Source organism: Sebastes umbrosus, chromosome 17, assembly GCF_015220745.1.
Source record: "Sebastes umbrosus isolate fSebUmb1 chromosome 17, fSebUmb1.pri, whole genome shotgun sequence".
Taxonomy (NCBI): Eukaryota; Metazoa; Chordata; class Actinopteri; order Perciformes; family Sebastidae; genus Sebastes; species Sebastes umbrosus.
The window spans coordinates 16,590,615-16,661,824 of NC_051285.1; the positions used below are offsets into that span (position 1 = coordinate 16,590,615).

At 38.4% G+C, this 71,210-nt stretch overlaps 6 protein-coding genes across 7 annotated transcripts in view; 4 read left to right on the top strand and 2 right to left on the bottom strand.

Annotated features, from left to right (window-relative positions):
• The first annotated feature begins 3,587 nt into the window (after window positions 1-3,587).
• cdc23 (CDC23 (cell division cycle 23, yeast, homolog)) lies at window positions 3,588-13,577 on the top strand. Its single transcript, XM_037748695.1, is given in 17 exon segments — window positions 3,588-3,700; window positions 4,059-4,131; window positions 6,501-6,542; window positions 6,544-6,639; window positions 6,764-6,806; window positions 6,904-7,009; window positions 7,114-7,246; window positions 7,492-7,669; window positions 8,015-8,112; window positions 8,372-8,453; window positions 10,124-10,277; window positions 10,478-10,597; window positions 11,119-11,194; window positions 11,311-11,372; window positions 11,563-11,641; window positions 12,419-12,538; window positions 13,054-13,577. Coding segments are annotated over 17 exon segments (1,728 nt in total). The 3' UTR covers window positions 13,207-13,577.
• On the bottom strand, window positions 13,496-25,184 carry kif20a (kinesin family member 20A). Its single transcript, XM_037749175.1, has 20 exons — window positions 25,107-25,184; window positions 24,371-24,479; window positions 22,166-22,348; window positions 21,795-21,919; window positions 21,414-21,533; window positions 21,065-21,203; window positions 20,684-20,903; window positions 19,956-20,056; window positions 19,348-19,560; window positions 18,924-19,035; window positions 18,747-18,821; window positions 18,495-18,638; window positions 18,005-18,173; window positions 17,733-17,882; window positions 17,344-17,483; window positions 15,556-15,658; window positions 15,144-15,339; window positions 14,967-15,058; window positions 14,728-14,865; window positions 13,496-14,350 (listed from the first exon to the last, which is right to left on the bottom strand). The coding sequence occupies exons 1-20, from the start codon at window positions 25,182-25,184 to the stop codon at window positions 13,985-13,987; spliced, it is 2,973 nt and encodes a 990-aa protein (XP_037605103.1). The 3' UTR covers window positions 13,496-13,984.
• Window positions 25,185-26,150: 966 nt separating this feature from the next.
• Window positions 26,151-33,073, bottom strand: zgc:175280 (cationic amino acid transporter 2 family protein). Its single transcript, XM_037748694.1, has 13 exons — window positions 32,865-33,073; window positions 32,296-32,358; window positions 31,113-31,483; window positions 30,740-30,895; window positions 30,130-30,286; window positions 29,763-29,896; window positions 29,447-29,669; window positions 29,062-29,198; window positions 28,741-28,843; window positions 27,695-27,828; window positions 27,436-27,602; window positions 27,097-27,205; window positions 26,151-26,986 (listed from the first exon to the last, which is right to left on the bottom strand). The coding sequence occupies exons 3-13, from the start codon at window positions 31,480-31,482 to the stop codon at window positions 26,844-26,846; spliced, it is 1,833 nt and encodes a 610-aa protein (XP_037604622.1). The 5' UTR covers window position 31,483; window positions 32,296-32,358; window positions 32,865-33,073; the 3' UTR covers window positions 26,151-26,843.
• A 4,060-nt stretch (window positions 33,074-37,133) lies between these two features.
• casr (calcium-sensing receptor) lies at window positions 37,134-43,198 on the top strand. The gene is made up of 6 exons (XM_037748706.1): window positions 37,134-37,318; window positions 37,404-37,710; window positions 38,328-39,167; window positions 39,256-39,486; window positions 41,311-41,434; window positions 41,531-43,198. Exons 1-6 carry the CDS (start codon window positions 37,134-37,136, stop codon window positions 42,664-42,666), a joined length of 2,823 nt encoding a protein of 940 aa, XP_037604634.1. The 3' UTR covers window positions 42,667-43,198.
• Window positions 43,199-47,218: 4,020 nt separating this feature from the next.
• On the top strand, window positions 47,219-56,640 carry b4galt4 (UDP-Gal:betaGlcNAc beta 1,4- galactosyltransferase, polypeptide 4). Of its 2 annotated transcripts, none has more exons than XM_037748702.1 (7): window positions 47,219-47,320; window positions 49,004-49,526; window positions 50,688-50,920; window positions 52,537-52,724; window positions 52,915-53,037; window positions 53,138-53,242; window positions 53,747-56,640. In XM_037748702.1, exons 2-7 carry the CDS (start codon window positions 49,265-49,267, stop codon window positions 53,880-53,882), a joined length of 1,047 nt encoding a protein of 348 aa, XP_037604630.1. In that variant the 5' UTR covers window positions 47,219-47,320; window positions 49,004-49,264; the 3' UTR covers window positions 53,883-56,640. The 2 variants fall into 2 exon arrangements, with proteins under 2 accessions (XP_037604630.1, XP_037604631.1); XM_037748703.1 differs by lacking the exon at window positions 47,219-47,320 and adding an exon at window positions 47,398-47,832.
• Window positions 56,641-63,998: 7,358 nt separating this feature from the next.
• Window positions 63,999-71,210, top strand: part of arhgap31 (Rho GTPase activating protein 31) — a 15,972-nt gene continuing 8,760 nt past the window's right edge. Inside the window, 4 exon segments of the mRNA XM_037748705.1 lie at window positions 63,999-64,591; window positions 64,593-64,626; window positions 68,614-68,716; window positions 69,172-69,316. Coding sequence (XP_037604633.1) covers window positions 64,526-64,591; window positions 64,593-64,626; window positions 68,614-68,716; window positions 69,172-69,316 — 348 coding nt within the window. The 5' untranslated portion in view covers window positions 63,999-64,525.

Consider the following 71,210-nt stretch of genomic DNA (forward strand, 5'->3'; position numbering starts at 1 on the left):
ACATTGCAGCCCGTGAGCGGCTGCCGTCTACAGTGCTCTCCCTCAATACTGGGCCAATTTCAGATATTGCTGTCCTTATTAGTCAGTTAGTCAAGAAAGGGTCCAGGTTGAAAAAATACCGAAGTTACCCTTTCATAAAAGGGATACTAAATAAGGTTACGCCCTACATTCAGTGAAGGAGTGGGTCTTAATTATTTGAATGAATAAGACCGTTACTATATCCATATTTTTAATCCCATTACTGTATCAAAAGCTCTTTCTGTTCCATTGGAGGACTTCTTTATATGTATGTATCATCAACCAATACATAACTGTAGTTTTTAACATTAATATTATACATTCAGGCATAGTTTCCTCTCAAGTGTGTGCCAAGGTTTTATCCTGTACGTTACTTTCACTGAATAGCCTTTCATAAATATATATACCAAACCCAAATCATTTGTCTTTTCAGGCTTAATAGATGTTGCAGAGGAGAGCATGAGAGTTTATTGATCCTGCATCGTCAACCTGTATGAGGTCTGTGATCAAAAAACACTTTGTGCTGTCTGCGGTCGCTGTGTGTGTGAGAAAGAGATGACACATTTCTCGTCCAAACTTTACAAGAGAAACGTCTTGGCGAAATAATACTTGAAGAACAAGCCTTCTCTGTGATCACAGTGCAGTTGGCAGTTGTCATGTGGGTCTTAGTGGCAGCTCAGTGTGTGAACACCTGTTGGTCTACTCTTTCAAGGGCGCATGCTGTTTCCCTTGAGCCTTTGGAAGGAGTGGATTTAGAATTTCTCTCACTGACAACTTTTGCGTCAGCTGAAGATCTTAGTGGTCTGTCTATGGTTGATCAGATCTGCCTCAGTGTCATTGAACTTATGTTTGAAAACTCCAAAGTGAGCCTCACTCCATTTTCATTTACCGGGGGTCTACGTTTCCTAAAATGTGATATAAATCATTATATTATGCCAAGGGGAAAAAGGTGAGGACTTGAATATCATACATAAAGAAGCTGTGCTTATACTTCTGTGCAGTGTGATGGAAATCCCAAAGCCAACGATGCTGCTGATTTTGACAGACAAAAACATGATGAGCCATGTCAGCTCTGCACCAATGAAGCATGGCCGAGCAGCACAGAGGCCAGTGACAGGCAATCAAATGAGACACATTACTGGCACAAGAAAGTGTCATAATATTGCTGTTCTTTCAAACCTCACTACTGAATTAGATATTGATTAAATAAGTAACTGTTGTTCCCATGAAAGCAAAATGCAGATAATACTGACAGAATAGAAGCAGTGTTTAGCAGAGCATTAAAGAAGTCTTTCTAAAGACATAAAATAAAGATTGAACCCCTTTTATCGTCACATACGTAGTATACATACATGAAATTTGACCTCTGCATTCAGGAGCAGTGGACTGCTGTAAAGCACCCGGGGAGCAACTTGGGGTTCAGGTTCAGGAAGAGAAACTGATAAAATGTTATGAATTAATGAAGAAATCTATTTGAATGGCAGTGGATGACTAAATGACATGTGGCACTGCAGAAATTGTATCTTTTAAATTCATTCTATGTAACATTTCATACCTCATATATGTTGATCTGAAAGGTCATCCTATCCTTTAAATAGTCATGCAGGCAGGTTTGTGGTCAAACTGTTCAGGAGGACAAGATGAACAGAGAGAGGTCTGAAAATAGACTGCAGGTTAGGATGTGTTACTGTAAATAGGGGCAGACATTATAGGGGTCATCAGCAAGCATTTGAAAACTGGAGGTCACGCTGTTGCTGTGCAAATGGCATATACATGCATGGTGACATGATGGATGTACATGCAGTACCAGCTAAGAAAAATACATAACACACTGAAAAGCCTAGAGCTAAGGAAGCCCCAGGTTATGTATCCACATTTGAAAATCAGGGTCAACATCATCAAAATACTTCTCGACTTGGTTATACTGCAGGTACATCATAATCATTGGAACTACTAGACATTGAACATCCTGTTGCTTTGCTCTAACTTCACTTCACATCAGTTATTCCAACCCTGAACTTTTTGGTGTAACCTCAGAAAGTCAAGAATAACCCTGCTCTGAAGTAGGGTTAAGCCCTGGGCTAACAGTGAGGATATCCCGCAATTGAAGTTTTGAGTGTGAAATGACTGTAAGCTCAGGGCTAACAGAGCTGTAAGCACTGAGCTAACGGAGGTCTCAGACAAAGGCTAAATATAGAGGGAAAAGTCCTTATGATGTTGTGACGTCTTTCTTCAAAAAATATATGATTGCAGGCAAAGAAAACATAGCAGTACTGTTATTATTCTAAATGAATACAACACATAATGTTTTGTTTTCACAGACCAGTGTGCATGCTATGTTTTTGTATGTAACGTAATTGTTAAAATTTAACTTAAAGTGCATCACCCGTTTTAACTCGTGATATTGCAGCATTTGTCCCAGTGACACAAAATTGTCAGAGAGAAAAATTACTGAGGAAAAATGAAAGCTTAACAACCACAATTTAGGCAAAACAAAATAAGAAAATAAATTGTGGCACTCATTAATATGTCTGCAACAGAGAAAATATATATTTTGTTGTTGTTTTTGTATCAGTATTTACTGAAAAATCGATAACATTACGCTGCCCACAATCTTGGTCTTTATTATAGCCATTGCTTGACAAGTTTAATGGCTATTATATTAAATATTCTGAAAAATACACAACTTGCATTGAGTATTATCAGGCTAGGTATACAGTATGTGGCTGTGGTGACATTACAAATGCAGTGCAATATGTGTAGGTTTGCATGTCCAGTTCAGTGCAGTTCAGTTCAGACAACTTTATTTATCCCGAAGGGGGCAATTCATTTGTAGCATTCCCAGTCCATACATCCATACATACAACAGACAACCAATAATTAGTTAAGTCGAAGGAAACATATTAAAGGCATGGGGCAGTTGGAGGGACAAGTTACAATAAGAACCATATAAATACATAGGATTATGGCAATAAAAGCCAAAAAATAAGAAACAATATATAAGAACAACATATCTTAAAGTTCCTCTAAATAACAGTAATTTAAAATGGGAATGGTCTGTGTTCAGCAGTTTAACAGCAGAAGGAATAAAGGACTCCTTCTCCTTAAGGGCACATTATAACGTAGGCCTGAAGGCATCAGAGAGAATTCAGCAGAAAGAATGTGATCTGGTTGGCTGATTTTTTTTTTTTTTGCTTTCTCAGCCACCTGTTTCTCCCAAATTGTGCCCAAGTCCTTCTGCTGAACTCCAATAATCTTGGAGCACACTTTGACTATACTATTTAGACTGGTCTTGTCCTTCACAGACAGCCACAAACGAAAAGGTTAAAAGGCTTTCAAGGCTGTCCAGGCAAGCAGACAAATATCTGTGATTTTTTTTAAAGAAAAAGATAAATTAAAATATATTAAATGTAATATTGTAAATGCTGTGTATTTCTGACCAGACAAAAATATCGACAACAGTATTTCTTTTATTTTGGAAGCAAGGAGGAAGCAGAAGTGACGTCATTCCTGGTGGGCGGGACTAGCTCTTTGTAACTTCCACCAATCGCGTACTTGCTTGGTGAAATATGAAAATGGCGGCTCTCTGTAGTGAGTTTGGGGACCTGGTCCAAATCAAGAAACAGCTCATATCCGTGATATCGCTTTGTAAAGAAAGAGGACTGTTACACAGCGCCAAGTGGTGAGACTGACTGTCTCTAACATGTCCCGTTAACTGACTGTCTGTTGCCCTGTTACCTATAACGTTAGGAGTTAGCGTTACCGCTAGTTACCAGGCAGTTAGCTAGCTAACGTTAGCATCGCTGTTTACTAGTCTCATTATAATCATGTAGCTAAAGTTAGCTGAATATACAACACTGATTTTGTTAAGATATTAACGCTAACATGATGTGTAACGTTACTGGACATAGTGTGACTTAAGAAAAAGTGACGTTGTGGTGTTTTCTTTGCTACAAGAAGAAGTCTGGTGTGATAAACTGACTGCAGGCTGTTCTCTGGCAGTGATGTTAACGTCCATGCTTCCTGTGTTTACCTTTTAGGGCTTCTGAACTGGCATTTGCTTTGGATCGTCTTCCCAAGAATGAATTACCCCCATCACCTCCTTTCACTGAGGTTTGTACACTGCCAGGTCCTCGGCTGTTCTGTGTTTAGTTAGTACTCATATCATTTGAATTACCTACCATCCAGTTTACCTCAATTTCCCCTTTTTATTTTTATTCATTTGCACATATATAAAACTGCTCAAAATCCAGTCAATGAAAATAACAAATAAAGAAATGTGTCAGGAGAGGTCAAGAAGCCACAGGCTTATACAAAAGACCTCCCCCAACCCCAGAGGATAAAAAAAACTATAACAAAAAAGGAAGAAAGATCTAAACTAACATAATTTAAAAAATACAACAAAAGTTAAACAACAACAAGAAGTACACAAAATGTGCAGAAAGACCTAACCAAACAGTGGAAAACAATCCAATAAAAACAATGTAATACTTACAAAAAACAGTACAGAAAAAAAAGAAAATGTATCTAAACATATCAAAAGATAATTAGACATGAATTAAATGTGATGAATTAAATGTGACATGTAACTTGAAGTAACATAGGGTTATAAATCATATATCCTGCCGTCTGTCAGTATCACATATATATATAGTATATTCTTTTTCTGTGTGTCCTGTGTGATATTGACAAAGTGAAATATTCAAACCTAAGAATCCAATGTTTTATGACTGCGTTACCATTCCATCAAATGAAATATACTAGATGTTTTGTACATCATATAATACACATTTACTCAAAATTCAGCCCTAAAGCTGGGACACACCGACCCGCCTCACATCGCCTTAGCCATGGCCAAAAAAGTTGCACTCGAACACAGCGTAAAGACTTCAGCCGACGGCCAACTACCACGCACGTTCTGCGCCTGCGTGAGATGAAATAACTCTCCACACCAGCAGGTCGTGGTAACCAGAAGACTTTTCGTATATACAAGCCGTTGTTATGATACATACAGTACATGACATAAAGCGGCGTCTGCCGAACATTTGCACACCACTCTCACTCATTACTTAGCTTCATTCCAGATGGCCATGTCGTTGTGAAAACATCTGTGTATTGGAATGATCAGATGAGATGAAGATGAATAATGAGAAGAGCCTTCCGTGTTCTTCCTCTTGACTTTACTCGTTGGCTTGCTTTCCTCACTTCCGTTTCTCTTCTCGTGCTCTGACTCGTTTAAACTGAACAGCAACAAGCTGAACAGCAACATGCTGAATTGGACGAAAAACCTCCAACACGGGCAGTCTAGAGCCGTCGGTGAAGGACACACCGAAAAAACTAGGCCGACGGATGCTCACTGACGGCCCCAAACTGTCTGGTGGCCGACCGTCGGCTTGGTGTGTAAGGGCCTTAACCCCCACCAATGGGCCTCCAACCCCATTGGTTCCTTTAAGTATTTAAAAATAGGAAACAAATATGTAGTTTCATTTCTCAAAGGTCGTGTCTAGAAGGAAACCCACGAGTTGGGGAAACTCTCACGAGATGGTTAAGGTTATAGGCATTGATCTCTAATAGTTAAGGTTAGGCATTGATCTCTAATAGTTAAGGTTATAGGCATTGATCTCTAATAGTTAAGGTTAGGCATTGATCTCTAATAGTTAAGGTCAGGATAGGTCATCGGATAGCGAGTCTTGCAAGATTTTTTGAAAGTTTTTGCAGATTTCAGACCAGATTTCGCAATTTGTGGGTTACCTTCTAGACACGACCTTTCTCAAAGGGCTGGCCTAATTAATTCCATAAAAACAGCTGGTATCTGTAGTTTTTAGCTGAGGTTACTCAGCTTAAACAGGAATAAATAGTGAATTTGTTGGGGACTATCTTTCAGCCACAAGGACAATGTATGTGGGATCTCAGAAATAAACTACAGTGCCCATGTTCATCGTAATAAAGGAACATGTCACCCAGTGGAATGGTGTGATCTAATCATTTATGTTATGTTTTTTTTTTGTAGTTTTTGGACTACAATGATGGTCTGTGGCACAGAGGAATAAACAACCTACACGGGTGATACTTGTTAGTAGGATCCATTCATTGTTAGTGTTGGTCTTTTCATGGGATTTGTTGGCAACAAGAAAATAAAGATGCAAAGACGTTAAAGCATTAAACAGTTAGTCAACTGTCTTACGCAAGGAAGAAATAAACTATCAGGTGCAAAGCTGCAGCCATTTAATGTTAATCAATTGTGTCCTTCTTGCTGGGAGGGAAATGTTATACTGCCCCCTGGTGACAGTTTTTGATGTAGACACAAAAATGGCTCATAATCATGTGTTCAGAAGTCACCCATACAGTTACTACACTACACATGGATGGGACAGCCCATTTGTTTGTCAATGAGATTAATCTTTTTTTTTTCCAGTAATGAAATTGACTTCATAAACATGATTAGGATGACTTTTCTTGTTCATTGTCTTTCCCAAATACAGGAGGATGCACAAGACCTGGATGCACTTACCCTGGCCAAATCCTTACTTTGACCTGAAAGAGTATGACCGTTCTGCTTACTTTCTGAAAGGCTGCTGCAGTCAGAAGGCTTATTTCCTCTATATGTATTCTCGCTATCTGGTAAGATTTTGTAGATATCAAGCCAACATCCTTTGAGCCTCGATTTCATTTCATGACACGACTGCTTTCACTTTGATTGTAATGCTTGTGAACTATTTTGAAAGTTTCCTTCTTTTGTCTTCAGTCAGGCGAGAAAAAGAAAGACGATGAGACTGTGGACAGCCTGGGTGAGGACTTGTCTGTTTCGACGTTTTAAGAGAACAGAAATTACTTTAGTTATCCTTTTAACATTTGACAATTTTGTGTTTTTCTGTGTGGTACTAGGCCCTCTGGAGAAGGGTCAGGTGCGCAATGAAGCCTTGCGAGAACTGAGGGTTGAGCTCAGTAAGAAGCACATTACAGGAGAGTTGGACGGGTTCACCCTGTATCTGTAAGAACTTTTCCTCCAAAGTGTTTCCTCAGATTAGACAGAGGAAGACAGTGGACTGCTCATAAACTGTATACATGTGTGTGTTTGTGGATGTGGGAACACAGGTATGGGGTGGTGCTACGAAAGCTGGATCTACTGAAGGAGGCGGTGGAGGTGTTCGTTGAGGCAATTCACGCACTTCCTCTACACTGGGGAGCCTGGCTGGAACTTAGTAACCTTGTCACCAACATTGAAATGGTAGGTAACCACCTTTGTGTTTACACATTAACTTCATGTGTTCAGGTCCACAGTAACCTGGTCACCTAATCAATCCTCACAACACAGCCTCATGACTTTTAAACTTAACTTTATGTCTCAGAAACAAAACAAAAACTTTCTCATATTCAGTCAATGCAAATAAACGTATAAAAAGATCAATCTCAGGCAATTATATGGACTGAAATGATTCCATCTACTTTTCTTCTTTTGGTCTTTCTCCCCAGCTGAAGTCACTGTCTCTGCCAGACTGCTGGATTAAAGACTTCTTCATGGCCCACATGTACACAGAGCTGCAGATGATCAAAGAAGCCTTGCAGAAATACCAGAACCTCATCGAGGCCGGCTTTTCTAAGAGCACTTACATCATCTCACAGATTGCTGTCGCCTACCACAACATCAGAGGTATATTTTCTACCTTTTCAATAAGAATTTTGCCTGTCAGAAGAATGTGATGGGGCAGGTTTAAAATCGCGCTGCATTTGCTGTGCCATTGTTTTCCTATGGGGAGAGTGGTTTGGAAGTGCTGCGCTCAAAGATCAAATTATTTCAACTTTGACCTTGGTTGCAGATGGCCTTTCAAAGCGCAACCAATTAAATAACAGCTGCAACTGTTGTTGTTGCCTAGAAACAATGAATATTGTTCCTTTCACACTTTTTATGACATATTATACCTGCGCTGCGCTTTGTCCTCTGCCTTTGCCTCATGTGATCGCAGCTTTACAGCTCTCTTGTTTCTATTTATATCAGATATTGACCAAGCTTTGGCTCTCTTCAACGAGTTGAGGGAGCAGGATCCGTATCGTATCGACAACATGGACACATTCTCCAACTTGCTCTATGTCAAAGTGAGTTCACCATTTGTAATGTGATGCCATATTGATTAGCATAGCAGAACTGTGTTTTCACAGGGGGGTAAGAGATCTAAATAATATCAGCCAGTAGGGATGAAGGGCCTTGCACAAGAACACTTCAGTCACTTAAGACACTTAAGGGTTCACTATATTCTTTTGATGTTTTTATTTGACCACAAGTTTTCAGTGTAGTTAATAAATCCAAAGATGTTTTTTTGTTTTCTGTTGCTGATGGTAATGAATGCTTCCACAGAGCATGAAGCCAGAGTTGAGCTACTTGGCCCACAACCTGGTGGAGATCGACAAGTACAGAGTGGAGACGTGCTGTGTTATCGGTAAGTGTTGAGCCAATCTGATCTTGAACAACCGATCTTTCCCCGTAAGCATTCGTTTTTCATTCAGCGGAATTTCCCTTTGTGATATCAATGTGCATGCAGCGCAAGTATCAAGCTGGAAAGCAGGCTGTCTGCAAGGCAAAGTATCAAGGGAATAAAGTAAAAGACAAAACAAAAATTATCATTGGTCTCAGTTTTAAAATGTTTTTCGATATGTTGTCATGTATGAAAAGACCCAAAATGAACACTGTAAGCGGACTACTTGATTACTATAAGCAAATTATTTCAACAGCGTTGGTATAGGAATGATTCTGTCCCAAACTTTTTGATCCATATAAGCGGTTGATCACTTTAACTGTAATCACTATAAGCGGTTTCCACTGTACATAAAATGTGGCGTAACTTGTCAAAATATAAAGTACAAAAATATTGGTTTCAGCTCCACAGTTGTATTAGCTTGCTTTTTTGTTCTTTATATCCTATAAAGATTTGTCAGCGGGTCAGACAACGATTTTAACCCTCTGAGACACATACACCCATTTTTGTTACATAGAGGGGTGTGCATCATCTGAAAGCTGGAAACTTGAAGATTAATTAGAGATGATGCTCAGCACTGTTTCAAGTTGTTGTCTTGTGTTGTGTTGTGTAGTCATAAATTGGAAATAAACATTAATTAAATAGAAATAAATTGTAAAAGTGTATAAGGGCTGAGATTATTATAATGGAAGTATATGATGGCCATTCCCATGTGCACTTATATTTCACAAGTTGTTACAGCAATTTTGGGGTTGATACCATTGTTGCACTTTTTTTACCACTTGAGAATTGATCAAAAATGATCAATAATCCCTCCAAAATACCACCTTAAGACACCAAGACCTTGAGGAACACCATAGAAAAAGCCATGCTGTGACTTGGCATCAAAAACTTTTGTCATTTGGAGATTTCTGCAAGAATTGCATTTTTTGGTGACTAGATGGCGAGCACTTCTGTTCTGGAAACTGCTCAGAAACCCCCTTATTGTCAATCTACCTAGGAAAGCCATCCATCCTCTGAATGCCCTAAGTCTGTAGTTTGTGGTTATAAAGTTTCATGAGGCTGTGATTATCCTAGAGGTCACCACAGGTCATTTTATACAGTGAGCTCAAGTTAAAAAAAATGGTCTCACTACAATGAAATGGCTACCATGGGGACTAACATCATCACACGTGAATACAATTAGGCTCATTGGATCCACAAGAGACTCAGCTTTCCAGTCATACCCCATTTATGTAATTCCAACACTGTCTAGGGACCCCAGTGTGCAGAAATATTCAAATACACCATTTTTAGAATAGGTTTGCATTCAAAATACTGCATGGTTTTTGCCCCTAACTGCATGTGATTATCATAAAGTCTGTAAAGGGGAGAATCGTGGGTACCTATAGAATCCATTTTCATTCACATATCTAGAGGTCAGAGGTCAAAATGGCAATGCCAGTTTTTCCTTGCCAAGCTAACATGGTTGATACCAATGGATCCCTTAGCTTTTCTAGTTTCATATGTCAGGACCTTCACTCTAGCTCTAAAACTTTCAGTTAAGTTGGTTCGGATCCCATGGGCCTCAGAGGGTTAAGGTATCATTTTGAATTACAGTAATTTGTGTAATAAGTTGTGTGTGTCATCCACAGGTAACTATTATAGCTTACGCTCTCAGCATGAGAAGGCAGCACTGTACTTCCAGCGGGCCCTCAAACTGAACCCACGATGCCTCGGTGCCTGGACCCTCATGGGTCACGAATACATGGAAATGAAGAATGCTTCGGCTGCCATCCAGGCCTACAGGTCAGACTGAAGACATCTTCTACATAGTAGAGCACAGATGGCCCTTATTTTGGTGGATATCTCAGTGTCTTGTTCAATGTGTAAATGATGGGATTTTTCACTTATTGCCAGACCTTTCACAGCAGTGTGAAGGATTCATACCAGCTGTATTGTTGTTGCGGGTTGTTTTCTTGTTTTTAACATATATTCTTTTTTATCAGGCACGCCATTGAAGTGAACAAGCGGGACTACCGTGCCTGGTATGGCCTGGGTCAGACATATGAGATCCTCAAGATGCCCTTTTACTGTTTGTACTATTATCGAAAGGCTCACCAGCTCAGGTACGGATTTTGACAACAAAAAGTGTTTTATGCAGGTTTTTTACAAGGGCTGACCCGAATGCTTCGAAGCGTCTACCGTTGCCATGGTATTCAACCTCACAATCACTAATTGAAAACTTTTTTTTTTAAATTTTTCTATTTTTATCTATATATGTAATAATGTGTAAATCCCAAAATAGCACACGAAATAAGAACAATTCCACAACATTATTTTTTATTCATATTCACCGTTAATTATTATTAGTTATTCTCAGATGGATATCACTGTTTGTTGTGTGTAGAGGTGCGTGTGTGTACAGTATTGCGGCTGCGGCAGCGGCAGCCAGACAGACAGAAGAACATGTCAGCCTGCTGCGCCGTGCTGCTCCACGAAGCTTCGAAGCCCAAATTTTTTTTTCGGGACAGCCCTAGTTTTGACTAAGAATGAAAATTATTTAGAAAAGAAAAACTGTTAAAATATGCATTGTTCATACACCAAATGCTCACTATTTGTTTTGACATACAATTATGTATATTTCTAGGCCCAATGACTCACGCATGTTGGTTGCACTGGGAGAAAGCTACGAAAAACTGTCGCAGCAAGTGGAAGCCAAGAAGGTACACGTGTTAAAACTGCCAGTGATACCTGGTTTGTGTAATAGATTCACTAAGCTTCCTGAAAAAGATCCCTGGCTTCTTCCCTGGCTTATTTTTTACATTCTATTTTTGTCTAGTGTTACTGGAGGGCATACTCTGTTGGAGATGTAGAGAAAATGGCTCTACTCAAGTTGGCAAAGTAAGTGTCTTTCACTGTATCCTGAGGAAATACAACTGAAAAAACAGCAATTTACATGACATTTTCTTTAACACTTAAGCACAAAAATGAAGATCCGATCTGCATCTTTTTCCCGTTGTCATATGTCAACATGTTAATTGTATCACCCAGAAATGGGGGTTAAATGTGAATCTGCTTATTCCTTTGGCAGGCTCCATGAACAGCTGAATGAGTCTGATGATGCTGCCCAGTGTTACATGCTTTACATCCAAGACATTTTTTCTTGTGGGGTAAGCACTTCAAAGTATCTGAATAGATATGCAGATTTTTGACACTCCTGTCCCCAAACTCATGTATAGTTTTGATGTTGGGCTGTACTAGTGGTTTGGGTTTGTCCCCTAAAGTTAAATGACATTTTTCGACATACTGTAATATGACTTTTCTGAAACTTTTTTTGACATATACTATGACATTTTTGATATTTTTCGACATGCTGTAGTATGACTTTTTTCACGACTTTCAACTTACCATACTATGAATTTTCATGACATTTCATTTTTCAACATACTGTACTATAACTTTTTTTTTTTTTTTTACTGTTATCGACATACTATACCAGGACTTTTTTCAACATGCTATACAATGACTTTTTTGATATACTATACAGTACTATGACTTTTTTTTTTTACTTTTTCCCCCACATACTATACTGTCTTTCTTGACATGCTATACTATGACTTTTTTTTCTACATACTATACTATGACTTAAAAAATGTTTCGACGTACTATACTATAACTTTTTTGAATTTTTTATGAAATACTATGCTATGACTTTTAAATATTTTTCAACATAATTATACTATGACTTTTTTTTTTTTTTTTTTAGATGAACTGGAAAGACCCAACCTCACTTAAGTCTTTCCAGAATTGGACAGTTATAGCAGCAGATCAATGCCTTTGGCTTTGAATTGAGATGTTAATTATTAAAAAAAAGGATATAATGTCCACATGCCTGTATTGTATTTGTCTGGAAGAAATCCATTTCTAATAAAATCTTGTCATCACAGGAACAGCTGGAGCATGCTGAGGTGAGCACAGCCTTGCGGTACCTGGGTCAGTACTATTTCAAGAACAAGCTCTACGATGAGGCATCCCTCTGCGCTCAGCGCTGTTGTGACTACAATGACGTAAGTGTGCCTGCATAATTTGACCACTGTGTTCTAGTTGCTGTAGTAGAATGTAAGTAGTAACATTGGAACATAGGGGCTGATCACACCGAGGTGCGTCACTAGAAAAAAACATTGTTTTCCTATGGTACAGTGTGCCTGCCATGCACCCCTCTTTTGCGCCATGTGTCGCGGTTTTTAGACAAGCATAAAAATTAGAAATATTATCAACTTACCCACGACCACAGCTCCAGTTACAATGCGTATGTGTCATACCCCATAGCCCAGCCACTTTCAATAAGCCTTGGATGTCGGTAGATGTGTAGTGCTAGCTAGCAGACAGAGCTACGGAGAAGCCATATTGTGATAGATTCATGTGGGCTACTGTAAGAGAGAGAGAGACCAAATCTTCCCGTTGTGGTTGCAAGAACACAGCCGCTGTTTTGCTCTACGCGCTTTGGAAGCAGAGATGCCTGTAGTGGCGCGTCTTGGTGTGATCAGCCCCTAACTAATGTCAATTGTCACTCTGCTTGCAGGCTCGCGAAGAGGGAAAGGCTCTGTTGAGGCAGATTTCACAGGTCAGAGATCAGATTGAGACGCCATCAGCAGATCTGTTTGCGCCGCTCTCAAACAACAACACTCCCGTCAGGAGGGTGTCTCCACTGAACCTCATCTCCTTTACACCCTGACCACCCTCCTATTCACTTGGAAAATGGACAATTTGTTTATCCAACTGCTTGGGGGGGGGGGGGGGGTTTGACTTTGCCAAAAGACAGTGTTGGAAGGACCTACTTGTTGATATCAAAATTTGCCATCTTTATCATTTTTGTCCAGGATAAGTCAAACTCTATGCTGCAAATGTAAAAACAAAGCTGTTGCAGTAAATGCTGGGGACAGTTAGCCTGATGTGTATATACCTCAGTGAACTGAAATGCATATGGTTTTGAATAGATTTTTTTAATATACATGTAGCTTTTGTATAATTCAAGGCTAGTTCAACAGTGTAAAAAAAAAAAGCACAAAGATCCTTTCAGAGCACAAACACTCAGTGCAAAGAGGAGACACCTTGAACTATTTACATATATACACACACACACACAACATGTAGAACAAAGACCCGTTTGGACTTGCAGTCATGCCTCATCAATGCTGTATATATGTAAATAGTTGAAATAAAGCATACCTGTTGGGACTCTGTTTCTCTTTGTAAAGGCTAGCAACACACACATGCACTATTCTTACCATACAGCCCATAACTTATCAGCCACTGAACAGCTTTACTCCTCAAGATCATCTCAATTCCCTTAGTAGTGCACTGCAATCCTAGTTACAGCATAACTGTTTTACTGGTATGAACATAATGACTGTATTTGTCAAAAAGTGAATATATACAAAGCAATATAAAAATACTATAAAGTTACCAGCAAATATAACCTTTTGCATAATATCAAAGATGCTCCAAAGAGCTCAGTACTTTCCCCTGAGACTACGAGTGGTGAGGAGGGGGCTGCGAGGTGGAGACTGCTGGCGAGACCGCAAGATCTGTGAGTAAGGGGTAAGGTTTGCTTCTTCAACAGCACGAGTGTTGTATTTACGTGTTGGGGTACGTGTCGGGAAGAGAGACTGGAAAAAGGGGCGTTTCTGCGGAGGCCGGTTCTCAGTGTCACTTGGTGCAGCAGCAGCCCCACAGCCCCTCTTCTTGCAGGAACCTGGTGTGGTGGTGGTGGGCAGCTGGGGTCGGAGAGCCTGTGTCTGGGCCAGGGTTTCTGCTTGCCGCCTTAAATCAGCCTTTACAACCATCAGACCATTCTGGAGGTCCAATAGGATCTGGTCCTAAGAAGAAGTCAGTCAACAGGGTTAGACAAGACCACCAAGGGGGAAGTTAAGGAGAAGAGTAAGGTGGGAGGTTGGAACAGAAATGTGAGCCAAAATGAAACTCTTGATCATGCTTTTGCACAGTAATTCGCCTGGTGCAGAGGTTAGAAACCTAGATTTTGTTTAAAAGATAGCTGTGCATCAAGATATCAAGATTGTTAGTGAAGAGAGTAGAGGGAGAGAAAAACATATTTTAAATTTTGAATTGCACTTTAAACAGATCTTGCTTTTTTTTTCTTTTCAGAACACAGAAGGCTGAGCAACCTATTCAACAATTTACAGAAAAACTCAGTTTATAAAATAATTCATTGTTCTATACATATCTGTTGTTGTACCTGTTTGGCCAGTGTCTCATCTGCAGCTGTTAGTGCTTGCCGCAGCCTTTCCCCTCCTGTGTTGCGACAGCAGGCTCGTTCACCAGACTGCAGGTCCGCCCCGAGCCTCTGCAAATCCAGGCGCAGCTGACGCAGATTCTGTTAGAAAAAAAAGTCAGAATTTTAATATTTCTGACTGTAAAGAGACTCGCATGCAGAAAAAAAAGCGATGCATTTCATATGGTACAGCAGTAACTGACCCGTTGACCGTCCTCCAGCTTGCGGTCAGCAGCACCAGGGAGGGTGCCTGTTGAACCTGGGACTTCTAGCTGTCTCTTCAGCTTTGTCAGCTCTGCATAGGCAAGCAAAACAAGACAGTCAAATACAATTAACAATATCCAAACATCAACACATTATCAGGGCAGTGTTTTAGTCACCTTGTGTCTTGGTGAGTAGCTCAGCACGACACTGGTCAAGCTCGACATGAAGTCTGCCAAATTCTGTTTGAGTAGTGAGACGCTGAGAACGTCGAGGCCCTTCAAAGTCTCCCTGTGGCACTGACACGCGTACCGGCTCAGCTACCTTGTTTTTTTCAAGGGCAGCGGACAAAGCTTCAATCTCCTGATCACGCTCCTAAAAGAAAAGACAATTAGTGAAAAATATCTTAGCATGGATACAGCAACAGCATTACAAATATAACTACACTGTGGATAAGCATTGCATTTGAGGAAAGATCTCATTTAACTGAAGTGCAGATTTTTACAGATTATGTGTGCATTGAAAACATGCCATGAGGGCAGAAACCATCTGAAAGTAATGCAAACTTAGGACTGATGATTGAGCGCTCACCGTCAGCATCTGGCTGTAGAATATCTTCAAATGTTTTTGCACGCTGGATATCTTGTCTTCGTACCTCTCTTCGATTAGAGCCCTCTCTGCCTCCAAGGTCTCACTGTAGGGCAAGAAGACAAAAGGTCAAAATATAGCATGTCAAAAGAAGTCATTGTATAGTATAGCGAAAAAATAAAAAGTCATAGTATAGTATGTCAAAAAAACAAGTCATACTACAGTATTTTCTAACAAATAAAAGTCAAGGTACAGTGTGTTGAAAAAATTAAAGTCATAGTATGTCAAAAAAAAGTCATAGTATAGTATGTTGAAAAAATTAAAAAGTCATAGTATATAGGAAAAAAAAGTCATAGTATAGTACATGGAAAAAATTAAGTCATGGTATGTCGAAAAATGAAAAAGTCATAATATGGTATGTTGAATAAAAGTTAGTATAGTATGTTGAAAAAAGTCACAGTACAGTACGTTGAAAAAATTAAAAATGTCATAGTATAGTATGTCTAAAAAATTAAAAAATTATAGTATAGTACGTCGAAAAAAGTCACAGTATAGTATGTCGAAAAAATAAAGTCATAGTATAGCACATGGACATTTTTTTAAAAAGTCTTCGCATAATATGATGAAATAAAGTCATAGTATAGTATGTTGAAATAATTTAAAAAGTCATGGTACAGTATGTCGAAAAAATGAAAACGTCAGTATGTCAAGAAAATAAAAGTCATAGTATGTTGAAAAAATCATAGTATAGTATGCTGAAAAAATAAAACAGTCATAGTATAGTATGTCGAAAAATTAATAAGTCATAATATAGTATGTCGAAAAAATCATAAGTCATAGTATAGTATTTCGAGAAAACCAAAAAGTAATTTAAAAAGTCAGTATAGTATATCGAAAAAAAGTTAAAGTATAGTATGTCAAAAACATTTAAAAGTCATAGTATAGCATGCCAAAAAAAAGTCATAATACAGTATGTTGAAGAAAAAAATAAATTAAAAAAATCACAACGGCATGTCGAAAAGTCATAATATAACATGTCAAAAAAGAGTAAGTTGACTTTTTCGAGTTGAAAAGTTCCACAATCAAGTACAGGCATAGCCCGCTCGTGAGCTGGCCAGAGCTACAAAGCATCAGGCAGCGGCGAGGAAAAGAGCAGCCTCAGACGGGGCAGAGAGATACTTTACTAATGTTACTGTTACTAACTAATGTTATAACAAGACCTGTTTTAACATTACTCTAATATTTGTAGGGATATCATTCACCGTTTTATTGCGGGAACTGAAAAAGCAGTTGGAGAAAATTTTGTCAAGCAATGTTATATATTTACAGACTCCCCTCGATGATCCTGTTTGTCATACTTGCAATAGTGGTACCTTTTATGTTCAGTTCTTTAAGAGCTGGTTTAAAGGCTAAAGCCTGGTCTAGCATACTGCATAATAAATCAATTAAACAGTTTCATACTGCATACTTCTGAGGAACGCAGCATGCATTATGCACTGTATACTGCAGTAATAGTATGTAGTAGGCGGTTACAAATACAGCCAATGTCTAAAAATGTACAAAACTCATAATATAGTATGTCGAAAAAAAAAGAAGTCATAGTATAGTATGTCGAAAAATGTCTTTAAAAAAAATCATAGTAAAGCATGTCGAAAAATGTCATGAACAAAGTCATAGTATAGCATGTCATAAAAATGATAAAAAATAGTATTTTTTCACGTCCTAAATGCAGCCTGGTTAGTATTAAATAGGCATCTTAAAATGGTTGCTCTAAACAAAGGAGACACACACCTGAATCCATCTTGCATTCCAGAAATGACCTCCATCATCTCAGAGACCACCTGCTCTCTCACATTTGCCTCAAGAACCTCTTTCTCTTCCCGCTGGCGTTGCACCTCTCTTTTCAGGACATCAATAGCCTGCAGCAAAGCCTGAATAAAGCAGTCAGCTGTTAGGAACACTGGAAAAGTGGCAGTTTATTAGACATTTAAAAGGCTGGTAGGAAATGGCTTTAGTTGAACTTAAAAAGGCATCATCTAGGCAAAAAACTCCCATTGAAAGACGTAATGGCAACATTTTAGGATTGCTTTAGAGACGAGCTTGTTTTGCAAAAAAGAAAATTGGCTATGGAAGTGTGGAATACATATTTAGCTCTCACATATGATGGAAGAGGCGGTTACCTCAGTATTTAACATGGTGATATCTCCGTCTTCAACATCACTCTCATCCTCATCCTCTTCCATCACCGTGCTGTCGTTTCCGCGTGTTGGCTCACGCAGTAGGGACAGGATGTAGGCCACTCTGGTCTTTGTTGACGGGCCATGGACCAGCTGAAATTATAGGAGTAATGTTTTAGTGTCTTTTTTTCTTTGGTCTTATCCCTACATGCCAGACTCAATCTGTCTCTAAAAATCACAGAACTTGGATGTACAGTACAAGACTTTTTTTTTACTTGAGTAGCAATAGCTGAGAATTTGAGGGCTTGGAGTGTCTCGTCATATATGGGGGCACACGGGTTGATGTTGACCACCATGCTGGAGGTTCCTCGGCCACAGAAGAAACCCTGCAGGACCCGGGTAAGTTTACTGTCCCTGAAGGGCACCACTTGAGGGGCTCGCGATCTGTGGAGAAGTGTTGGAAGGTTTTTAAATTGTAGCTCTTTCTCAAACAGCTCATTGACAAAATAAACATTTTATACGTGGTGCACTTGGTAACAATGCCTCATATGATATGGAACAATATTTTTAGCATCGCAGAATTTAACATGAAAGAAGCGGAGCATGAAAGTTAATCTTTGACCTTGGGAGCAGAAAAAAATCTAAACTCAAAGGTTCACTTACCAGAGGAGTTACGTGGGTTTTTCTTATTTTTTACACCACCACATCGAAAAGAGTGATCACCAGTGGTGTACCCTCATCACCAAGTTACGGTTAAACACTTACTTGTTGTTCTGGTTGTGCCTCAGAGCAGCAATACAGCGTCCAAGTGTTAAAAGGGAGGTGTTGATGTTGTTGGCCTCCTTCATCCTCTCACCGTTACGCTGCTCTTTACAACGTTCAGACCCAGCCAGATCACACACAGTCAGTCTAAAAAGGAGAAGGTGCAAGACACAGCACGGTTTGTAAACTCAAACTATACCAAAATTAAAACCAACCAAAGCTGAAATTTAGAGTGGGTAAATAAAGGTTAACTACTCGCTGATGTGCATGGCCTGGGCTGAATCTGCCTCTGGGCGGACGTGCAGGACACGGATGGAGAAAATGCTGTGGCTGAGTTGGTGATAAATTTATTAGCAGAGATGAAATCAGTGTGCGTCCAAACACATATGTCAAAATAAATCAGAATATAGCAACAGTTGAATGTGCTCCTACCTGCGGCTAGAGTTTTGGTTTAGGTGAGTGCTGGCGAAGCTCTGGTTACGACGTCCAGCCCTCAGAATCCTCCAAGCTTCCTCGGCACTGCGGACCTGGATCCAGGCGAGGTCTGATATAACGAGAGGAAGAAGCAAAAAATATATATAATACTGCAACACGAGAAGCAGCAGCAAAACATGTTTTATGTGCTATTGTACAGATTTATTTAGAAATATACATGACAATATTAAAAGAATACTAAATAAAGCAAACAGCAGAGTATTTCATTGCAGTGTTTTTTTATATGGTGGTGTTGCACTTACACCCAAAGAAGCAACGTACAGTTTTTAAGCATCATTTCCTGCTTAATGAAGTGTAACATACATCATATTAATTAAACAGGTTTCATGTTCTATAAACATCAATTCTGTGAATAAGTTACCTTTCACATAAGGGTTGCCCTGCTTGTCGTCACTCAGCCGCAGTGTGACCCTTTTTCTGGGCAGCAGGGAGGGCGAAGCATCCAGTAGGTCATAAAGGAACTCGTTGTAGATTTCGTAGAAGGACACCCAGATAGAAAACTGCACCCCTTCCTCCAGATCATCTCCTCCACTGTTTGAAAGGCTGTCCGGCTCCAGACAAACACTGTCAGTGTCTGCAGAGATAGTTTCAAAAGAACAGGCTTTTACACTGGCAGTAATGATTTCAATGTGATGGAGGCAGGGTTCAGCGTATTGAGTATGAAAGGGACTGGATGTATACTACAAATGGAATTTAATTTGGTATATTTACACGAGTAAAACCATGTTGACATATTTGCACGGTCTAGTACCAGATCATTGCCTTCATCTGTAATTTGTCAACGATACCATATCCAGACTCTTATAGATACAATATGTGATGTGTATGTTATTAAACATACCAGCAGTCCCAATAAATGTACTTGCATTTGCTCAGGAGCATATTTAAAAAAAAAAAAAAAAGGTGTGCAACAGACTCTGAAAATGTCCCAAATGTGTCTCATTTGGAATACACTGCTGTCCTCCTCACCTTCAAGCAGGGTGGCCATGTGACTTGTAGAGGAGAGTCCTCCAACACCGCTGTCCCAGGTTGTAGTGGTACCACCTCGACGAGAGGTCCAGGTTCTCATCCTGTAACAAACAAAAAAAAGAGAACGTCAGCTCATATCTGTGGGCAAGAAGACATTCTAATCCTTCAAGTAATGCGATTACTCAGATCAGCCAAAATAATATTAAAGCACCTAAATATAACAACTTTATACTCAAAAGACTTTATATTAAAAGGGTCCAATTTTCTTCAACTGCTAGCTGTGCAGCAGGTGCTGGACATTTTTATTTGAGAGTTCAAAACTTGGTGGGACTAAGACTGCATAATGGACACAAACAAAAAGATAATTTGCCATCTCAGCTCATATGTCTCCAAACACCAACTTAGAGAGACCCATAACAATCCTTTACTTTACTCAGACATAAACTCTTTCTACACTACTTCCTTGGTTGTTAGTGTTATTTGTTTTCTATAGAGAGGTAAGTGGAGATATAGATGTCATTTTATATCTGGAGCACTTACTGTGAGTCGTGTCATTGATTCTAGCTGGATATTTTTCAGGCTTAAAACAAGTTGGTTGACATTGAACTAGATGGATTTCTTGGTCTATGCCCGAGTTCAGGATGAGTGAGATATTAAAAATGACAGAAAAACAATATATTTTTGACATATACTTGGCAGCAATAGATACTGGGACACAAGGAAATTACATTTTTAATTTCACACAGCCTTTAAAATGTGTTCTTCTGTTTACCTCTTTGAGCAGAGAGTTTCTGCGGATTTCCTCCACCCTGACCTCTCCGGAGTCAAGGTGCCTCACATCCTGATACATGACAGGCTTTAGGTCCATGGCACCATAGAGACGGCCCTGCAGTTTCCTGAACAGAGACGCTAAAGCCCGGGGCAGGAGGCCTGCCTCTCGCCCACTGCCTGCGGGTCAAAGTTTGAGACTTAAGATTTGCATTTTAACTGACCACAGAAGCGTTGAGAATGCTATATCAGCATCAACAACCATTCCACAGAGCTGCAAAAACTAACTTCACAACCAAACCTGGGCTTTGTACTGATGTGTTCAAGAAAGGAAATCTTACCCTGAATAGTGTAAGTCTTTCCAGAATTGGTGACACCATAAGTATAGAGGAGTCGGTTTTCTCCATGAAGCACATCTTTCACCATATTCTTCATCGTGCACTCATAAAACTGTTGCTGTGTGGTCTCTGGCCCAAAGATCTATGAAAGATGGGTGATGAGAAACATCAGCGTGGCCTTTTAAAAATAGAAATATTAAAGGATGTTTTACTTCAGCATCCTCCTTATTGATGTTTATTGCTGACATTGATGCTATGCACACTCATTAGCCTATATTAATCAGCAACACTTTCAGCCCTCATTATAAACAACCTGTTTATTTAACACTATGCACAAGTGTGACCCTCCTACCTTTGAGAAACTGAACTTGTGCATGCTCTGGGTGATGCCCCTCTCTGCGGTCCTCATGTTCTGAGATTCTTTTGGAGCTTTGAGCAGCAGAGTCTCTTCATCTTGGACAGCCACACAACCCTAAAAAAAGAGTGAACCTTGAGCACAGAGTACAGGTGTACTAAAAGCAACAAATGCGCATATCAACTGTAGCGCCGCCACCCCATATAAAAGGCAGATGAGGTGGTTTGGCACTGGAAAACTTTAAAAAGTGATGTTGAAGAACCAGGTTGATAAGCAAGAGTAGTGCAAAAAAAGTGACATTTATAAACAAAAAGTTCACGCAGCCTCACAGCAAGCTGGCAACCTTTTCACATCTACCCACAGAATCATGGTCCTCACCTGTTCTTCTCCCCTGCAATTCTCCGTCTCCGTAAGAGGCCGGATACGCAGAAAAACCTTCACCCTCTCTGTGTTCCCTTCATCGCGGCTTCCTTGTCTCACCGCTGCAGGTTTCACTGCTAGTTCTAGAGACACAAATTAAAACATCTTAATGTTTTGTTGCCGACATAGAAGAATTTAAAATCATGAAGGAGAAGACAACAAGTCAATGTAAAAAAAATGTAAGTTTCAAAACATTTAACAAAAGGCTTTGCAAATGTTTTTGTTACACTTTAGGGATTCACATGTTTTGTTGAGAAATGTTGACTGTAAACCTCATTTGTTTACAATGTAAACTTCACAGGGTACATTGTAACACAAAAATGGCATACTCCTGTCGACGCTCACCAGTTCTGTAATGGAAGGCCGGGTGTCCAGGCCGGGGGAAATGACAGAGATCTCAGGTAGACGTGGTCTGGACAGGCCTCCATGCTCTGCTGCCGTAGACTCAAACACAGCAATTTCCTCGTCCTCATCAAAGGGGCATCCATATGGGAGGACAGCGCCATGCTTACCTGTTTAACAAGAAGACAAATTGTAATAAATATGACGTAATTCAAAGTACGAAGTAATGGCAACCTGTTTCAAACCTGGCTATGAGCCAGGAAATGCATAGGGCTGAGCCGAATGCTTCGAGGCTTCGACCATTGCCACGGTAATCGACCTCCAAATCAGTATTCGAATGCTTTGTGTTTGGTTGTTTTGTTTTTAGTAAGTATGTAATAATAATATATGCTGGCGACCTGTCCAGGGTGTACCCTGCCTTCGCCCCAATGTCAGCTGGGATCGGCTACAGCCCCCACGATCCTGAATAGGATAAGCGGTTACAGGTAATGGTTGGATGTAATAATAATGTATTAAAACCCGAAATAGCCCATAAAAAAGGGACTACTCCCAAGAAATTATTCATATTCAACATTAATTATTTTTTAGTTATTCTCGACGGTCATGTTTGTTAGGTGTGGAGGTGCGTGTTGTGTACAGTAGTGAAGGCAGCGGCACTGTCCCAGGCACTGAAACGGGGGAGATGGAGACAGACAGAAGACCACGTCAGCTGCGATCATTGTGAAGCTTCAAATGCCTTCGACTATTTCTCACCAAAGCTTCGAAGCCAAAAAAAATGGTATTCAGGACAGCCCTACAATGTAAAGTAACTATTACATTACCCATTCAACATTTATTCCTTCGCACTATTTCTATTTGTTTAGACTCTTACAGAAACACTTGACTTGTACATAGACATTGTATGTTGTTGGTTATTGTTGCAGGAAGGAAGCAGAATACGGTGATTGACAATGAGGGGCTTATCTCAGTCATTTACATCAGTTCAGTCTGATGTAACTAATGTTGTTTAAATTTAAAGCCACCTTGTAATGTCCCTGCATATAGGCTCACTATATATCAGGATACAATATAAAGAAATTAATAAATAAACATTTTAGTGCACAAAAGGAATCTACAATTGGGCCATCACTAAAGAATATGCAGCAGCTCACTTTTATGAGAGGGATAGCTCAAATAAGGGCGTGTCATGATGAGACAAGGTGAGTAAACACAGACACCGGTTGAAGATTACTTTGCTCTTAATAGTCAAGACTAGTCTAAAGGAAAATGATTTCTCAGGCTATCACGCGTCCTGACAAGTTAAGTATGGTGCAGAAGAATGACATTATTGAAATCAATAAAAAATGATTTGCCAGCATTGGGCTTCTCTGTTGTTTAACAAAGTCCTGCAAACTCCAAACGAGAGCCTCAGCAGTGTCAGTGAACACAACACATGGAGATACATGTGCTGCATTCAGAGCACAAAAATGTTTATGGTCTACTAACAGTTATGTAAAAAAAAAAAAATAACTAGCATGGCTCCGGCTATGTACTGGTAGTCCCCCACAGAAACAGTTCCGTTTAGATGAATTGCATGAAATCTTTTTACAAATAGTTATGTAAGACATTGCAAGTTTTCGAGGTAATAATCCTAACTTGTAACCGGTATGCATATAACCAACGTTAACATAAGCTGGTTTAACTCTCCCCACAGTTAATGTACGTTAGTATGTTTCACAGTTTAGGTTACAACATTACAGATACAGTTCACTGTCGTTCATATCTGCGAATTAGAATTTCAAACAAAACACGACGTGGGTGCGTCAGTACGTAAAGTTAACGTAAGTTAACGTTTGAACGTGCACGAGAAGCTTATAACCTGTTTGAACATTTTGTAAATGTGGTCACTCCCACCAAACTAACACCAGAATGCTACTGTCGGCTAGCTGGATAAAAACCTTTCTATTAGCTATGTCAACATGTATTATCACAGTTGTATCGTGGGTAACAGGTTCATTGTTGTTGTTAGCATCGAAGAGTCCAAAGAGAAATTTAACTTAACGTTACCTCGAGTGTCGAAGGTGTGTTGAGCGCGTGGATTCCAGTAAGTTAGCTAACGTTAAATGTTTTTAAGTTACTGTGTAGGTCGCCAAAAACTTGACCAAAACCGTAGATACCGGGATAAATCTAAGGCTACCTGAAACTAGCACTGCCTTCTCCTCGAATCCGAAGCCCTCTGACGCGCCTCAGCTGAGCTAGTTTACCCGACTGCGTTTGGATTTTGAACAATGCGCTCCGCCCGCAGAGCGACTCACTGATTGGCTAAAACTAGTGTCGTCACTCTCTAAGCGCCCTACGGAACACAGCGTCGACCTCTCAAAGGCAAGGCAGCTTTATTTGTAGAGCACATTTCAGCAATAGGGCAATTCAAAGTACTTTACATAAACATTCAAGAAGATTGCGACAAAATGCAAAAGCACATCAAGACATAATTAAAACAGTTATAAAAACAGTAAGATTAGAAAATAAAAACAAGCTAAAAATAAAAGCTAGGATAGAAGCTAAAATAGAGTATAACACACAAGAGTAAAAGCTCTATTGCAGTATAAGATCATTATCTGGTTTAATAAAAGGCAGCAGCAAACAGGAAAGTTTTAAGCTTTGATTTAAAGGAACTCAGAGTTGGAGCAGTCCTGCAGTTTTCTGGGAACTTGTTCCAAATATTTGGTGCATAAAAACTGAACGCTGCTTCTGCATGTTTAGTTCTGACTCTGGGGTACACTAAGCAGACCTGATCCAGATGAACTGAGAGGTCTGGATGGTTCAGAACATAGCAGAAGATCAAGGCAGAAGTATTGCGGCAAGATGGTTCACTGCCTCGAGTTTAAGATGATACTTATTGAACACAATAACAACACGATACGATCTCCATCCATACTAATGCAATACCAGCGGTTTGACCAGCAACTGTAAACTATCAAATTCAATTAACCCATTGTAATCAAATGCTTGGAAACAGTGAACCATCAGTGCTTCAGAAAAACCTCAGTTTCCCACTTGCTAAAGCGCCTCACTGTAACTGTGCCTCCTTAAACAAAGACGCCTTTCATGAGTTCCTATCACTCATTGGAAATGAATGTGGCATTTTATCAAAACATGTGGTCATGGGTTGACAACGTTATCATAAAGGATTCAAATACACAAGTAGTGCTGAAAGCTGCAGTGGGTAGAAATGGAACAAATATGATTATAAAAAGTTATTTTTATAAAATGGTCACTATATCCTGACAGTAGTGCATGAGACAGGTAGCCTATACTGAAAAAAATCATGTGCCTCTGTGTTTTCCGGTGCTCCTAATGGCATCTGCAAGATTTCACAGACCGGAGGAAATCAACCAATCAGAGCCGAGCTGAAGTCTGCCGTCTCTGAGCAGCTGTCAATCACTCGTGAACTCCGATCAAACGGTTAAACTAGGCAGCGCTGATCAAATATGAGTCAATATTCTGTTACTGTAATGCCTATTTCTCGCCCCAAATGTTTTCGGAAAGATCTTGTAGTGTACTGCTTAGCTGTAAAATGAGAAAGTTTGGGACCCAGCCACCATGTTGCGATCAATTGAGGAAATACCAAGCACCGCCCACCAGCAGGAGCACAGCCAATAGGAACGCTCTCTCTCTGAAATTACCTGTGGTTGGCCAAAGTCTCCTGACATGGGCTAGATTTTTTTAAAGTGTGAAAACAGAGCCATGAGGAGGTGCAGAAGTCTAGTTATCTCTCAGAACACTAATTACAATATGCTGAAAGGTTATTATGGAATTTTTGCCCAATGAGGCCAAAAACTTTCTGCCTACTGCAGGTTAAGGAAAGAAAGAAAGTCAAAAAGAAAAAAATAAAGAAAGAGAGAAAGGGGACATAATTTGGCATGAGGGTGGGAGGGGAAAGTTATTTTGTATTGAAAGTAGAAGTAACAGGAGGCATAAAGTGGTAATTTATCCCAAAATTAAAATATGTTTATTTCATGTGCATACCACAAAAATGTTACATTTTACATGATAATAGTAAGTGATACAAATACATTAAACACTGGATGTGGACATTAGGCTACATTAGGAGCAGTGGACAAACTGTCAAGGAGCTCAACAAAAGAAATCCCTGCCACTAGCAATAGCCTATAATATGTCATACATGAATATGAAACAGCAAAGCTGCATAAATGTGAGGTAATTGTGAGTAATATGACCATGTCTCCTATAAAAGAAATGCAGGGAACTGAAACACTATAATTTCTCTGACTGAAGGTATACAAAATAATTAATAACACATCACAAGAGCCGTATATATTTTCAACACTTACCTCCAAGATATGAGCTAAATGTTGTCTTTTGGCACTTAGAGTCCTGACTATAAAAAGGTACTTGAGTAGAGGCACTTAAACATCAAACATTGCTCTATTCTTTGTAAAATCTTACACACTCTAACCTATGATATATCAATATCAATAAATGAAACAGTAAAATGAAAACACAGTATTGCTTTTATATTTAACTTTCTGAATTCATGAAACAAACACTATTAGGACATTAATAAACACTGGCCACATTTTTATTGAAATGAAAGCATTTAGCTTCGCTTGATGATTCGCCCACTGAATGCTTACATCAGTTAAATCAATTATGTCACACCATTTAGCCTTTAAAGTCTTGTCCCGGTTCAAAGTTTTGCTCCATAGTGGTGGCGATGCTGTGAATACTGACGTGGTTGTCTGAATTTTGGAGTCTTTGTTTCTGCACACTGTGCTGAACACCATAACCAAAGTAGATGATTAAACCTGTTTAAAGAAAAGTTACATCTCCTATGGTCATGTTTGCTTATTTTGATGCTTTTTCACACTTTGCTTAAAATGAAAATGTGTATTTTATAGTGATATTCTTCACATACCTACTGCCATCCACACTGCATAGCGGATCCATGTGTCGGATCCAAGTTGAACCATAAGATAGACGTTGACAAAGGTGCTGAAAATAGGAAGCAATGGCACAAAAGGAACCTGTGCATATGAAAGGGCAGAAACATTATGACAATAATATCAAAGCAATGAAAAAATACTCAACTTCCCTGTTTAGAAGTTTACAGTTGCAAGAAATATATGAAATGTTACTGGTTGGCAATTATTTACTTAATCTTAAACAAATCAAAGTGTATGATTTTAGTAATGACAATGGCTGAAATACATATTAAAGTATCATTACATGTGCACTTAAGATAGATTAGGCATACCATGAAAGCAGCTTTGGTTGTATTCTGTGGTTGTCTCATGATGATCAGGGTAGTGAGGACCAGCATCAGGACAATGATGGAGACACAAAGTAAACTCCACCACTGCAGGGCGTGCAGGGAGTTGACAGCCCCAGATATGACGAGGCTTAGGAAGATAGCTAAAAAGACTGAGAAGAACAATGTAAATTCACATGATTATTAACGATGGAAATCATCTATATGCTGTATAATATTTAAGGATGATGTTAAGATCACTTACTAATAAAAACAGTTAAAAGAGACACATTTTTTGATGTTCGTGAAGTGACTTGTGAAGGAGGAAATAATACTCCAGGAACTGTAAAGGGTTCTGGTTTGCTGAAACTTGACTCCTCGCTGAGGTCTGGTTGGTACCTGTGAAAGTGAGGAAATATATAAATGCACCCAAGCATTGGGTTGACAAAACATTTATTTCTATATATTCATATAGTTCTGGCTTAAAATGGGGGTTTCAGTAGGTTTTATTCTTGTTTCTTTGCTTTTTTCCTGGTTCAAATCAATTTATTTGAATCCCTGTCATGTATTATTATTGTTTCCAGCACACATCAGGCCAATGTCATCTTATTTAATGATCTTTTGTCATTATCAGTGAATGTAGTTAAATGGAAGAAAAATTCATTCTTAAAGGGATAGTTTGGGTGTTTTGAAGTGGGGTTGTAAGAAGTATATATCCATAATCAGTGTATTACCTACAGTAGATGACGAAAGCAATGTACTGCTGTGGACGGGGCTGGCAGCAAAACGTATTTTAGCCACCTAAAAGAAAGGCTCACCTAATAAAATCAATATCAGTTTAAGTGTACGCTATATTTAGAATATTTTCACTGCTTTATCTTGCCTTCAGACAGCCCGTTTCGACAGGGAACTGAACTGAAAGGGAAACTTATCTATGCTTTTTTTGTTAAAATATGTTTTGCAGCCGTCCCCGTCCACAGTACATTGCTTTACTCCCTTGCCTTTACTCCTTTTTTTTCCTCCAAACTGGGGGCGTGCCGACCGTCATCTACTGTAGGTAAAACACTGACTATGGATAAGTACCTCATACAACCCCACTTCAAAACACCCAAACTATCCCTTTAATGTAGAAACTGCAGAGTATCTGCCAGCTGTTATAATGACAGTTGATCAAAGTGTGCTACAAGCTCATTAACCATTTTTGACCCACAACCCTGACAAACACCACTCATAAACATGAGCTTATTCACAAACAAACATAGTGACTATTAAGATTAGAGTAATACATGTTTTCATTATGACGAATCATACCTTAATATGAGGATACAAATGGCAACAAGTGTGTAGGCGAAGAGGGTTCCAATTGACATCATGTCAACCAGCGCCTTCAGGTCAAACAATAACGCCATGATAGCTGAAAAGACATGAATAATAATAAAAATAATTTACATGAACTGAAATAATTTCCTTTTATACTCATGTCAATAAATTATATTTCCATTATAGCTTACACAGAGGTTGGTTAACAGGAGGGGATTTATATAACAAAACCAAAACAGGAACTAACTAAAGTTCCCAGAAAAATACAGAGAAAATAGTTCAAATGGTTACAACTTGTATTGGCAGTTTTACCTGCTACAACACCTGAAGCCAGGGTCGCTATAACAGGACTTTGTCTGTCACTCATTTTACTGAGAGGGCTGAAGAGCAGTCCGTCCCTGGCCATGGCAAAGAGGACACGGGGCATCGGGAACATCGATCCTAACAGGCTGTGGGGAAAAGCTCAAATAACTCATTAATAACCACTCAGTGACTCGTGTTATTTGCTTCTGATTTAATCTGTAATAGTGAATCTAATGATCTTAATTTACAGGATGTACTGCACTCTACATGTTAGCCAAGGACAATGAGAATTAAAGTATTATAGAAATTGAAAATTTAATTAAGGGGATTGATTGATTTGGCTTCGATTTGCAGAGTTGAATTGGGTTTGTAAATGGCCCATTGTGTTTCATACCTTGTGGACAGTGCACAGAGGGATCCCACAGCCACTACATACTTTGCAGGGCCCCAACCGATGTATGTAAAGGCCACAGGCAATGGGCTGTTAGGACTGAGCAAATAGTACGGCATCATGAGGGTCAGGGCTGCAGACACACCAAAGTACGCCAGGAAGCAGATGAGGAGGGACGCCACGATACCGAGGGGGATTGACTTCTGGGGGTTTTGAACCTCCTCTCCTGAAGAAAAACACATCATCATTGTATTGTCGTTTATATCATGCTATGCCCCTGCATCCTCTCTGTGTACTGCATCTGTGTAAAAAAATGTACCTGTTGTGGCAATGCAGTCAAATCCAACAAATGCATAAAAGCATGTGGCTGCTCCTGCTAATGTTCCCTCAAAGCCAAAAGGGAAAAATCCTCCACTCCCAATTCTGGTGGTGTCATTCAGTGATGTGAAGTTTCTGTAAAGAGTAGACATGGTGATGCTTTGTCATGCAACAATAATCAACAAACTGAACGATAACTACTTATCAAACCTACATTTAGCAAGAAAGGTCAACGTAGCAGCCTGAAAAATACCATTACTGTACAATACTGTTGTTAAACACAGCAAAGCACAACATCAGTAATACTACAGTCAAGTCATTACATGTTGGTGTGTTTTTCATTATATATATAAAATAAGGACACATACTCATATCCATCTTCGAGAGACTCTTCACCAATGTACCAGTTGTTGATGTCCCCCTTAATGAATCCAGCGAGAATAACAAACAGCAACACCAGGATGTTAACTGCTGTAAAAACCTTATTTACAATAGCTGACTCCTTAACACCAAACGCAAGAACCCCTAGAAAGCAAACAGACAGAAAATATAAAGTTGATCATAAATACAATGGAAACTTGTTTCTAAAAAGACACTCTATATACATTAAAGGTGCTAAATGCGAGTTTGGGAGCATTATTATTGCCTGTGGGGCAAGCTCACATGCACGAACATGCACTAAAAGCACGCACGGTTGGCTGGGTTATGTCAACAAAGCATCGAGGAGCCTACAACACCCACAGAGGGAGACTGACTTCATTCTCTGCGCAGGTAGATATTACTCCTCTATATCTTTACATAGCAAATAGTTGTTAGATTCTATATTAATGCTCTGGATATCACACAGAGCACCGTGGAAAATTATAAAATGTGATTATCTATTGTTTTTTGCCTTCATTTATTCCACATATAAATTAGAATATATATAAATTCTGATATTTGGTAACAAGCCGCAGGGGTTTAGTTTATGAAACTTGCCTGCCAACAGCATTACGAGGCCAGCTGCAAAGAAGTCTGGGTAGGGAGCCAATCCAGGTAAGTTCATTGCAGCCTGTTTGCCTAGGGAGTTGGCAATCACATTTCCAACGAGCTCATCGAAGGTCCCACTCCACGCTCTGGCAACACTTGACGTCCCTAAAAAACATTTTTTTAAAAAAGGAGATACAACATAGGTATATTAACAGCAACTCAATAAATGGGCCACCAGTGTTATAAGCAACCATAAAAATCCAAACTACGTTTTTATTATAGATTTGAAGCTCATTTGAGAAGAAGTGTTTATTAAAGAGACTTTTCCAAGGTGACTATTAAACATCCGTCCATCACATATTCAGAGTGGTACTATCTTTACCTATGACATAAGACAGCAACAAGTTCCAGCCAGTGATAAAAGCCCATATCTCTCCCACAGTCACATAGCTGTAGAGATAGGCAGAGCCAGTTTTGGGAACACGAGCTCCAAACTCAGCATAGCAAAGTCCTGCAAAGATGGAGGCCACCGCTGCTATCAGGAAGGCGATTATGATACTGGGCCCGGCCACGGTTCTGGCCACCTCTCCCGACAGCACGTACACACCGGCCCCCAGCGTACTGCCGACCCCCAGGGCCACCAGGTCGAGGGTGGTCAGGCATCGCCGAAAGTTGGACACCTCTCCTTCGGGCTCCAGAGGTTTCCTACGCGACAGGCTCTGCAGGAACAGCAGTACCTTTGCACCAGACATCCTGTTAATTAGGATTGACAAGGTTGACACAAGACTGAAGCACAAAGTATATTTCAATTTAAAACAGCCTAAAGACAAAGCCAGAAAATGTCTCAGTAGACAGTGGTTTAATAGCATTTTCTCTAGAAAATGTTAAATGTAAGTACATTTCCAAATCAAATGTCAAATCAAAATATTAGACACATATAAACAAATGCACAAGTTAAATGTTATCCTGATCTGCAGCATTTGTCTCATTATAGTCCATTTCATTAGAATTGTATTGCAGAAATCTTGAGAAAAAGGTCAGCTATTGATAAAAATGCTTCAATAGTTTGAAACTGTAAGTAATTACATTTACATGATTGTATTTTCACAATGCCATATGATTTTACAGTTTGTGCTGCTGTAATGAAGGAAGTCTTTTAGCCGAAAATTTTATAAGAAATAATCACCTTGTACATCACATTCAGTAAGCTACAAGCACTCTAACACCCACAGTGAGTAATTTACTCACACTGTACAGACATAAACATTGTTGAATACAAGTACCAAGTTTTACTGGTCCTTGTCAGATACTGTGATTATTTACTGCAGGGCCTGTGTTTGTGAAACAGGAAGAAATTAAACTGGGTAGCTTCACTACTGTACATTTCTGTTTTACTATTTACATGCTGTATCGATGATTAGTCACTGACTAGATGAAGTCAGGTAATAATTTTTATTTCAAAATGATGCAGACATTTAGAGCTGAAAAAACAATCATATTATCTAACAAACTGAGATCATATCCAGTAGATTATATTTGAACTCTTATAAGAAAGACATCCTTACCTTTTCAGCTGAATGCTGCTGTGTGAGTGACTGTGTTTTGATCTGTCCCAGACCACACACTATCTGTGAGGATAAATCCATTCACTGTGAACTCTTCGCTTCTCAACATTTTTGACAGGTTATGTTACATTTCAGACATACGTGTCATTTCTGAGCAAGACAGGATCAGAATGATTTGTTTGAGGGCACTTCTGGCATGTCAAACAATGATATAAATTGTGTAAAGCACTTTCTTCATGTATGTGTGTAAATGATATGATGGAGGCTTTTAAACTTTCACTTCTTTTGTACATTTTTAAAATGAATGAATTAAAAACACTCATTTGTGATTAATAATTAAGAATACAAATAATGATTGACATTAAAACATATTTTGTTCTCCATAATTTTTGATGTCCTAATTTTGATATTAAAAAACAGCAATACTAAGTAGTACACAAAATAACCATTCATGCCATTTCAATTCGAAACCTGCTGAAAACTGTGTAAATAATGTTGTCACTTTGCTTTTAATAATTAAACTCGTAGTTGCTATTTGTCAAAAAGGTTTTCTTCTAAAATAAACTTACAACAGAAGGCCACTGATGCACCATTTTAGTTGGGTTGTACTCAGGCAATTGAGAAGTCAAGATTCCCGATTAGGTTGATTTTCATTTCCAGTTCAAAATCAAACACACATGTGTTCATCATGCTGCCTCTCTCTTGCTTCAAGCCATGTCCCTTCCTGGTGCATCACCTGACATTGACACACCTGCTACCTTCATCATTAGTCCTGGCTTTCAGCTAACAAGTGCTTGGTTTGGTGCTTAGTGCCCCTAGTGTCTACAAAAACCAACATAAGTAACAAATAATAATAATGAAATAATCAAACTAAAGAAACAGCTCCTACAAAATTGATTAAAATGATACAAAAAGAAAAGGCTGCAGGAGTGACATAAAATAACTTATTTGTTGTATAATTCAATCATTTAAATCTGTACTATATGCAAAAAAAAACATGTTTAACAACTCATTATAATTCATTTCAACTCAAAGTTAATATGATTTAGACTTTTTGTAATTTTCAGTTAAAGTGTTAGTAGGCAGAATATTTTTGGCATCATTGGGCAAAAATTCAATAATAAACTTTCAGCATAGTTTCTGAGCAAGTGTTCTGAGAGATAACTAGACTTCTGCACCTCCTCATGGCCCTGTTTACAGGCTTTTTTTTTTAAAAATCATATTTGATCCAATCTCGCCAACTTCAGCGGTTAGAACTATAGTAACTTTACAAAGAATGGCGATATGGCAACTACAGAATCTGGAAATCCCTTTCAGTAATCTTTAATACATAAAACAAACTCTTCTACTAAATCTTGATTAATGTGTTTGATCATTGGCCTCATCCTCCACATGAGGGCAGTGTTTCCAGCTCTGCTAAAGCATGTTCTGAAAACACTTCTGAATCTCCAGCTGCTGATCAAACAGTTGAGGTCTGCATGTTGGTCCAAGTGTGCTTTTCTTTATTTAATTAATTCTTAATTATTTATTTAATTAAACTCTTCTTTCAGCTGTGAAGATGATTGAAACAAAAGTATAAATATTTCCAAAGACGGAGTTTCATTCGCTCTAGCCACATCAACGCGTTAAGTGCCATAGAAGATTTGGCATGTATCAGGCCCCTATGCTAAAGATCTCACTATTATACAGTTAACTGGTAAAGGCGTTCTCAGAGAATCCTCAAATTATAAAAGAATGGTGTGGATAGAGGATCTTCAGACAGATATTACAGAGAATGAATGAGAAAAGGCTTGTTATCAAGCACAAACGTTATCTATTAATACTAGATTTAAATTGATCCAATATAACTGGCTTATGAGAATGTATATAACTCCTGAAATACTCAATAAATTCAATCCTAATATCCCAGACAATGGTATAAAATGTAGAACAGAGAAAACTTTTGGAAAGGAATAATCGACACAATTTCTAACATCATCTACAAAAAATCCCTGTAAGCCCAGAGATTTGTATCCTTGGTTTTATCCCAGAAGGCCCTGAGAACTCAAGAACGCAAGTTAAGTGAAGCGTCTTATAGCTAGACATTGGAAAAGTGTGAAAAGCTTACATATACGATCCAACAAAAAAGTCATATCTTTCATGAAATATGGGATTTATACCTTACAGTTTTGTAATCAAGACCTGACAACGTATATTTTCTTAAATTTGACATGTACCAGTGTAGGTACGCATTTCTGCATGTGGGGATTTGTATATATGTATACAAGTAATTTATTTTTGTTATTGTTATAATTTTGTAAACTATCATTTTTTGTTGTTATCAACACCGAGGGCTCATAGTTCATGGGTGGGTATATGGGTGAATGGGGGGAAGATGTCTCGAAGGAGACTTGAAAGATGTAACCAACCTATTTTGGAAAAGTGATGTATTATGTTCAAAATCAATAAAGATATGTGATAGAAAAAAAAAAAGAAACTATGAAGAACTCTAGAGTGCAGACTATTTATTTTAGGATCTCCCGTGGGTGATGTGTCACGGACACAGCGTTGGGTCGTGTCACAGATAAGTCAACATGTTGTAAAGTGAAATTGTTTTCACTGGAAACATCTGCTCAGCAACAAATTGAAGACTTGCTCATCAGAGCATAAGGAAACCGCTAATTGTTTGAGCAACATGATGGTGCGATCCACTGCTTCTAGGGGTTCCTGGTATCATGCTGCAGCTCTTCTGGCAAAAAGCAATAAAAGATTAAACCTGCCTTGAAAATTGATCTCTGGAGAGCAATAACATGAGGATCAAATCTGAATTTGGGGTTGCAGAAACATGTTAGTAGCTTTTCATTGATAAATGAATAAAATGACACTCTGGCACTTTGAACTTAATTTGTCTTTTTTTTTAAATATACCTTCATAAAATGTACTTGAAAAAGAAATTATTATACTTGTAGTAATACAGACACAAACATCCAATTATACAACTTAAAATACACGCTAATGACAAAGACAACGTGTCTCCTACGTGTCTGTCTAGCTCATATTCTAGCTAGAAAATAGCTAGTTTGCATTGTATTCCTGTAACGCTGGTAATAGCAGATCATTTCTAAATCTCTCCGAGTTTAGGTAGTGATGACTTTAGTTCAGGAGGAGTGAACTGTGAGTAGATTTCATTAGCTGAAGGAAATGGACTACCCCTCTCCCTGTTAATGATTCATCTGCACAAAGAGGTTCAGAAGCTTACACCATTGTCCAGTGAATTCATTCCCCACCCTGGATATTTTAGGAAAAAAGGCCTTAAAGTCTACGTATACCCGCAGATCAACTATCTCAAGTGTATTTAAATCACGCACTCGGGAGTTCACGCGGTAAGTTTGATTCTGTGTTATTTTCCATGTTTGATGTTTTAATTGTTTTTATTTTGGAGTTAAAAAGCACCAAAGAACTGTTTTATGGAGTTCAGCCATAGTAAGCTTACTTTTTGATTAAGGCTTGATTAAGGATTAATCAGTAATTTAAAGATAAATGATACTTTAATGGTCAATTACTTTGCTGACTTAGCTTTGAAAACATTTTTAAAAACTGTTTTATCTATTTGGAACAGGTAGAAATTGTGTGAATTGTAATTTTGGCTTATTTATTACTGTTATTTACAAAAAGAAGACATGGGGGACATTGGATATTAAAATTGGACACTGGATAATTAATTTGTACTTTTTGATTAAGGATTAATCAGTAATTTAAAACAAACGATAATCGCCTATTACGGTCGGAATACTTTGCTGACTTAGCTTTGAAAACATCAATGAGTTTTAATCTATCTTTATCAATTTGGAACAGGTAGAAATTGTGTTAATTGTAATTTGGGCTTTTTTGAAATTATTGTTATTTACAAAAAGAAGACATGGAGGACATTGGATACTAACTTTGGATAATTATATGATTATATTCTACTTTTGTTTGAAATTGTTATTTTAATGCAAAATATGCTTTCCATCCAAAATGATGGTAATAAGAAATTGAAATAGATTTTATATGGCTATGCGTAAAACTTCTCTCAATAATATGGCAAACAGTGGCTCTTCCAGCCGTTAGTTACTTCATTATCACAGCTCTGCCCCAGCATTTTTCCAGCAGTATTAGTCAGATGCAGCAGGCTTCTCTCCATGGTGACTGGGTTCACTGGCCACCGCATGAGACCGAGCACTCGCAGGAAGGAGGGTCATTAGAGTGTGACTTCACTCATGTAAATCCAGAATCTATTTCGGTTCAGATGGATATGTCAAGCAGCATGACTGCAACGTTACTGAGGTGTGAAATGTTAAATGTTAAAATTCATCTGTTCTTAGAAACATTACAAGAGCAGTCAACTCTATCCAACCTATCCAATAAAAACATATGTAACTGTGTAGTCCTGCTAGAGTAGGTAATAGCCTTAGGTCATGTTGGCTTCTAACACCATTTGTTGCCCTCTGTCCCTGTTTATATGGGAAAATGAGCTCAGTGAGTGGAGTTTATTGGGCGGTTTCCAGCACAAGAATGCCGTTTATATCTTGTTGTATTAACAAGAAAATGAAACTGCTGCTGATTCATTTTCAACTAAAGTTTCCTCTTGTACATGCATGTTTATTTTTAATAGAAATATATTGAATCTCTGATGGAATTTTAGCTCATTTGACTACAAAAGCATGACATGTTTTTTCCCTTTTTCCTACAGTCAGACAATCTCATCAGTGCAAAAATGAATAACACAAAACAGCACAGCAGGCAGATTGATGGGAGAAGATAATACTGAGAATACCTTCATTCTGAAAATAATCCTACCCATTAGAAAGATAGGGAAGATGAGACTGGTTCTGTATTACCTGATAGTGCTGGGGTCCAGCTATGTGATTTCAACTTACGGGCCCCATCAGAGAGCACAGATGACTGGGGATATTTTGCTCGGAGGTCTTTTCCCCATACACTTTGGAGTTGCATCCAAAGACCAAGACCTTGCAGCCCGGCCTGAGTCCACACAGTGTGTCAGGTAACATTTTGAGACTGCTTTATATGCTTTTGACTGGATGAGTTTGCTCAACTCGTCTAAATCCACACCTTGTTTGCTTTTACAGGTTCAATTTCCGTGGCTTCCGTTGGCTCCAGGCAATGGTTTTTGCAATCGACGAGATAAACAATAGCAGCACTCTCCTGCCCAACATCACCCTCGGCTACAGGATCTTTGACACATGCAACACCGTGTCAAAAGCCCTGGAAGCTACGCTTAGCTTTGTGGCCCAGAATAAGATTGACTCCCTGAATTTAGATGAATTTTGCAACTGCACTGATCACATCCCAGCAACCATTGCAGTAGTAGGAGCAGCTGGATCCGCAGTCTCCACAGCAGTTGCAAACTTACTGGGTCTTTTTTATATTCCTCAGGTGAGTAACTGAACAGTAGCTATATCGGTACCCAACAAGTTCTCATCCCAACTCGGCACAAACCGCCGCTTTGTCACGATCCTTATTTTCGTCATCAAAACCACTATAGTTACCCTTGCCGTCACTTTAGGATTAGACAACAAAACCACTCTAGTTAGGTTTAGGAAAGAACTACATTTGGGCTTAAAACTACTACGTTTGTACAGTGAAAATGACACTGAACAAACAGCTGATTGTAACATGACGCACGGGACACAAACAGCGGTCTCCTAGATGAAAGCCTTGTTTGTTGGACTCATCAACCTGCCCTCCTGCCCAGCATTTACTGTTGCCGCGAATGGGTTTTTGTAGTTAATGGAACGCACGGTGCAATTCATACCTCAAGGGTGCCTTGTGCGGCGGTATCAAACACCAATGGCTGTGACAAAGCCTTGGTATTTGACGCCTTGGGAATGAGAACAGGCTGCGGTACCACATCAATACTCCTCCTCAGGAAACATAATGCCTGGATGATGTGTTTTATCAACAAAATGACACAAATCTTTACATTGAATAAAGATAATTAAGCAAGACACAATGAAAACCTGATACATCATCTGAAATCTTTACCGTTTCAGATCAGCTATGCCTCTTCTAGCCGCCTACTGAGCAACAAGAACCAGTACAAGTCCTTCATGAGAACCATTCCTACAGACGAGTACCAGGCCACAGCCATGGCAGACATCATTGAGTACTTTGAGTGGAACTGGGTCATCGCTGTGGCCTCAGATGACGACTATGGACGCCCAGGGATTGAAAAGTTTGAGAAGGAGATGGAGGAGCGAGACATCTGCATTCACCTAAATGAACTAATTTCTCAGTACTTTGAGGATCATGAAATCCAAGCACTGGCTGACAGGATCGAGAACTCCACAGCTAAAGTCATCGTTGTGTTTGCCAGCGGCCCAGATGTGGAGCCTTTAATCATAGAGATGGTGAGAAGAAACATCACAGATCGGATCTGGTTAGCCAGTGAAGCGTGGGCTAGCTCCTCTCTTATTGCTAAACCAGAGTATCTTGATGTTGTGGCGGGGACTATTGGCTTTGTTCTAAAGGCAGGGCATATACCTGGCTTAAGAGAGTTCCTACAACAAGTCCAACCAAAGAGAGACAGCCACAACGAATTTGTCAGGGAGTTCTGGGAAGAAACCTTCAACTGTTATCTGGAAGACAGCCCGAGACAGCAAGAAAGTGAGAACGGGAGCACTAGTTTCAGGCCTTTGTGTACTGGTGAGGAAGATATCACAAGCGTTGAGACCCCGTACCTGGACTACACACACCTTCGTATCTCCTATAATGTGTATGTTGCAGTTTATTCCATTGCACAAGCCCTGCAGGACATCCTCACCTGCACACCTGGACAAGGACTCTTTTCCAACAACTCTTGTGCAGATATAAAGAAAATGGAAGCGTGGCAGGTAAAATGTTGCACATTTACTACATAAGCAGTTAATTACCTAACTTAGCCAATTTTGAAGCATCCAAATGTATAATTCTGCCTCACAGGTCCTGAAGCAACTCAGACATTTGAACTACACCAACAGTATGGGGGAGAAGATGCACTTTGATGAGAACGCAGACCTGGCAGCAAACTACACCATTATAAACTGGCACAGGTCTGCTGAGGATGGCTCCGTGGTGTTTGAGGAGGTCGGATATTACAATATGCACATCAAGAGAGGAGCCAGACTGTTCATTGACAAGACAAAGATTCTGTGGAATGGATACAGTTCGGAGGTCAGTCAAACTGTTTTGTATGGGTCTGGGCCCCCCTTAAGGGGGCGCCAAAGATCACAGTGGGTGCGCCAGGATTTGACTGCTCTGAGGTTGTCAGGATTAGATTTGCACATGTATAACTAATATCATAATAACACACTTACTGGATAATTTGTACAAAAGTCTCTTTTTGCTACTTAGTCGGCCACACTCTGTTTAAACCCATTATTTCTGCACAGTTGCAGATAAAGATTAGGCTACACTAATATTATTAGTATTATGCTATTAGTAAATTAGATTTCAGTAGTGGCTGTGAAAGATTGTTTCAGACTGACTACACTGAATCACTATACTGAAATCGAGGAATTTGTTTGAGGATTTGTAATTTCTTTGAAGGTGATGACAGCCAAGTGCACAGCTTTTCTTAGATACAAGTAGGGAGGACTTCAAGGAACATAGGTTGGGAACCACTGATATACATTAATGTATTCCGTTTTTTTCATGTCATTTGGTGTATTTTTCATTTTCCCGGCATGATCTACTTGAAATTCTGAGCAGATAATCACAGCAAGGATGTAAAATATTTAAATTTTTGAGAACGTATATTATTACAATTGCTGCAGGGCCCCATTTCCTTTAATGTAAAGGCTAAGGTGATCTTAGCCCTTCAGTGGGACTAATATTTGCATTAAAGCTGCATCAACTGGATTTTTTGTCCACTTGGGGGCAGCAGAATTAGCTGTAAATACATCATTGACAAACTGTAGTATCACCTCATAAAATTGTTATGTCAATCATGTTAGCAAATACTTGCTTCTATTATTTGCTAATCGCTAACTTTGTCTGGGTGGTAGCATGCAGAGGTTTTACCGGAGCTGGAAACAAGCTGGTATTATTAGTGAGAGTGAACCAAACAGTGCATGTGAGGGCCATAAAACCAAAACAATGAGATGAAAGATGCTAAAACACTTTGTAGTAGAGCTGAGGGGAATTGCAGAGCTGGCTGATAATTATCTGTGGATTTGCACTACTACATTATACTGCTTTCACATTACACATAGGTCATTTGACCCATTGTTCACAATGAAAATGAAATAGTGCAGCTTTAAGTTGTTATTGGGAAATGGGGCCCTGGATGTTTTATTAATCCTCTTGGAATCCTTTGGATTGTTCTTCTTCTTCAAACTATTCTTGAATAAATTTAGAGGACATGATGTATGGTCATGTCCCATTAGGCAGGTGAAAAAAAAGGTCCTCCAGGACTTCAATCTTTTTGTAAAACATCTCGTGAAGGATATATGAAGAAAGTTTGCTTCACTGCAACAATGGTCAATTATGAAGTCCATAACTTTAAATTTTTTTAAAATTTGCATAATCAATTACTCCGAAAACTCCTAATGGATTAGTTCAAATGCTACCAAAATTGATTCACAGATTGTTTAGATTCTGAAGATAAAATGTTGTAAAAGTTTTGAAATATGTCAAAAATTGAGGACACAGTGACAGTGTTGTAGCATAATATGGACAGTACAAACAACATGTCCTAACTTGCCAAATGTGCAATCTGTATGGAAATGGAAATATATGTGTTAACCACAATCATGTGTGATTAATTTCAGTTTTACCTGTAACTTTGCAACTTACACTGCATTCATTCTCATAGACCTCCATTTTATTTATAATTCAGCCTGTGAAAACAAAAGACACCCAGTTCAGGAGAAGCCTGGTAGTCTTTCAAACTCACTATTTTTTATATAAAACCTTATACCAATTACATTTGATATCAGATTTACATCCATTATAAGTATATTTTCAGCTCTTTCTGTCTGTTTACATCCTATATAGGTGCCATTCTCTAATTGCAGTGAGGACTGTGAGCCCGGTACCAGAAAGGGGATCATAGACAGTATGCCCACATGCTGCTTTGAATGCACTGAGTGCTCAGATGGAGAGTACAGTCATCACAAAGGTATTGAGACGCCACACATTCACAATCTCATGTCTACTAATGTTACGCCTGGCTAGTGTTGTCGTTCTAACACAGATGATTTCTTTATTTATACAGATGCCAGTGTTTGCACCAAGTGTCCATATAACTCTTGGTCCAATGGGAACCACACATTCTGCTTCCAGAAGGAAATTGAGTTTCTCTCCTGGACAGAACCATTCGGGATAGCTTTGGCCATATGTGCGGTACTGGGTGTGGTCTTGACAGCCTTTGTGATGGGAGTCTATGTCAGATTTCACAACACCCCAATAGTGAAGGCCACAAACCGAGAACTGTCCTACGTCCTCCTGTTCTCGCTTATCTGTTGCTTCTCCAGCTCCCTCGTCTTCATCGGAGAGCCACAGGATTGGACGTGCCGTCTACGCCAACCTGCCTTTGGGATCAGTTTTGTCCTCTGTATCTCCTGCATCCTCGTGAAAACTAACAGAGTACTTTTGGTATTTGAAGCCAAGATCCCCACAAGTCTCCAACGTAAATGGTGGGGATTAAACCTGCAGTTCCTGTTGGTGTTTCTGTGCACATTTGTCCAAGTCATGATATGTGTGGTGTGGCTTTACAACGCCCCCCCTTCCAGCTACAGGAATCACGACATTGATGAGATCATTTTTATCACCTGCAATGAGGGATCTGTGATGGCTCTTGGGTTTCTTATTGGCTACACGTGCCTCCTGGCTGCTATATGTTTCTTCTTTGCGTTCAAGTCACGGAAACTTCCAGAAAACTTCACGGAGGCCAAGTTCATCACTTTCAGCATGCTCATATTCTTCATTGTTTGGATCTCTTTTATCCCTGCGTACTTTAGTACTTACGGCAAGTTTGTTTCAGCTGTGGAGGTCATTGCTATACTGGCATCCAGCTTTGGGATGTTGGCCTGTATCTTCTTCAACAAGGTCTACATCATCCTCTTCAAACCATCCAGGAACACCATCGAGGAGGTCCGATGCAGCACCGCAGCCCACGCTTTCAAAGTAGCTGCCAAAGCTACACTGAAACACAACACAGCTGCGAGAAAGAAGTCCGGGAGCATTGGTGGATCCTCTGGCTCGACTCCGTCCTCATCCATCAGCCTCAAGACCAACGGAAATGATTGCGACGCGACTTCAGGAAAGCATAAGCCGAGGGTGAGCTTTGGCAGTGGAACAGTTACTCTGTCCTTGAGCTTCGAGGAGTCGAGGAGGAGTTCTCTGATGTGATAGCGTATGTGTCAAACATCAGCTTCATCAATCCCATTAATAGGCTGTATTTTTGGACTCTATTCTGAAATGCATTTACATGTAGACTTTTTCATCTTCCCATTTTCTTAACATTTTGTCAGAAAAATGACCAATCCAACTAATATACTGTACTACAACTACTGTTCTACAACAATTCTACAATTTCATTTATCAGACGCTTTTGTCCAAAGCGATGTACATCTGAGAATTCGTACAACACAAGCAAGGATCTAGATAGGAGGGAACAACATGAGTAAGAGCCAACAACAGCTTCAAGTCCGATCGGACACAGGTCCCGACAGGAAGTGCACAGGGGCAATGCACAGGTTGGATAGAAGCAGTTTTTTTTTTTCATCATCATTAACATTATCAACACACCATCAATGTCACCATCATCATGAATATCCTAATCAACATCAGCAACATCCTCAATATCATCGTTATCAACATCATGAATAGCATCAATGTCATTAGGTGTGGAAGTGTTCATGAAAGAGCTGGGTCTTTAGCTTTTTCTACAGAGGAGAAAAGTCTAGCTAGCGACTTAGGGCCCTGTTGTGATGGGAGTACCAGGCGCCTTTCATTGGAGGGAGTGTAGACCTGGATGAGGGAGTTCAGGTAGGCGGGAGCTGTTTTTTTTTCTGTTTTGTAAGTGAGCAACAGGGTTTTGAATTTGATGCGACTATACCTGAATCCTGTGACTCTTATTATTTTCAGCATAACCCTGATGTACACTAAGCCTATTAATAATATTACAAGATTTTGTACAATTAAAAACATTAAATTAGATCCTTAAGTTGTTTTTTTTTCCTTTGGAGATGTTATATGTTAACACACCATATTCAGCACAAAGACCTGACTGGTAACATGGAACAACATTTGACCAGAGGACAACCCATAAGTGAGACCAGAGGATGTATCATGACTCACACTGTAAATACACAATTACAGGATGTCGACCAAATGTTCCATACTTTGTAATTACAGTCAATCACAGGACAACAAAAGAAACGGAAGTATAGTCCCTCAACATAGCGCTGCCAAATTCATGCCGCCATATTAAGGGTACCTTTGGGTCGCACAAAGTGTGGAATAAATTGGACATACTTGTTTGGCTTACAGTAATAAAGGAAGCGTCCCTGCTGTCATCACAGTCTCACAAACAAGTACCGCACAGTATGTCCCCTCCCCAGTTTAGATACTCATTCGTAATATTACATTTGGGATTTTTTGGGGGTATTCCGTATTTTTCTGATCTCGTCCAGACAAAGTCTCATTTCTACATTATGTCTAATGTTTTAAAATTACAAATTTTACATAGCAAAAGAGCTCGCAAAACTGAAATTACTTGAATTATTTGAAGCATAATCACAGTGTATTAACTATAATAAACATGAACCAACATGCCAGTATATATAAACCAAATTCTCTCAGAAATATAGATCTGAATAATAATAATAAAAAAACCCTGATCAAAACAAAGCAATGAACATGCTGATGGAGGTCTACGGGACATTTTAGTGTAGATCTTTCAGAAAACTGTCTCTGTATGCAGCTTGCTTATCACACGTCTCTGACAACTGCAAACAGGGCAGGCCTAGCTCACATGTTAATGCTATTTTCGCAATAAGCCTTTCACTACACAGTCATGTCCTCACAGTATGGAGGAGGTATAGAAAGCAGCTGTTTATTCTGATCCGCTCTGTCGGATTGTCTAGTGTGAAGAAACTAAGATGTGACTATTTCATGAGTAGAAAAGACTTTTGGCATATGAAGTAATATTAGAACAATAAAGTATATTTTGATGATAATATTTGAGTTCCGAAATTAAATTCAAATTTTAAACACAGGACTTTTACTTGTATGTACATTTGCACTTTCACTTACTGTAAGGAAAGCATTTGAAGATTTCTTCTTTTGCATAATTGTCAAGTGAAGGCTCCTGTAATTGGAGTTAAAAAGAGAAATACGTATCAATAGTGTTTGTTCATGCTCTGAAAATATCCCTTAAGGTCTTTAGGAACTTATTAGGTTAAACCTATGAATGCGACTAAAGGCTAGCCAAGGCTTAAACAGGTATAGCTCGACAACGCCACCTTAGGAATCGCAAATATTACTCAGGAAAAATCTGTAGTAAAATCCACCACATGCAATGGGAGAGTGAAAGTCTTAAGTCTGAGCAATAGCATTACAGTAAAGCAAAAGGAAAATAATATTGAGTGAAAAAAATCAGACCATTACAATAGTAATTAAAAAAAGATACTAATAATCAAATGAACAAAATTATATAATATCAGGGCACAACAAAAGCATGTAATAGAAAGATTTATGCATCCTTTTTTTCAAAAGTGAATCTCTCAGCAGTAGAAGGACGCAAGAAAAAGTAGGTAAAAAGGCATTTGAGGGGTGCAGGACCTCCCATATCGCTCAACAGGAGGATGACATGCTGAGACATCCAGTATCATGACTGACCTGCAGCAGGCTGAGGAGCAGCTGGACAACCACCTCTTCTATTGGCAGGAGGACAGGACCTTTGTCCTCAGAGCCAGTGTAACCCAGCAGAGAGACCAGCATGTTGTCTATGTTTGATCTGCAGGGTGGGATGAGATAGATATTGGACAAAATGACCAGGGAGCATTGCATGATGGGAATGTTTGTCATAGTCGCGGTCCTAGCTAAGAAAGACAAGAAGACATATCCATTTCCAACAAGGGCTCTGACAAAGTCCTGCAATTATTCAAATAAAGAACCTGAGCACACTGACACGGCTACACACAAATATTACACAACTCAATTTCAAATTCCTCTAACCCCTTCACCCCTTTAATTTATCACTATTTTCAATAATAAGGCAGTGCTTTCATATTCTATTTCTGTAGATTATTAAAGACAAAACTAGCTTCAACAAAGCCATTAAAGCCTGTTTTGTACCTGTATTGTATGCAGTTGCTTTCAAGGACTGTTAAAATTCTATGGATTTGCATCAGGACCTTGAAATCATTAGAATCCTGGTCACATTTTAGTCCAATGTAGGCTATAAGGAATCCATATAGTTTACATATTGCTGAAGTCAGAATTGCATGGCATTATTAGAGCTGCAAATAGCACTGTTAAACCTGCAGTAGGCAGAATGTTTTCGTCATCATTGGGCAAAAATTCCACAATAACCTTTTAGCATATTGTAATTCAAGTGTTCTGAGAGAAAACTAGATTTCTGAACCTCCTCATGGCTCTGTTTTCAGGCTTTAAAAATTATTTTGCCAATCACAGGTCATTTCAGAGAAGGGCTTTCCTATTTTGCGTTCCTATTGGCTGTGCTCCGGCTGGTGGGCGGTGCTTGGTATTTCTTCAACTGATCTCAACATGGCTGCTGGGTCACAAACTTCCTCATTTTACAGCTAAACAGTACACTACAAGATGTTTCTGAAAACATTTGAGGTGAGAAATAGGCATTAAAGTAACAGAATATTGATTCATATTTAATCAGCGCTGCCTAGTTTGACCGTTTGATCAGAGTTTGTGAGTGATTGATAGCTTCTCAGAGATGGCAAGGCTCCAGCTCCGCTCTGATTGGTTGTTTTCCTTCGGTCTGTGAAATCTTGCAGATGCCATTAGGAGCACCAGAGGACACCAGAGGACACACAGGCACATGATTTTTTTTCAGATTACTTGTTTCATGCACTACTGTCAGGATATAGTGACCGTTTTATAAAAATAATTTTTTTTAATCATATTTGCTCCAATTCTACCCACTGCTGCTTTAACTTAATAATTTGTATTGTTTTCAATAATAAGGCAGTGCTTTCATAATCTATTTCTGTAAAGTAATTAATAGAAAGCTAGATTTAACAAAACCATTAAAGCCTGCATATTTTATAAATATGTTTTTCGTTAAAATTCTGGAATTTGCATCAGGACACTTGAAATCATTAGATTCCAGGTCACATTTTAGTCCACTGTTTAGCAATGCTAAAAATGCAATAGCTATGCAGTTGCAAAGTAACATGGAGCACATATAATACATATATAAATGCAATATCAGATAATGAAAGAAAAACAGAAAAATGGCATGTAATCTGTCAGTAGTGTCGACTATTATTTTGAAAACCACACAACGGAAGTATCTATACAAAACATGCGCATGCTTTGAGCTTCATCAAAGTACACCAAAACAATAACCAATAACTTCTGTTTGTTGATGCTGCCGTCAAATCAAAGAGATTTAAGGCTGCTGTGTGTGATCTCAGTAACAAAATAGATACTACAGACATCTTTAGATGATCTGCTAAATACGGTGCATATTATGAAATCTTTTGCAGATTATTTTAGGATGGTATTTGCCAGCTTAAATGAAGCCAAAATGCAAAAATAGGGTACATTTGACTTCTTCATATTCACCGGATATGTATTAAACAACACGAGTTGATTGGAAGAATATCTTTTTACTGAAACATTGTTTCTCTTAGACATACTTATATATATTTTTGCGCAGTTCAGTGGAAACGCGTTTAGTATGAAATACATCCAGCGGAAGTATCGTGTATTGATGTTGACTTGATACAGACACAGTCCACTCTCTGTTATCATTAGCTGCTGGGCTGATAACCTGGGATAACGCTGGCTTGCGTCAAAGGTAAGATGCTTCAACCAAACCAGTAACTGTTATCTCTAACGTTATATCAGGAGAGGACAGTACTTCACTGAAATAAGGCGTGTTTGGCCTCCACGGCGTACGACTGTTATCTTGATGCTAATGTTGAACTTTTAACAGCACTTTACAGTAACTCCACATCCGCATTCGTCAGCTAGCTAACAGCTACCAAGGCGTATGGAAAGGAGGCTGAGACACGCGTCATCAACGCGTTATATCTCCGGGGGGGTATAGCACATGCGCAGTAGAACCTGGCCTGCACTTGAGCCAATTGTATCGCACGGCGCAGCTTGAGTTACACCACGCATGCGCTGTACCCAACACCCCAAGACCCGTGTCCCAGCCTCCTTCCATAGGCCTTGACAGCGACATGGAAGCACAGAGAGCTCATCTGGGCACAGCTGCAGCCAGGTCGCGGAACTAATATGAGTTATCACTGTTATAAAAACATGAACAGTAATCGGGAGGAGAAGGAGCTTTCAGCGATATAAAAGGTAGTGTCTTGTCTTTACATGAATAACTGTAATATTATATCTGGTGTTGCTCAGAGCTAGCCAACGTTAGCTTGTCACTGTCAATCCCCCAAAATAACGCCATCATCACACAGTGTTATCCAATAGATAACATGGATATACGACGCTACATAGTGTTCTGTGTTATGGTCACTGTTGTGTTTTATGACCTGGGGAGCGTTGCCTTCCTTTATTATACTGATGTGTTTCATTATGTTGTATTATATCACATTTGTTGTATTTGTTATAGTGTTGAAATTCATGGCCAACAATTTAGATTTTGTTTTATTACTGCAAACTGAATATCTTGCATTTGAACTGTCAGACTAAACAAGTCAATTGTGCTGGATATTTTTCTGCCATTTTTAGACCAATGATTATTCGATCAGTCAATGATATAATTGACAGATTAATTAATAATGAAAATAATTGTTGAATATTTGATAGATTAATACAGAGCTGCGACGAATAATCGATTAGTTGTCAACTATTAAATTAATCGTCAACTATTTTGATAATTGATTAAACGGTTTTGAGTTCCAGCTTCTTAAATATTAATATTTTTTGGGGTTTTTTACCCCCCAATGACAGTAAATTGAATATCTTTGAGTAGTGGACAAAACAAGATGTTATCTTGGGGTTTTGGGAAACACTGATTGACATTTCTCACCATTTTCCGACATTTTATAGACAGAACAACTAATCGATCAATCGAGAAAATAATCAACAATGAAACAGAGAACAATGAAAATAGTCTTTAGTTGCAGCCCTAGTAGTACAAGTGAGGAGAAAGGTGAGGCTGTGCATTGTGATTCTACACTTTGTCAGGGGTAACAGAAAAAGACAGGTGTATACTGGGTGTAAAATGACCATTCAGGAAGCTCTTTCAGTGGTGTGTAACAGAAGAAATGGCTCTGAACACAACAGAAAAGAAAAGAAAAAGGTGGAACTTGAAAACTTAACTGGTATTGTGGTTTGCTTTCTAAGATAACATCAGGTGCCTTTTGTTGTTGTATGGAAAGTAATGGAGATATATCTTTTTAAAACTAGAACTTGCACTGTAAGGGTGTAGTTTTGCATGAGAAGACCTTATTATGATGCAAATATGTCCATTCATGGCAGTAACATCTTTTCTTTTGAAATCAATCTACAGTTGTCGGAAAAAACGTTTTTGGCCTCACCTCCTGAAACTGGATTTTGAAGGTTCGGCGATGGATTTTCACCATTAAGTTCTCCTTACTTCACAGTGGTCATATACTTGACTCACTGTACAGTTCGGCAGCATGTTTCATCGCCATGGGATGACTGGTTAGTGAAACTGTGGCTGTCATTATTTTTGCTGAAATGTCCTTCACAGAGGAAATATCTTAACTAACAGCATCTACAGTTGTCACTTTTAGACAGTCACACAGCCATGGGCTTCTGTTCGCCTGTGTGCAAGATTTTGCGGAGGGGGAAATATTTTGTACTGCTCCTGGTCTCGCTCTCAGTGCTGGCATGGATCGCAACGTTTTCAGGCGAAACAGTGAAATCCGGTCAGGTTTCTTCTGCCACACCACAAACTCTTGTCAAAGGAGACAGTCTGAGGGATAAAGTCAACACATGGACAGCGGCACCCGATCACTTAAATACTCCACCACCAAAAGAAGAATGCCTTGAGGAGTCACCATTGCTACGTAAGTATTAGGGGTGTAAGAAATGATTGAAAATATTGAGTATCGTGATATTATGTTTTATGATACTGTATTGATTCCCAAAAAAACTATTGATTTTTAATTATTAGTTTACATGCCGAGCTTAACTCAGTTAATACTTCATTTAATTTGCAAAGTAGTGCTATAATGTTGGATGTCACAGGGACTGGCATAAATGCAAATGCAGATTCCACTGTTCTGATTACATAAAAAAACATCAACTTATTTTACTCAGACTTTATGCATATGGTGGTGTGTTCTTTATACTATGACAGTTTTCCTAAAATTTTATTTTAAGAAATTGCAATACATCGCCTTGCTTACAGTATTGCAATACATCGCAATATATTGAATCGATATGAATATCACGATACGTATCGTATCGCCAGATTCTTGCCAGTACACAGCCCTATGAAGTATACACACCAAAGTGCAAGTTAAAGAGGTGACAAACTTACTATGTACTGTATATGTTATTTTTGATTTAGCTGTGTTTCTCAGAAGTGATTTAAATCTATCTGCTTATGGAGCCCTCTTGCTAAATGATGAGTCATTCCCATTTAGCAATTTGTTGAATGATTTCCGTATGTTCTGTACTGACTGCGTGACAAAGTAGATGGAAATAATGGCAGAATAGTAGTAGTAGTAGTATAACTTAACTGCTATGTAAATAAACCAGACAAGGTTTGTGCCAATCATTAATCTGTAATGTCACCTTGAACATTAGTGACTAGGCAGAGTGGTTCATTTCTCAAAACTAAACTATTGGTTGATTGTGCTGTGCATTATAGATGGTTTTTGGATTTTGATTTCTAAGCATATGTTTTTTCCAAATTTTCTTTTATGAACCAACAATTTAGGGTTGAACTTCTGCCTTTAGAGAGGAAATAATGCTTTCAAATATCATATATGTAAAACAAAGAAAGTTTAGAATAAGTGACATACAGCTATACGAATGATCATATAAACGTTAAAAATAAATTTATAGTGTGTGAGAAAAGAATCGTTTGTAAAGTGCAACAATAGTCCCCCCATCCCCCTTTTAAATAGTTTGAAAATGTGATATTTACTGTGTTATGAATCACATATAACAGAATGATCACTAAGACACAGATTTCTGGTTAAATTTGCTAACTTCCTCAGAGGGAGCCATGAAGCTGTCCTTTGAATCCTCTCTGAAACTGAAAGACGTGGAGAATGACAACAAAGAAGTGACTGAAGGCGAGTACGAGCCCTCAGACTGCACGGCGAGGCAGAGTGTGGCCATCCTCATCCCTCACCGCAGCAGAGAGAGACACCTTCTCTACCTCCTGCATCACCTGCACCCCTTCCTGCAGAGGCAGCAGCTACACTACGCCATTTATGTCATCCAGCAGGTATCCACGCTCCACATCATGCACAGTTTGCAAGTCACACAGTTTTCTTATGAAATCAATGATATCAGGAAACTGCGCAAGGTACAAGTTCCTTTTCTCTATGCCTTGTTACCACTGCAGATAGTACCCCCTCAGTCTAGGCAGGATTCTCAGCCGATTGCCATAGCGGTGGCGGATGAAACTGCCGTGACATCATCTTCAACGGGACACTCGCTGAATAGTTTCAACGGCAACCAAACAGAGAAACACCTGCACTTATGCGTAGTGTATGCCGTAGTTTTGCAAACAAATCGCGGGTTTGTGCAGGATGTCCCATGTCGCACTTGTGACAATTCTCTCTGACCAATCAGTGGTCTGAAGTGTTTTATCTCCACCTTATGGTATCGGCTCAGCTCGCTTGGAACCTCGACCGAGGTGGTACCAAGAATGCAGTGGTTGTATTGGTACCATACACAACTCTTGCTAATGGAAATGCAAAAATAATGTTCTAATGTGTAACGAACTGAACTGAACTGGACTGCTTGGTGGAAACGTGCCAAAGGGTCTCAGTCGGTGAAAAATAGAGCAGCTTTAAGTGAAGATATGTGAAGAAATATTATCTTAAATAAACTGTATTGCATTACGTTATAGTATTTTTTTTTTTTTTCAAATGACAAAATGTCAAGCAGGTAAAACATAATTCTTGCAAGGTAAACAAAATAACTGTCAAGTTGCTCAATATTTTTCTCTAAGTAATTGGAAATCTTTTTCAGCCAGCATTTTTCACATCAGTGCATTATAGAGACATAAAACTTGTAGACTTCAAAGACTCGTTTTTTTCCAACTTTTAGCTTACCCCAATTTCTCCCCGGGGATCAATAAAGTATTTCTGATTCTGACTTCATAAATGCAACAACTCATGTTCAGTGATGCACGAAAACACTGCTGCTGAAAACAAAGGATCTAGTGAGGCAAAACATTTCACGTACCACAGGCAAATCATCTGCAAACAAATAATGTTTTTAGTATTCCAGGAAGAAAGGATCATTGTCAGTAACTAGAGAAGTTTATACAAATGTGTTAAAATAGAGACATGCAAATCAGCAGTGCATGAGCACTGGTTAAATTATTATCTTATAATTTGAATGCGATGTTTAGACATGTGTACAGCCACATATTTACCCAGCATAGATTATTTTCTGCTTTAATAAATTGTATGAAATGCTTTATAATATTTTGGTTCCATACTGATTCAATGTCTGGCTTTCATGGTGGTTGGTCATTTGTAAAAATCAACCAGAATAAAGCACATTAAATTCCTTCAAATTCACTTGTTAAGCAGTCTATTTTCCTATAATAGCCTGAATGTGGGGACGCCACAGCAACAATGAAAGTTATTCAATAACTGGCCCACATTAAATCATTTTCTGAACTGCGGCTGTTGTGTAGTTGACCCTGTACTCCAACCCTCCCACCTCCTAAAAATCTTTGTTTTTTTCAACGGATAAAGCATAATGACACATCAGATACAACAGAAGAACACAGACATCTACACAGAACTTTGACCTGTACATAGTCCATAAAAGACAACAGCAGATTGTGATTTTTTTATTGTTTTCTTTTTTTGTGTGTTAAAGGCTGGTGATGCAACTTTTAACCGTGCCAAGCTACTCAATGTCGGGTATTTGGAGGCACTGAAGGACTACAGTTGGGAGTGCTTCATCTTCCATGATGTGGACCTGGTTCCTGAAAATGATCACAATTTATACGTCTGTGACAAGCAGCCCAAACACTTGGTGGTGGGCCGGAACGCCACAGGATACAAGTAAGTATACGACTAAGAGCAAATTTCCTGCCAGTCATGCGTCAGCAGTTAAGCTTTATATTACCCATGTGAATAGACAACACAATATTAACAGATGGCTCATCTCCTCAGGGCTGATATTATCTTGAAAGCCCTAACATAATGTATAAACAAAGACCTGTAATTTTTCTTCATATTCTTCCACACTCAGGCTGCGTTACAAAGGCTACTTTGGAGGAGTCACAGCTATGACCAAAGACCAGTTCCTTCAAGTGAATGGATTCTCAAACACGTACTGGGGTTGGGGCGGAGAAGATGATGACCTTCGCATCAGGTGAGACCGAAACAAGTGAAAACAGTATTAAATGTTTCTTATGATCACATATATTCCTTCATTGGTTCACTGATACATGTGGGTCTGCTGTCTCGCGCAGGGTCGAGCTGCAGAAAATGAAGATTGTGCGGCCGCCCGCTGACATAGCTCGCTACACCATGGTGTTTCACAAACGAGACAGCGGCAATGAAATAAACAAAGACAGGTAAGTAAATATAGAGACGGGGAAAATGTGTTATGTTTGATTCAGTGCATTATTGGTCAATTAAATGTATGCATCCTGATTTGTGGGGTTCTGGATAAATATGTGGCTGTACACATGTAGAAATACCGCATTCAAATTACAAGATAATAATTTACCAGTGCTGATGCACTGTTGATTTGCATGTCTCTATTTTAACACAGTTGTATAACCTTCGGCCCTCTAGTTACAGACAGTGATCCTTTCTTCTTGGTGTACTAAGAACATTATTTGTTTACTGATGATTTGGCTTTGGCATGTGAAAATGTTTTGATCACTAGTTTCTTTGTTTTCAGCATGGGGGAATCTCTTGTTGGGTCTCTAAATTAGAGTACGGTCTAAACCTGCTCTATATGAAAAGCGTCTTGAGATAAAATCTGTTACGATTTGACGCTATATAAAAATAAATTGAATTGAATTTGTGCTGCAAATTTAACCTATTCAATTATTATTATTTTTGCATCCCAGGATGAAGTTGTTAGGACGAACACCGCTGGTGTGGAGGAAGGACGGACTCAACAGCTGCTCATATAAGACTATGTCGGTAGAGAGGCAGCCTCTTTATGTGAATGTTACTGTGGACATTGGTAAGCCACAGAGTTGAGATTTTAAATGGGAAGCTGTGCTGTGACCAAAAAATATTTTTTTAATATGTTTAGTTCCACTGAGTGCGGAAAGGCTACTATGTGTGTGTACAAGACACCACATTAAACACACAAAATGCACATTTTTTTGATTAGTTTACATATTAGAATAATGTCCCGCTGGGAACTACATCTTTGCACATTTTTGCATATCATGCTGCTTTAATTTCTTCATATTTTTACCAGCCTGCAAAAAAATTATTGGCTTTGGTCAAATAGAGAAGTCGTGCCATCCAGCTGCCAGACTTCGATTAATTCATACATATGCCTCATTAGTGGCCTACATAATACAGTACAGCATAAAACATGCGGGTATTTTGTGTTTAAAAACCTGCAACATATGCAAAATGTGTATTTTGTGTGCTTCTGTGGCTGCATTGACTTTTTCTGAAGCCCCTACGGACACAGGCGTTGTCACTTATTTTGCCTAATTCTACGTCTTCTCAGGACTGTCTGGGAGGCACAGACTGATTCATCAATATCTCCTGTTAGGGCAGGGTCTTTGATATCTCTTCGTGTACCTGGCATGTAGTGACGTCCCATATTTCCCAGAAGGCTAATCATATAGCAGATAACTGAGAACACCCGTTTGTAGGTGTGCGGAGCCTTTTAAGATGAAGTTAATGTTTAGGTTTTTTTCAAGGCTGCTTGGACTCTTCAAGGCAATGAGATGTTTGACTCATAGCTTGTTTTATTGGCACTGACATTCACATCGCAAACTGTAGAAGATATTATGACGTTAAAGGGATCGGTTCATAAGAGTAATGTGCATGAAAGCTACAATAATTGATTTTTTAGCACTAGATTGCAGACAAACTAAGAGCCATGATATACTATTAGCTTATCAGTTTATAGCAAACTAATGCCTACGATAGCTAATTTTTTTAGACACTGATCAACTAAAAATAATGTTTAATATCCAAATAAAAATAAATTATGAATTATATATATAATATATTTATTATTTATAAAACACAAAATAATGAGGTTAAATGCATCTATATCTGCGGGGTCCAACTGATGGTTAGTCAGTTCTCTGGCAAACACATTAACAAGACGACCACAGACATAAAGCCGACAATACAAAGGAACTGCTGTTTCTGGTGTTTTGTTGACGGAAGACAATGTGAACATATGAATGAAATCCTAGTAATCTGAATAATAGTAGATATCCGAGGTCTTCCTCATCTAATACTTGCTGGTAATATTACTGTCATATAGAAGGTTCATAAAGTTTTGCATCAGATGAACCTTGTGTGCAGAAGAAGGAAAAGGGACCACTGAAGAGCAATAATAATATATAGAGGGCTGATCATTTCAAATGATATCCAATTGAAATATGTTATTGTGAAAATTTATAATATACTGGTCAACTAGAAGGTTAAAAATAACTAAACATATCGCTGCTCTAGAATCAACCTACATTATTATTAGTAAAAAAAAAAAAAATGCTTGTGTTTCCTTCAGGTTTGGAAATTAATGTTTTTGTCAGCCACTCAATAAATTTCCACTGTTTTTTTGGCTGGTGAATGAAGCAAATCTAGCAGCCACTTGTATATTTTAACAGCATTTGGCTGGTGCTAATTTCCAACCCTGGTTGCCTTGTGCCAGCTGGCTTTATTTTCAGAACTTAATAACCTTGACCACCTTTGGATGATCAATGTTTATGTCTTAAAAAGTAGTTTTGTGAGCCATAATGATGATATGATTTCTTACTGCATGTTTTTTTTAATCTATATAAGGCCTTATATGCTTGATTTTTAAGCAGGAGTTAATGGGTGGTGGATTCTTATTTATTACCTTTACATTTATTAAATGATAATTGTAGTCTTGAGGCCGATCAATATAACTTTTTATCGTATGTGAAGAAATTTCAGTCTAGAAAAATCGTATGTTTTGGATCATTGCATGCTGCTTAGAAATAGTCTGATAAACTCATATCAAATTTGATAAATAAATGATTTGTTTCTTACTTTCAATTATATGTTGAAGGTATTGTAGCTGCTTGTATGTTACAATATGTTTTGTCTTTATTTATCCGACCAGCAAATCCTACATATTTCAAGACTGAGCAATATTACTAACTGTAGTGACAAATATGTTTACAGTTTACTTGAGCCACTCCTTTTTATGTATTCATATTCATAACTGTTAGAGTTTCATAATAACCACAGGTTGCTCTATATTTCACACTGTTGATGAACTCAACAATTCTTCATAAATCTACAGTAGACTGCAGCTGTTTAGAAGCTCTTGAATGAGAGTTCCGTTGTTCGAGATATACATTTTAAAAACGTCCGTTAAGTTCGTGGTCGTATCTCAAACATGAATGAATGTTTTAGGGTTGTTTTTCTACTGTGGGTTGAAAACTTTTACATGTAAACATATTGTTAAACTACAACTTCTCAATAAGATTTTGTAACATGATCACGACCAAGAAAATTGTTGTAATAATGTAGCATCAAACATTTGACTGACATTTTTTTATTTGAATTTGTGCTTTATATGAATCATTGTATGAAATTCAAAGTGATGCCATAATAATTCTTTGAGAATTTCATTTAGAGGATTCATTTTGAATGTTTGTATGTTGATTTTGGGTTGATTTGTCATGTTTTGCTTGTGTTGATGGGAGAAACCCAGATTATTATGCATTTCACCTCTAATAGAATTTTCTGTTTAGAACACATATATAATAAATAGTATTTTTCCTATGAATTGTCTTATGGTTTTTATGTGTTCCAGGGAAAGAATCTACGGTTTGGTTTATCCGATAAGATATGCACTTGAATATAGCAGTGTATATATTCCTTCCTATGGATGGTTTCAGGATAAAACAAACCCCCTCTAAAAAGCTTCTCCCAGGTTATTTGCAATACCATGAATAATTTGCTGTATTACTAATATTTCATGGAATTTATGTTACTGTATGATGGTAGTATATTGCATATAACGGGCAGCAAGATTGCAACAGCTTGCAGTACATGAATCTGACCAGTAGGGGGCGTTGAGAGCACAAAATCCACTATTGGAAAAACATCTTGAGTGAGGTCTCTTGTCCTTGTTAACTACGGAAACACTGCTTTTATTGCCAGGCAATTTGCACAGCAGTAGCCTTAATTTATGATGGTAACAAAATAACAACCCATTTACATCTTGTTTGGTTGAAATGTGGGAGGTGTCACACTAGCACAAGCTTGGACCATAGATGTAAACTAAAGAAAGCAGATTTTTAAATTCATAAATGACAAATCAGACATTTCTTTTTCCTGATTTAACTGTTGTTTGACCTCAAGAAGACAACAAAAGATTGAATAAATAGTGAGTTACTAAAATATTATATTCTCCAGGGGTAGACACTACTGGTGAATAAGTCTTCCCCAGTTGATTACTTACATTAAAACAATTATTTTTTGTATTACAAGTTTTCTGAAATGTTAAAATAGGCAAATTATGCATTATCTAATGTTAACGTTTGATGAATTTAGGAGAAATCTACAGACCCAAATAGACAAAGTGTAGTAAAATAAACACCCAAATGTGTGTTTTGGATGTTTTCTTTCCACTACCCTGAAAGAAGACATGTTATCACCCCGATACCCACAATAGACCATTTTTTTGTCTTTTTTAGGGGTGTAAAGGAGGTCTACAGATAGCAGGTCAACAGTAGATGTCACATAGAAGTGGTGAACATCATCTGAAAGCTGGGAACCTGAAGATTAATTTGAGATGCAGCACTCTGTGTCAATGTTCTAGTCATAAATTAGAAATAAACATGAATTAAATAATTAATTGAAATAAATTGTAAAAGTGTATAAGGGTTTAGAACAATATGATCAAAGTTTATGATGGTCATCCCCATGCTCTATTATGTCTCATAAGTTGTTGCAGCAATTTTGGTGTTGATACCATTTGTTACACAGATTTGGTGCTAAATTTAAAAAAATTTAACCAATCGAGAATTGATAAAAAATTATGAATATTATACTAATATTTAGGAACACCATAGAAAAAGCCATGCTGTGATTTGGTATCAAAAACTTTTGACATTTGGATATTTCTGCAAGAATTGCATTTTCTTTTGCCGATAGGAAGGCGAGCACTTCTGTTCTGAAAACTGCTCAGAAACCCCCTTATTGTCATCTACCTAGGAAAGCCATCCATCCTCTGAATGGTCTGGGTATCTAGTTTGTGGCTGTAAAGTTTCATGAGGCTGTGATTATCCTAGAGGTCACCACAGGTCATTTTATACAGTGAGCTCAAGTTTAAAAAATGGCTACTATGGTGACTAACATCAGCACAATGCAATTGGGCTCACTGGATCCACAAGAGTCTCCGCTTTACAGTGATACCCAATTTATGTAATTCCAAGACCGTTTAGGGACCCCAGTATGCAGAAATATTCAAATACACCATTTTAGTATAGGTGTAAATAACACATTTATACTGCATTCAAAAAACTGCATGTTTTTTTTTTACAAAAAACTGCATGTGATTATCATAAAGTGACCATGTCTGTAAAGGGGAGACTCGTGGGTACCCATAGAACCCATTTCCAGTCACATATCTTGAGGTCAGAGGTCAAGGGACCCCTTTGAAAATGACCATGCCAGTTTTTCCTCGCCAAAATTTAACATAACTTTGGAGCATTATTTAGCCTCCGAGCAGACATGCTAGCATGACATGGTTGGCACCAATGGATTCCTTAGGTTTTCATATGATACCTTTACCTTCACTCTAGCTCTAAAACTGAGCCTGCTACAACCTCTGAAAGACAGTAAAGTCGGTCGGGATCGCAAAAATGCCCAAAATCTCAAAATAGACCAGTGCATGAAAGATTGATGTTTTTGCCTGTAGTGTCTCGCCTTATATGAATGCACAAATTATGTATGCTGCCAGTTGTAGTGCAATTGTAAGACGGCTTGAATTAAGTTGAACGCTCTACATTACTTAGACAATCAAATCAGCTGCTCACATTCCCCTAAAAAGCAGATTAGTCCCTCCATAACACATGGAGTGTGAATACAGACTATGGCATCCCAAACATGAATTTGCTAGCGCCAAACCCCGGCTATACCGTTGATGGAGACCGTAATCCCTTTTACAATTTCATTTTTTCTCTTCAAATCAACAACATTTTATATAAATTATAAAGAATATGTTGTGATTTCTGCTCTCTGGCATTTAGCAGCAAATGCCACAACATTGCATCCCTCTGAGGATATGTACTAAAAGTAAGAACAAGAATAACCCCTTATTATTCAGATACAATGAAATGTCTTCTCAGCATAGATTTTTTTTAACCAGTGCAAAGAAAGAGCGGGGTGTCCGAGGCTTTGTATGGACAGAATGATGTCATCTCCTCTTCCTATGGTGCAGAAAGAAAGCTTTGTCTTGTTGAGGCCAAGCCTGGTCATCTAGCTCACATGTGACATTCACAAAACACTTTTAGCACAAAAATATCAACTCTGCAAGTCAGAACACTATGATCCACTCTACAAAGTAGTCTATTCAGATATGTTAAAATGCCAGTGGTTCCTATGATGTGTACTGTTTTGTTCATGCTTGTAAATATAGTAACACTTGTACTAGAGTAGAATGTGTAAGTGTAAAAATTCCCTAGTGGGATGTTCACGCCGTTATTTGCAAAAGTGAGGAAAGCAATAATTTATGGAAAAGCACTGCCTCTGTGCTTTAGATTGAATATAAACTTCTTGGATGAGTTCACACGTTCTTCAAAGATTTAAGTATTGGATGGAAACTAAGCTAAGTAGGTAAGACCATGTCAAATTATTTCATTGCAGTATTTTAGGTACACTGTTAAGAATTTCCCAGTAAAATAACAGTAAAGAGCTGGAAGCAGGGTTGCCATTATTCTACTGTAAAATTAACATTATTATACTGTAGCTGAAATTTACAGCTTTGTACTGTTAATGAAAAATACAGTATATACTGGTTTTTTGATTAATTTCACAGTATTTTACAGTTAATTTCCTGTTTAAGGATACATTATATAGCTGTTTTTATCCCTTTCTTTTACATTATCTTACTGATTTGTTTCAATGCACTATTTAGGTTGTATTTTTTACATACATTTTAATAAACATTATTTTTTGCATGGATGAATAGACTTAGCAGACATAGGAATAGTCACACTAAATACAATTAAAGGCACTTGTTAAGAAAAAGGCTATAATTAAGGGTATAAGGCCCAAAATGTCTGTCTCTAGCTGGCTACAAGCACAGAATGCAAACCATAACAACATGTGAGTGAAGAACAGAGCTAATTCACTGATTTTCCAATCATGTACAATGTGTGAGAAAAGAACATCTACAGCTTATCTTATTGCACTTTATTTTTTATTTTCATATGAAGTTCAACACAGCGCCAACAAAAACCTGACACAGATAACAAACCAAATTTCAGAAGAAATAGCATTTCTGAAGACATCTGTCAATCTTACTAACCTTACTTTGTGGAACAGTTACAGAGAGTTGAGCTATATCATAGAGTTAAAACAAAACTCTCAAATAATATTTTGCCTTATATCATGTAACATGTGAATATACTGAATATATTGCTGAGCCTTAAGGCATATCAGTGGTACAATTTTTTTTAAAAATGAACATTAAATAAAAAATAATTTGTCTGTATACTAATGAGCACCAACACCACCAGACATGTGACATCATGTCCAAGTATGAATATTCAGGCTCTAACAAGGCACATGGATAAGTGTGGAAGTCCAAGTATTGGGCGATAATGGGGGAGTGAGTTAGTGAATGACTTATGGCCCACTCAAAGACACCAGTTCTCTCAATCCAGCCTTGGTAGCCCGCTGACTGTGTGAGAGAGAGATATATGAGTTCCAACATAACTTTCATTGTAACTTCTCACATACAAAATCAGCGTGTGTAGCCCTCATTTCCTCTTATCATGTATGTAATGTAAACTCACCATTTTAAATGAAGTCCCACTCAAGTCCATGAGTCCCATCAGCAGAGTGGATGCATGTGGATATACGGCTGTAGTCTTGTCCTGTAGCTCGTGAATTTGCCAGTTTTCTTTGAGAAGACTTTGCTCTGTCCATCCTTGGTGCCTCTCTCAGGGTTTATTCCTACGGTGCGCCTGAAAAATGATAGTGTTTCTTCAGGTACTGTGTAAAAATCAAGTTGTGTGAATCACTTAGATTAATGCCACAATAAAAATACAGGTTTTACTGAAAGTATCTAACCTTGAGATTAATTTGAGCGTGCAGGTGTAGAAAGTGGAAAATAATGCAGCAAGCCCCATCAAGAAGGTGGGCTGGATCCCCTCACATATGAAGTGGCCCTCAAGGCTGACCATCCAGCGCCAATAGCTTCCTGCTGTTTCACCTGAAACTTAGAAAGAATTTTCCTCAGTCAACTTCATGGATTTTTAGTCAATGTTTGAAATGAATTGTGTTGAGTGGTGTACATTACTGGCTGAGAAACTGTTTTTTGATCAATTATGAATATTCTGACCATCTGATCTATAGAACATGTGGTTTTCAGATATCATTCAAAAACACTAGTTAGCTAGTAAATAAACTTGCCTTCAATTTTGTATCTGCTCTGCGAATTACCACCCAATAAACCAACATGCACTGAAGTCTTAATGTTACTTTAATGTTGAAGGACTTCCATAGACTGTAAAATGATGACACCGTCGTTATGCATGAATTCACTGGCAAAATACATGTGTCAGCACATTAACTTAGATATTAACTTGAATACATAGAAATTAAAATGAGTATCCTTGTGTGTTCTATTAATGTGCAATCATCTGTGAAATTCTAGGCTAGCTGTTGAATCCCTCTATCATGGACAGCACATATTCTGTAATTGCAAACTAACTGGAAAACATCACTGATAAACTTTGCACAGATTTATTAATTAAATAAAATTACTACTCACCAAATAATCAGTAAGATGGGATGGATGAAGAAAAGAACGGATCCAGCCTCACATGTGCAGATCAGGTTGAAATTGCTCTTCCCAGGAATTCAAAAATACTGCATTGAAACTGTTATTCATGATAATTTAGACAGTTGATCAACAGTAAAGTGCTGTTTTTTAATAATACATTATAGTTCAGTTAAAAACTGCCCTATGAGCGTAATTTACCAGATTGTCTTTTGTAATTAACAGTAAAGCACTGTTTTTAGCAATAACAGGTTAATACTGTTGAAATTCTGCTGTAAATTAACAGCAATTGTTTACAGTGTAGGACTGAACAATTTTGAAAACATATCTAGTTGTGATTATTTTGACTGATATTGCAATTGCAATATTAGAAGGAGTGATAAGTTTTACTCATTATTATCCTTTCTGTGTCGAATTTGTGCAGGTTTCCTATGGGTTCTCATGCAGGTCAGGTAAACTGAGTCATTGCATGGAATAGGCTCCTCACATTATTTTGGACCCATTTCTCAAAAGAACAAATGCAAACAAACTACTTAGAGCTGCTATAATTAATCATTTTAGATGAACAAACAATTAAATGACTACTTGTATGTGAAAGGGGTCACTTTTAGTCAAGAATCCACATACAAATATCACAGACTGTAGTTTTCTCAGTTGTTGGTCTGTTAACACGTTGCTATGGTTTTCTGGACTGCAACTTTACTGTTTTGGTTCACTCACACCGCTCTAATCAGTGTTGTTTTTGGCTGCAGCAGGCAGCACTTTTTAACAAAAAAATCTCTAATAAACCCTCTGTACACTACCTGCCCGGCATTAAAACATCAGACAGACAATTTTAGCGACTAGCTGGTGAACAGAGTGGAGCATTTAGCACTAAAGAGACAGACATTTCCTCGGGAGTTGGTGGAGAGACCAAAAGTAGAGCTAAATAGAGTGAATATTGGGACTTACATCATCAGGTGGCCAGAAACATGATTCCAAATGAATGATAAGGGTTACTCCATGTCTGTTGGATGTGTAGATGGGCAATAGTTGGCAAACAAGTTTGCCATTTCAATTCAAAAGGTGATAATTTGTCAGATGTTTCACAGCTCTTCCATTGTCCCAAGTTATTACAGTATGCTAAGCTTTCATATGCTCTTAAAGCTGAATGTGACTTGGAAACCATAACTGTTGCGCAGTGATGAGGCTATAGACTAGACTATGTGTGTATGCCAAACAAACCAAACCAAGTTTCCAAAACATAGAGTCGCTTTTCTGCCTTCAGATCTTGTGTCAAATTTTAATTGAAAAATGCAATAATCACTGCGGTCAGTGGTGGTTTGACAGTGGACCAACAGGGGTTAACGTTAGACATAGATATACTGCAATTAGTGATTAGGTTTTAAAATATCACCCACAGGGAAAGTTCACAGCTTACAGCTGTAAAATTTCAGACCTCAATTTATGGAATTTGGGTTTTAGGATCTGTAATTTTCCATGTGAAACTTTTAAAGGCTACAAATATGGGGAATATGTCATCACTACCCAGGGAGTTTTTCATGATCTTTCTCAGGGGAGCGTGGGGATGTAATTGGATTACATTTAGTCAAGACAGGAAGTAACAAAGACGCTTGGAGTACTAGTTGAAAGCATTGTTTGCTTTACGAGATTAAACTCATGCTATACATTTAATGCATTCCCTGATTAATGTCACTCCAGTTTGAAAAAGAAAAAACATGAAACGCATAGCGTTAGTAACAAGAACCATGTGTGTCGTCCATCTCCTCACCCCAACACCCCCCGATCTCCCCCCCATTTCCCATCTGTGCCCTTCAGGCCCTCGTTTCAGTCACCTCCCACTTCCCTCTTGCCTTTCAGAACCCGTCTGTTTTTGTTTTCGAGCCCGGGCTCTTTGCACAGGAAATTGTATACATTGGGAGCATTCAGGAGGCAGAGAGCAGCTTCCGTTAGCTCCAAGTTGGGGCACATGAAAAAAAATGGATAAAAGAGGTCAGTAATTCCTAAACCAGGAGAGAAACAGAAGTCAGCTGTTCTCCTCCCCGCACTTCACTTCCCTCCCCTTTACACCAGTCGCCACATTTCAAAAATCCCTGCCACGAGTCCATCTCTAAACATAGAATATTCTCAAAATCTCAAAGTGGAAATGAGATTTAAAAATAAAAACTGATGTTCCTGAGGGGATTTGTTTCTCTTGATATGCCTCCTCAGCTCCAGAGAAGCCTTTGAAAAGGGAGACTGTGTTGAATGAAGGAAAAGAGGAAGGAGATAGAGAGAGACTGGCTGGGGTGAAAAAACAACAGGAAACCGAACCGATTCTAATGCTGTTTCTGCAAATCCTTCACAGATAAAGAGCGGACTGCACGTCCCGGCCGAGCAACGCTCAACACCATGACTTTTTCTTTGACCATCACCTCAAGTTATGACAATCTAAACGGACTCTAAAGTTCAAATGGTGACGTCACTTCTGCTCTCAGCCTCCAACAGTGTGGTTAGTCAGAATGTGAGCGGAATGCAGAGTTTTCGGAGCTGATTGCTGGGATTTCTATGTGGCTGCTTTTTTTTGACCTAAACCTCTCTCGGGGTCATATGGATCGATCGCCGCACTTCCAAGGATCTGTTTGTTTTAATCATTGGGACTACTAACTGGAGACACATGAAGAATAAAGGGACTAAGCAGAAGTCTAAAAAGAAAGGAAGTGAAGATGCGTTCGGCTGTGACCCTGATAGAACGTCTCCAGAATTCAGGACCAGATGGTAAACTTTTTATTTTAGCCTTTTTTTAAATCTAACACCCCTTTAACAAGCAGCTATCACCAAACTACACACTATTTCTTTTCATTTATATATTTGACCCATACATAGAGGATAACATTTATTCTGAAAATTGATCTTTTATTAGTCATTTCCTATTATTAATATAGCTATTATAACCTTTTTACATTACACATTGTTGTGGTGAAATTAAGACAGAAAAGACAAAAAAGTGTCTTTATATAACAAATAGAGGCTTTGTTCAAAGATTACATCTATGAATAGTAGGTATAACATGTGTTTACATTTACTGTAGTAAGGCCCATTCAATCACACATTGGGTGTATTTAATGGTCATTTGTTGACTTTGGGTGTGGCTCTTACATTTTTTGTGTCAATTTCCTACGGTGACTATAACATGACTGGTTTAGTGTCCTGACAAAAGACTGGGCGTGCTGCCGCTGCTGCTCTATGGATGAGAGGAAATCATGAGTCAAGATAAAAACGGAATAGAAACAAAGTGTATCATCAAATATTCAAATAAGTGGTCAGGTTTGTTTTTAAAGGTTATATATTTCATCCCTTGTCTTTCTTCTGATCGTATGTTTCTTTGTTACAGCCATCATCTGTGATTAGTTTTTTAGGAGCACCATTCTATGTTAAAAAAAGAGAAGTATCCCACGTGCGGAGGCATATGAATAGCTGTGTTGAGGATAACTTTAAGGGAAGACCTTCTGGAGTGGACACACCTGTAAGGCGGAGCGTTCGGTGCAGGAAGTGAGGGAGGGAGGTTTGAGTCGTACCAGCAGACATATGTGTTTTTAGATTGTTAGAGCATTACTGCTTTTGAAATATCATCAATTCATCAAAACCCTTTTTTTTTTTATTATTATACATCTGTGAGCAGGGTATTAAAGTGACCTGATGCCCACATGTTCCCGGCATAGCTCTACTTTTGTGTGTACAGTTAAGTGTGGAAATAGATCCTAGTTACGTATCACAACTGCACAGAAAATCCAGCACAATGTGATGCTGAATTTTTTTTCTTTACTCCACAAATGACAATGCAAATGTTGCACACTTACTGTATGCACTCACAATGTCTGGTATAGGTGATGAGAAGTCTTTAAGAAAGAAAATACTCTTGAACCTACTCGTTGTTAAGATTAAATATGAAATATCTCAAATAATAATGAGTGTGACAATAAACAGGGTATGAACTCACACCTCCTGTCTCACACAGCAGCCACGGTCGCACTTAATGGCGTATGAATGACACGGTAATCGCAAGTCATTTCGGCGCTGCAATAAGAATGCCGTTCTTGCTTTTGGTGTGTCATATGCCATGTAGTCTGTATAGACTGCAATGTAAAACGCATCGGTCGTAAATATGCTACACTCAGAGCTAGTGATGTAGAATAAAAAGTGAGAAAGACTGTAAGCACATGACTTTTCCACCACCTCACTTTCCAGGAGACAGTGTTCGTGTCTCAAAGCTGTTGCTGAGTTATTTTTAAGTTATGTTAATGATGTGTTTTTAGTGATGTTTGTGACGTTTTTTTCCGAACTTCTGTTACATTGTTTCCATGCATATTTTATTTAGTTACGTATAAGCCCAACCACGATGTCTTTCCTAACCTAATTAAGTGGTTTTGTTGCTAAATTTAACAGCCTCCATTTACCGTAGTTTTGTTGAATGGCGTAAAAATGACACGCAAAAGAGCCTTACAAATGACACCCAAAAAGGCTAAAATATGTTCTCATGACACGCAAAATGTCCTTGTAATGTCATGCTATTTATACTCCCATGAAATCGGGTTGCACACAGACAAAAGTAATCATGATTATGTTAAATCAACGTGATCTCCCGCAACGGATCGTATAATTATCTTAAAAAAAAGTTATTGCCCTTTTGCATTCATTTTCCTACGAATGTCCCAGCAACACGTATCATTTTCGCTCATATTACATGCACCAGTCTTTTTCAAAATGACTTCAGAACACAGAAACAACTTCCTTAAGTTTAGGCAATTAAAACGTCTTAGGTTTAGGAAAAAGATCATGGTTTGGCTCAAAATAACTCCGGAAGTGGCATTACTTAAGTACGTAAGTTACGTGACAATGCATTAACACTGGATTTATAAACAGTGCATTACTCTTCCTAGGTATAGACTACAAACAGTGTATGAGAGGTAAGTTGTTATAACATTTGCTTAATGTTGACATTGTTAAACTACAATAATTTCACTTAAAGCAACTCTAAAGCAATGGATACCCAAACATGAGTCATTCTGGAAGAGGAAATACACAAATTTAATTCTTTCACTTCACCAATTTTATAACAAGGTTATGTTAACCTGATCCTGCACCTTTAAAAGGTGCTTCAGTCAACATACAACAATGTTACCGTAAAATACGTTTATAAAACTTGCCCAGAAGAAAGACTGCAGGGCTGTAACAGGGGTTTTTGTATGGCCAACCACTGAGCAGCAGCTGCAGTTTTCAACGTTTAATGTGAACATTTAACATTATTGCAGGAACAAACAAGTGCCATCTGTTGAGCCAAATTGTAACTTGAAACTTTCCTCGCCACACACCATGAATTGATTTAATTTAAAGTGTCATCATAAAGTATCTTTAAAAATCAGTCCAAACTGTACTTCTGTTGTCATGAGTCTACAGGGAGTGCAGAGATCCTCCTCAGGCAGAGACTGCGAGGCGCTAAATGAAGGCTCCAGATTCGTATTGACCACAGGCATGTCACCGAAAAAAACCCAATTAAGTCAAATAGACGAGATGTAAATGGCAGATTTTTGGTGTCTGTGGCGATTACTGAGAAATGAACCATTGCCCAAATTGTTCTTAATTTAGTTTGCAAGATGGTCAGTTTATAATCAACAACAAGATACATGGAAATATAAGTGTAGTTAAAATGGAAAAGTCTACAAAAGTAACTACCAATAGAGTAAACTAATTATTGGGACATCATGTTATAAATGATTGTTCAATCATGCAGCCAAAAGCTTTAAGCAGCGTGTTAGGGCAGCATATGGAACTGAGACTGTTATTATCAATACATTATTTTTTAGCTGTGAAAGACAGTTATGTCATACTAACTATTGATTTTTTACATGAATATCAAGAATCTTCTTTAAATCTGCACATAATTAATTGCTCATTACTACTTAATATCACGCACTGCTTAGAGCTTAAAAGTCAGTTTGTTTCATGTCAGACTCTGAAAATGCTATGAAAATCTATTGGATCCAATTGAAAGTTATTTTTTATAGTGTATCTGAAGTATGCACTGATTAATATTAATACTAAGCCAGGATTGAATCAACATTTGATTTCCCCTCATCTGTACACAGTCTGTTCCTTCATGCACACTCTATACAGAACTATAGTTGAAAGACAGCTGATCTTAATTGTCTGGCATTTAAATAAAAAATCCAAATGCAATCCAAAAAGGTGTCACATTCAGCTTCAGAATCCACTTTTTTGCAATCAATTGCTACTTCAGTATTAGCTAAAGGGAAGTTGTGGCCAAACTGAATCAGAGCATGTGATTTAGCTGTAAAGCCACAGCTAAATCTGTTCCGATTTTCTTTTTAAAGTGCAGGTAAACCCAGTTGTGTTTACTGTAGTCCAGAAAGCTGTGCAGGTCAGTGGTAACATTTCAAAAGCCGTTTTCTATTAGAGGAAATGTCGTAAGTAATACCAGCTACAAGGACTGGGTGTGTCAACCTTCCTCTGAAACAAACAAACCATTTTTAACTTCCTGTCAAAGTCCACCTACAATCAGTGGCCCTAAGGAATAGAAAACAGACATAGTGGAACAAACCCTATATACCATGAAGTCAGCCTTACAGTATGTGCATTGTTACCGCTGCAACATTTGATTTACAGGTCTTTCCTTCTCCCGCTTTTAAGGTTTCATTTGACCATCAAGACTAAAAGTATACGACTAACACAATGTCTTAACTTCAGTTCCTCAGGTTCTGAAGAAATGTGCAGAGTTTATTGAGGAGCATGGGATTGTGGATGGGATCTACAGACTGTCGGGGATCACCTCAAATATCCAGCGTCTCAGGTACTCATGCAACATGTACAGTGATGCCTTTGAGGCATCAACAACCTCACGTTCATAGAAAATATTAGACATCAGGTGATAAGAGTTATGATTTTATTACAAAGCAGGAGTGTTTAAACCTTATATTCGCTATAATTACTGGTGTATACCACCTGTTAAATTAAAATGAAAGCTACTCTAAATCAATCATTATCTCAAATCATGCCTAGCTACTTTTTTTTATCCATGCAGGCCGAATAAATAGTCATCGTATCTTAATGTACATCATATTTTTTTCTTAGATTAGCATCGAGTCTGTGTTTTTTTTGCCACAACTACGTTAGTCGACTGGATAGACTTCAATCTAACAAGCCACATACTGCAACAGTGCTGTAGTTAGCAGGGGTGGCAACAATCAAAGCATTCAGCTAACTGTGTGTGTGTGCGTGTGTGTGTGTGTGTGTGTGTGTGTGCAGGCAGGAATTCTGCTCCGAGGCGTGCCCTGACCTTACAAAGGAAGTGTACCTCCAGGACATCCACTGTGTGGGTTCCTTATGTAAGCTGTTCTTCAGGGAGCTACCCAATCCTCTGCTCACATACGAGCTATACAGCAAATTCACTGTGAGTACAGTCGCATTTACAGTTAAATCCTGCATGGCCTAGAAGTGGTTTTACAGCAGATTTGTGCTTTACAAACAGTAATTAGTAACAGACAGAACGGCAACCCCAACACCCGACGTCAATGAGCAGTACTTACTCCACATGGTCCCTCACTATATTTGTGTCAGCACTATAAAGATCTTATTTATTATCATTTGTCACGAGTGTGACCTCATCTCTCTAGCTCACTATTGATCAGCTGTTTTCATCTCCTCCCGGAGGAGACAGTACCATTAGCAGATGTCAACTGAACTGTAAGCAAAGAACATATTGTATGACATAATTAAAGAAAAGTATGATTTATTATCATTCATCAACTCGTTATTAAAAATAGTGCTGCCCTTAATCATAAAAATATGTCCCTGCATATACTGTATGACAAAACTGATTGTAATTATGATCTGTTTTATCTTTTTATGTGAGTGTTTTTTTGTTGTTGTTGGGGGCCACTCTGTTGCCAGCCATTTTTTCTGATGCACTATATACTAACTGGAGAGCTGGGTTTAAATGGCAGGTCCATCTGCGTTCTGGTACGTTTTTGTTGTTTTTTTCAATGAAACGCCCACTCAGCCGTTGCAAAATCAACGGTGTAGGTTACCAAGTAAGTTTAATCAAATCTAATCAATAAGGTTATGAATAATGTGAACGCTAGCACCAGCTGAGTCAAAGTTAGCTGTGCTAAGTTTGGATGTAACTGAAAGAGTTTAGATTTTTTTAAGTGGGGTTGTATGTATACTCCCGCGATCTGTGAGGTAAAATTACTGTTTTGTGAATTAGTCTTGTGGCTTTGAAAGAGAGCGATATTACGACCTTCAGTTACTGTTTGGAACGGGCTGTCTGACGGCGAGGTAAAGTGGCTGTGGATTGGAGTACAGAAAAAATTATTTTAGCCACTTAAAAAAATCAATATCAGTTTTAAAGCTTAAGTAGGCGAGACTGGTGCAAATATGATTAAAAAAGTTATTTTTAACAAAATGGTCGCTATATTTGTGACAGTAGTACATGAAAAAAATCGTGTGTGCCTCTGTGTACTACCGGTGTCCGAACTACACAGCCGGCTGTCAATCCACTCGCGACCTTCCGACCAAACGGTCAAAACTAGGCAGCGCTGATCAAATATGAATCAATATTATGTTACATTAATGCCTATTGTTCCCTCACATGTTTTCAGAATCATCTTGTAGTGCACGGTTTAGCTGCTTAAATTGAGAAAATTTGTGACGCCAGCCATTGTGAAATCTGGTGAAGGAACGCCAAGTTCCGTCCACATGACCGGAGCACAGCCAATAGGAACGATTTTTTAAAGCCTGAAAACAGAGCCATGAGGAGGTGCAGAGTTTAGTTATCTCTCAGAACACTTGAATTACAATATGCTGAAGGTTATTATGAAATATTTGCCCAATGATGCCAAAAATATACTGCCTACTGCCACTTTAAGCGTACGCTATGTTTAGAATATTTTTATAGCTTTAACTTGCCTTCAGGATGTATATATACTGTAAATGTAGCAGCCTCATAGTGCAGAAACCTACGTCAGGTCACGTGGAAAAAAAGTTTTTAGAAGGGTATGGGTAAATCATTTTGACACTCAAACATACATACTTTGACCAAATCTTTGAATGTTTGGTTTTGAATACATAAGGAACACCACTGTGAAACTACTTAATGATAATAAGTATCATATATATTATATATATAATATATATATCTGTTTATGTCTTTAAGACAAACACATTTTTTCACTGGCCCTTTTGGATCACGGGGGGGGGTTTTTAAGTTTAGCTAGAAAGAGCAAAAACATTTAAATGTATAATGAGATCAGGTCAAATTTAAACTGGCAACAAAAATGGCCAAA

What these genes read in the sequence shown, in the direction of transcription:
- zgc:175280 (XM_037748694.1), bottom strand. Translation starts at nt 31,482, where the DNA reads ATGTCTGGTGCAAAGGTACTGCTGTTCCTGCAGAGCCTGTCGCGTAGG. An exon ending in CCTCGTAATGCTGTTGGCAG is followed by an intron (nt 30,287 to 30,739) that starts GCAAGTTTCATA and finishes TTTGCTTTCTAG; the next exon opens with GGGTTCTTGCGTTTGGTGTT. An exon ending in TCTCTCGAAGATGGATATGA is followed by an intron (nt 29,897 to 30,129) that starts GTATGTGTCCTT and finishes TACTCTTTACAG; the next exon opens with AAACTTCACATCACTGAATG.
- casr (XM_037748706.1), top strand. Translation starts at nt 37,134, where the DNA reads ATGAGACTGGTTCTGTATTACCTGATAGTGCTGGGGTCCAGCTATGTG. An exon ending in GTCTTTTTTATATTCCTCAG is followed by an intron (nt 37,711 to 38,327) that starts GTGAGTAACTGA and finishes TTACCGTTTCAG; the next exon opens with ATCAGCTATGCCTCTTCTAG. An exon ending in GGAATGGATACAGTTCGGAG is followed by an intron (nt 39,487 to 41,310) that starts GTCAGTCAAACT and finishes CATCCTATATAG; the next exon opens with GTGCCATTCTCTAATTGCAG.
- b4galt4 (XM_037748702.1), top strand. Translation starts at nt 49,265, where the DNA reads ATGGGCTTCTGTTCGCCTGTGTGCAAGATTTTGCGGAGGGGGAAATAT. An exon ending in CCATTTATGTCATCCAGCAG is followed by an intron (nt 50,921 to 52,536) that starts GTATCCACGCTC and finishes TGTGTGTTAAAG; the next exon opens with GCTGGTGATGCAACTTTTAA. An exon ending in AATGAAATAAACAAAGACAG is followed by an intron (nt 53,243 to 53,746) that starts GTAAGTAAATAT and finishes TTTGCATCCCAG; the next exon opens with GATGAAGTTGTTAGGACGAA.
- kif20a (XM_037749175.1), bottom strand. Translation starts at nt 25,184, where the DNA reads ATGGTTCACTGTTTCCAAGCATTTGATTACAATGGGTTAATTGAATTT. An exon ending in AGTTGCTGGTCAAACCGCTG is followed by an intron (nt 24,480 to 25,106) that starts GTATTGCATTAG and finishes CACTAGTTTTAG; the next exon opens with CCAATCAGTGAGTCGCTCTG. An exon ending in TCTCAGCTATTGCTACTCAA is followed by an intron (nt 17,883 to 18,004) that starts GTAAAAAAAAAG and finishes CTATAATTTCAG; the next exon opens with CTGGTCCATGGCCCGTCAAC.